At 32.6% G+C, this 71,173-nt stretch overlaps 6 protein-coding genes, 2 long non-coding RNA genes and 1 other non-coding gene across 25 annotated transcripts in view; 5 read left to right on the top strand and 4 right to left on the bottom strand.

The window, feature by feature from the left end:
- The window catches only part of LOC127905060 (uncharacterized), a 22,880-nt gene extending 6,713 nt beyond the window's left edge, over positions 1–16,167 (top strand). The window contains exon 3 of one of the 2 annotated variants that reach the window (XR_008058715.1): positions 16,019–16,167. This is a non-coding gene — a long non-coding RNA (uncharacterized LOC127905060). Of the gene's footprint in view, positions 1–15,788; positions 15,951–16,018 lie in introns of those variants that run through there. The other variant, XR_008058714.1, reaches the window with a different exon arrangement.
- LOC7481192 (GEM-like protein 5) overlaps positions 1–16,420 on the bottom strand; it is a 17,992-nt gene extending 1,572 nt beyond the window's left edge. Inside the window, exons 1-3 of one of the 3 annotated variants that reach the window (XM_002303723.4) lie at positions 15,950–16,352; positions 15,492–15,766; positions 14,818–15,224 (exon numbers count right to left, since the gene is read on the bottom strand). In XM_002303723.4, the coding sequence (XP_002303759.2) occupies positions 15,015–15,224; positions 15,492–15,766; positions 15,950–16,352 (888 nt within the window). In that variant the 3' untranslated portion in view covers positions 14,818–15,014. Of the gene's footprint in view, positions 1–14,817; positions 15,225–15,491; positions 15,767–15,949 lie in introns of those variants that run through there. The other 2 variants (XM_002303725.4, XM_052451225.1) reach the window with 2 other exon arrangements.
- Positions 16,421–21,161: 4,741 nt separating this feature from the next.
- LOC7496546 (GEM-like protein 5) lies at positions 21,162–23,004 on the bottom strand. Its single transcript, XM_002303722.4, has 3 exons — positions 22,423–23,004; positions 21,963–22,237; positions 21,162–21,561 (listed from the first exon to the last, which is right to left on the bottom strand). Exons 1-3 carry the CDS (start codon positions 22,826–22,828, stop codon positions 21,352–21,354), a joined length of 891 nt encoding a protein of 296 aa, XP_002303758.1. The 5' UTR covers positions 22,829–23,004; the 3' UTR covers positions 21,162–21,351.
- A 2,864-nt stretch (positions 23,005–25,868) lies between these two features.
- Positions 25,869–29,153, top strand: LOC18097106 (protein CYSTEINE-RICH TRANSMEMBRANE MODULE 11). Its single transcript, XM_006385823.3, has 3 exons — positions 25,869–26,028; positions 26,166–26,346; positions 28,939–29,153. The coding sequence occupies exons 1-3, from the start codon at positions 25,995–25,997 to the stop codon at positions 28,997–28,999; spliced, it is 276 nt and encodes a 91-aa protein (XP_006385885.2). The 5' UTR covers positions 25,869–25,994; the 3' UTR covers positions 29,000–29,153.
- On the bottom strand, positions 28,058–38,011 carry LOC112326975 (uncharacterized). Of its 3 annotated transcripts, none has more exons than XR_002981029.2 (3): positions 37,599–37,811; positions 36,553–36,787; positions 28,058–28,694 (listed from the first exon to the last, which is right to left on the bottom strand). It is a non-coding gene; the product is annotated as an uncharacterized LOC112326975 (long non-coding RNA). The 3 variants fall into 3 exon arrangements; XR_002981030.2 differs by having other exon boundaries at positions 28,058–28,619; positions 37,599–37,810; XR_002981028.2 differs by lacking the exon at positions 28,058–28,694 and having other exon boundaries at positions 36,284–36,787; positions 37,599–38,011.
- LOC7496544 (uncharacterized) lies at positions 31,492–33,721 on the top strand. The gene has a single exon (XM_002304619.4). The coding sequence runs from the start codon at positions 31,593–31,595 to the stop codon at positions 33,546–33,548; it is 1,956 nt and encodes a 651-aa protein (XP_002304655.1). The 5' UTR covers positions 31,492–31,592; the 3' UTR covers positions 33,549–33,721.
- Positions 38,012–47,297: 9,286 nt separating the features above from the next.
- LOC7496542 (protein TIFY 9) lies at positions 47,298–49,525 on the top strand. Of its 3 annotated transcripts, none has more exons than XR_002980788.2 (7): positions 47,298–47,536; positions 47,619–47,808; positions 47,902–47,989; positions 48,099–48,210; positions 48,341–48,398; positions 48,513–48,568; positions 49,045–49,525. XR_002980788.2 is itself a non-coding variant. In XM_002304617.4 (6 exons), the coding sequence occupies exons 1-6, from the start codon at positions 47,428–47,430 to the stop codon at positions 49,091–49,093; spliced, it is 606 nt and encodes a 201-aa protein (XP_002304653.3). In that variant the 5' UTR covers positions 47,298–47,427; the 3' UTR covers positions 49,094–49,525. The 3 variants fall into 3 exon arrangements, 1 of the variants encoding a protein (XP_002304653.3); XR_002980787.2 differs by having other exon boundaries at positions 48,509–48,568; XM_002304617.4 differs by lacking the exon at positions 48,513–48,568.
- Positions 49,526–53,332: 3,807 nt separating this feature from the next.
- LOC112327044 (small nucleolar RNA SNORD36) lies at positions 53,333–53,416 on the bottom strand. The gene has a single exon (XR_002981123.1). It is a non-coding gene; the product is annotated as a small nucleolar RNA SNORD36 (small nucleolar RNA).
- A 1,636-nt stretch (positions 53,417–55,052) lies between these two features.
- LOC7496541 (putative pentatricopeptide repeat-containing protein At5g13230, mitochondrial) lies at positions 55,053–61,040 on the top strand. Of its 10 annotated transcripts, XM_052451770.1 has the most exons (5): positions 55,053–57,601; positions 57,744–57,804; positions 58,660–58,716; positions 60,244–60,310; positions 60,819–61,040. In XM_052451770.1, exon 1 carries the CDS (start codon positions 55,126–55,128, stop codon positions 57,586–57,588), a length of 2,463 nt encoding a protein of 820 aa, XP_052307730.1. In that variant the 5' UTR covers positions 55,053–55,125; the 3' UTR covers positions 57,589–57,601; positions 57,744–57,804; positions 58,660–58,716; positions 60,244–60,310; positions 60,819–61,040. The 10 variants fall into 10 exon arrangements, with proteins under 10 accessions (XP_052307730.1, XP_024452344.2, XP_024452340.2 ...); XM_024596576.2 differs by lacking the exon at positions 60,244–60,310; XM_024596572.2 differs by having other exon boundaries at positions 55,053–57,804.
- The last annotated feature ends 10,133 nt before the right edge of the window (positions 61,041–71,173 follow it).

The raw sequence follows: 71,173 nt of genomic DNA, 5'->3' as shown, positions 1-71,173 counted from the left end.
AATGGAAGGTAAAAGGAGGAAAACACAAAAAGCGGCAGAACAAGATTGGTTATCAGATTCAGTGAGAACTCTTTGGAAGATTTGATGGTTTGGTTGGTGCTAATAAACTTTTGATTTATAGAAGTTCAATTCATGGGTTATCCATATTATATAATTTTGCAGACACGGTTTCGCTTTCTTTGCAATGAAGAAAGATGAAAGATCAACCTTCTAGATTAGCAAGAATGTGTTCAGCCTCTTAGCCAGCCATATAAATTATGCTCTTTCTAGATATTTTGAAAACGGGTGCCATTGTCAAAGCTCCGCTTGATATTATCACGGATAGAAAAGAAGGTTTGTCTGCTTTGCATCAACAAATTAACATGAATGGAAAATATCTAAAAAAATACTAGTTTAATATTTTGAATTATGCTCTTCCCAGATGTAGGATATTTTGAAGACGGATGACAATGTAGGATATTTCTAGATTAGCAAAAAAAAACTATATCTAGTTGCATGTTGCTAATATCAATTTCTAATCAATAGGTGCACTTGTCAATAATTTCTAGACCCTTCTTTTAGCACCCCCGTGTTGACCAGTTACAAAGATTACGGTCTACCCTTTACATGAACTCAAATATAGCACCACGGGATTAGTGCTCCCTTCTTTTAAAATTTTTATTTGCTTCGGTTTTTTGGACTGGAACTAGAAGTTGTACATGATTTTTTTTTTTTAATGTTAGTATCCGGATCAGTTTACATACATCTTAATTAATTTTAATTACAATTGTGAATGTATTTTATTTTTTATTTTTTTCTCTAAATAATTTTTCAAAAATAAATAAAAAATAAAAATAAAAATTGATAAATAACTGTTCAAATATTAAATTTTATGATACATCTAAATCCAATCATTAAGACTTGATTTGTAAATTCGAAATGGTTGGGTGCTGACGTGTCATATTGTGTCTCGTGGCTTTTACAATCCGCCACATAAGAAAAAGTTTGCTGGTTGGGTATGACATGGCATCCATGAATGGGTGAGGAGACCTTTTTGATCATTGACTATTTAAAGGGTCTTGACCAAGATGTGATCGACTTAGGACATCCCTGGTTGGTTGATGTAACATATTCATCAGCTTTAATGACAAATCGTACATACATTACATGCAAATTATCGAAGCATGTGACATTTTTTTTTATGCACCCACGTAATATATTAAATTTCAATTTATTTTTATGTTTTAAAAATATTTTTTTAAAAAATTATTTTTATTATTTTTTTAAATTAATATTTTATTAATTTTTTAAAATTATTTTGATGTACTGATATAAAAAATAATTTTAAAAAATAAAAAAATAATTTTTATAAAACAATTATAACCATACTTTCAAACACTTTCTAAATAAAAATAAATAAATTTTAGCTATATACTTTTTAAATATGGTGGATTGCATTATTCGCTTCAAACATTTTATGTTTTTATAAATTCAAATATTATAAATTAAAATTGTGTATTTTTAATTATTATAATTATTAATTAAATTGAAAAATTTATGGTATATTATAATTAGATATCAAATCTTGATTATAACACTCATTGAAAAACTAGATTTTAGTGGTATAAAGTTACTAACTCATTATTTTTTTTTTCAATTCCTTAATTTCATTATTTCTTCAAATTCATCTATCAAAAACATATAAAAACACTTCCAATTATTTTCTATCAATCTAAAACTATTAGTATGACATTCACTCCTTAAGGTTTTGTTTTCTTTTTATACTCCAAATTATTATGTAATTACTAATATACACATTGTTACTTATAATACCCTTAATAAATAAAAAAGGATATAATAGAAAACCTAATTAATTATTTTATTTTAATTATTATTACTATTTTTTTAAAAATCCATATATATATATATATATATATATATATATATGTCAACCATAGTCACCTATAATTACTCATTAAAGGATAATGTTGTCCTTTTCTATTCAATTTTTCATAGTATCACAGACACATTAGTAGCCTCAATTGATGAGTCAGCCTTCTACAAACACAACAGGAAATACATAGCATCAACAAGTTACATGCAGTAGCAGAAGATCAGTCATACCAACAGCAGAAAAAACTCCAGCGACAGCAACTTCAAAACATGCACAGCAATAGTAGCAACTGTTAAGATTGTCCAAAAATATTAGAAAATAATAATTAAGACAAAAGCATATATGCTTAGTTTACAATCATGAAATTCATTAGATCATGGTAAATTTTCTATCATAACAAAAAGCTTATATATAAAAGATTCTAACATGCATTCTAAACCTATATCAAACTTGATATTGATATAAAAATAAGGTCTTAGCAAGCATACTAGTCATACAACATATTTTTGAATAAATTAAAACAAAACAAAAAATAATTACTTATTTTTTAAAATACTTTAAAATTGATCAAGTTTTATTACTGTTGATGATCAATTTTTTTTCTTTAAGGTTTTATTACTCCTCACTTAATGCAATAGGACTTTTTTCAATAAATTTATCAAGATTACAACATCAACACCTTATTTTAATGGACTCCTAAACAATATCCAATGAACCAATAAAATATTACTTAATAATACCTGTACAATGACTGAACCTGTCATAATTTAAATTTTGACCCTTTTATTTTAATTATTATTATTATTTTATTTACTGAAAAATGATGAAAAAAAAATGATGAAAGAATAATGATGAAAAACAAATAAAAATAAATAAATAAAGAATAAATTAAAATTCGGATTAAAGGCGTCATGATTGGAAGTTTTGGGATTTAATTAAACTTTAGATTAGTTTTATTAATCAAATCAAGAGCTTAATTGAAGGATTGACAAGTTTTGAGACTTAATGGGACTTGGATTTGTTTTAATTAATGAAATTAGGGGTTTAATTGAAACAATACCAAAGTTTGAGGCTGATTTGAGTCAAAATTAAAAGAAAATAAAATACAATGACCAAATTGAAAAGGCAGTGATACTGTAGGGAGTTTAATTGATTTTTTCAGGGATAATTTTGAAAGAATTAGAAGTTTGAAGAGTCATTAAGAACTGAAATGAAACATTCGGAAACCAGGGACTGTTTCATAAAATGCGCTGAAATGCAAGGTCCAATTAAAGTTTATCCAGGGTGACAGAATGCAAACAAGAAAGGGTCTGGAAAACAGAGCAACGAAAAAAAAAAAAAAAGACAAGCAGAAATAGAGAAACAGGAAGGAAATAGAACGTGAAATACAAGTAGAAGGAGCAAGAGGAAACTTGAAAGCAGGAGCGTCGCCCTCAGCAATCTCGCGCAAATTTTCTGCAAAAAGAACCAGGTAAGTCTTTTGCTCTTTTTCCCCGCTTTTCGTTTTAATTCGCTGTTTGCCGTTTACTTTGAATTTACCTGCTCATGCACGCGTGATTCATGTGGCCCAGCCAGGTCACTCGCTTGAGCCATTGACTGGGCCGAGTTGGCAGGGTCTAGCCCAGCCCTTATGAGCTAAGTTGGGCTAAGCCCAAAAATAAAAAATAAAAAAATAAAAAATATGTGTAAGCATGAATAAAAATAATATAAATTTATTGATTTATTCAATAATGCCAGAGTCAAGAATAAAAATACTAATTTAAATTTATATTATTTTCATTCATTGTATTTTGTTTTAGCTAGAAAAAATAAAAAATATGTGCATGAGTAAAAAAAATTTATTTTATTGGTTTATTCATTGACGCCAGAGTCAGGAATAAAAATACTGATTTAATTGTATTTTGTTTTTTTAGCTACATAAAAAATAAAAAATATGTGAATGCGTAATAAAATAAATTTATTTTATTTTTTTATTTACTGATGTTAGAGTTAGGAATAAAAATAGTGAGTTAAATTTATAGCTACGGAATATTTACCAACGCCAGAGTTGGAAGTATCTGTAGTTGAATATTCACTAGCGCTAGAGTCAGGAATATTACAAGTAAACCATCATAGCATAAATCAATAAATTTTTAGCAATTTAAGACAAAACCGGCAATGCAGCTTACCTTAGGTAGGGTACGCTAGGGGTGCTAATACATTCTCAAGTCACAACCAGTCTCGTACCATAGATCTCTGTTGACCAGTTAGGGTTTCTAGTGACCTTAATACTAGGTGACGACTCCTTAAACAAGACATTCCCCCCAAAAGAATAAGATGTCAGAAATCCTGAATTTATTTTGAAGCCACCGCGATATCAGGTTTGATAGAACCTAAGCTCTAGATTTGAAGAAATTTTGGGAGGAAAAACAAAAGTTTAAAACCCGAACACAATGCTGGAAAATAAGGTGAAAAAAAGTGTCAAATTCTGTCAAAACAATACAAAATTAACTAACCCCAAACATTCTTCTTCAGCTTCTTTTTTATAGATAATTTTAGAAACCAAAAGTTAATGGACATCCTCTACTAATAACTTTAATTACCCACAATAAACTAGAATTAAATATAAATATTTTTATTTAAATCATGTGACTTTTGAGCTAGAAAAATTTGTTCATGAAACCTTGGAAGAGTTCTGGAAAAACTTATGAGATCTTTCCTTTCATTAAATGGACAAAGCAATGGGCTAGGCTGAAAAAAATATTCTTTATGGACCAAGATCAAGTCCAAATTTTAGTCGGAAAAAAATAATATTTTGTTAACTAAAAAATTATTTTACAATAAACCTAAACCCTTGTCCAGGCCTAGACGCACACATGTGTAGATTTAGAATATGTTTGGGAACGCGATGCAAATCGTGTTCCCAAAAAAATTTAATTTTTTTTTTGCTAAAATTTAATATATTTTGTATGTTTTGGATCGTTTTGGTGTGCTGATGTTAAAAATGATTTTTAAAAAATAAAAAAAAATTATTGGCATGCATTTCGGCACAAAAAATTATTTGAAAAGCAACCGACCACACTGTCAAGCACTCTCTTAATCCTAAACCTCAATTTGCTTAAGATATCTCCCCTTTAAAAGCTTTGATACCCTTTGAATCTAATTTTAACTTCTCAATTTTTTATTTAATAAACATAAAAAAAGGTTATGTTTCTTTTCTAAGTGGAATAGAGTTTTTGGTTTCACAAAAATATGTTAACCAAGAATTCTTTTAGATCAATTTCTCATTCGTCTATATTTTTTAAAATCATGTTAATGTTCTATATTAAATTGCTTATATTAAAGATTAAACTTTCAAAAAATTTTAACCGAAAAAGTAAGTAGACTACCTTTTAATTTGATTTCAAACATGTCCATGTAACCATATTCTTAGATAAATTTTCCAACAACACAACACATCATTAGTAGCCCCTTAAAAGTTGCAATAGTTATTGCAACAATAACAACTATTTTTTCTATAACTAACCTCAGCAAAGGGACGTCGAGGATCTTAGATGAGGTAGTATGGTATTTTTTTAATGGCACATGAAAAGTAAAACTTGCCTTTGAAGAACTTATTCTAGTTATCCGTAAATTATCAGATCAAGATATTGAAGACTTGCATATCTTTCTCAAAAAAAAAAAAAAAAGACATCCTCGAATTGGCTTCGTTTGTGAAGTTCCGAAAAATTCTTAGTGTTTGAACTCTAGAAGATCCTATTTAAGAAAGAGCCTTTTATTTCTAAATGAGTCTTTAAGAATATTAGTTTAAGGAAAGTATTGTTAAGATAAAAAAAAATGTGTTTAAAATTTTTATATAGCTAGTTAATTAAAATTCTTAATGAATTAGAATTTAAAATTCTTGTTGAAAAAAGGATATTTTGAACTTATAATCTATCTATAAATATATAAATATAAGGGGCAATATATGCTGTTAAGGCTTTTGCAAATTAAGAAATGGAAAACGATGTTGGATGCGGAAAAGTATATCAGAAAATATATCCAAATGCAACTCCGTTTTCAAAAATCTACATAACTACATAAACAACAATCAAAGAAAAGAATACATGATAGAAGAGGATTGTCTTAACCTAATTTTTGAACAAAATAATAAAAATTAAATATAGTTGACAATGGGGTTAAGACAACACAAAATTTGAAGTTTGGGGATGTAATTATAAAATTTGAGAGTTAATTGATCAATTTTGAAAGAATTAAAAGTTAAAGATTTAATTAAAGGCCAAATTGAACAATCCGGGAATTAAGGACTGTTTTGTAAACAGTGTTATAATTTAGGGATTTAATTGAAATTAATCCAAAAGGGCAAAATTAAAATAAATTTTTAATTGCTTAGAGATCCAATTGCCGAATTTCCAAAGAAGCAGGGGTCAAAATGAAAATGTGTCTTTTAGCCGAAACGTCGCCATTGCTGGTGGAACAGTCGTGTGATCTTCTTCATCCCGATTCAACCGGAGACCTGAAAATCTGCAACAGATCCAATCGTGGACCACGTCTCTTGCCCACGATCTCGTTCGTGGAAGATAACAGTCCTGCAAAGGCAGGACTGGTTAGAGGCAAGCTGCTGGGTCTCTATAAAAGGGGAAGAAAAACCCAGAGCGAGAGGGGGGGGGGGGGGGGGGAACGAAAAACCAGAGAAGAAAAACCCAGAAAACAGAGGAAGAAAAGCAGGGGGGGTTTGAAGGAGAAACCGAGGAAAAACTCAAGCTAAACCTAGACGAAAAAAACAGAACCAGGGGGGAAAAAAACAGAACCAGAGGAGAGAACTGGAGCAAAACCCAGAGAAAAAAACCAGAAAACAGGGGAAGGCAGAGCACGAATTGAAACAAAAGAAAAGCAGAGGAACAACACGGAGAGGATAATTGGTTCTGCCATTGCTTTCATCCCTGCAGAAAACGACCCAAAAATCAGTATCCACAGAAGCCGGCACCTTCGTTCTCGGTTCCTTCATTATCTCAAAATCTGCTGGAAAACGAAAGCAGACCGTGGGCACAGGAGCAAAAAGGGAAGGCAGAAGTAAAGGTATCAAGCAGGCGAAAGTCACCACCAGCGTTGCAGCCATCTTCGCCACTCCAGAAGCAGTACGCCAGCTCTTCATCCCTTTGCGTTCTTTGAAATTAAATGATCAAAGAACACAGTGCGAAGGTAATTTAATTACCTTCGCACAGTGAATGCACGCGTGAAATCACTTCACGCGTGCTCCACATTTTGCCCAGCCGGGTCACTGGCTTGGGCCAGTGACCCGGGCCGGGCTGGCTGGGTCCAGCCCAGTCCAAAAAAACAAAACAAAAAAACAAAGATGTGTGTATGTATAAATAAAAAATAAATATGAATTTATTGTTTTTATTCATTGATGTCAGAGTCAGAATAAAAATATTGATTCAAATTTATTTCATTGTATTTTATTTAAATTACATAAAAATAAAAAATATGCATGCAAAAATAAAATAAAATAAAGTAAATTTATTGGTTTATTCACTGACGCCAGAGTCAGGAATAAAGATACTGATGTAAATTTATTTTATTTTATTGTATTTTACTTTTATTTAGTTACATAAAAAATGTGTATGCGTAAAAAATAAATTTATTTGATTTGTTTATTCACTGACGCCAGAGTCAGGAATAAAAAATACTGATTTAGATTTATTTTTTTTATAGCTGCGTAATATTTACCAACGCCAGAGTTGGAAATATTCGTAGTTAAATATTCACTGGCGTCAAAGTCATGAATATTACACGCAAACCATCATAGCATAAACCGACAAAATGTTAGCAATTTATGACAAAACCAACAATGCAGCCTGCCTCAGGCAGGACGTTTAAAGGGTGATAATATCTTTTCTTTTGCATAACCAGTCCCGTACCATAGAATCTCTGTTGACCAGTTAGGGTTCCTAGTGACCATAATACTAGGTGGCCACTCCTTAAACAAAACTGTTCCCCATTAAATAACAGGATGCCAGAAATCCATTCTATTCCACCATATTATTTTTAAGGCCGCCGCGATGTCGGGTGCGACAGAATGGCGACTCCATTGGGACTAATGGACTAAGCTTTGCCTTTTGTTTGTCAATTGCTATAATGTTTGTTTGTTGTGTTTATTTGTTTATTTTTCCTGCATTTATTGCTTTAGCATGCATCCATGTTTATATTGTCATGCATCACGTTAAGAGCACACACCTGAAAATCTAGGATATGTGGGGAAGTAACGGTACCCCAACGGCTTTAGCTTGGGTAAGACTCGTGAAACCATCCAGCTCTCGCTTGATTGTTTACTTGGAAGTGGTTAATATGCCAAACTGATATTAGTCAGGGCCTCTATTTTCACACTACTTGTAAGCCTCATATCGACCTTTCAAGGACGATCACTGAGCATGCGAGAAACCCTTTGAAACTAGATAATGACCAACCCCTTGATGCACTCAACAATTAGGATCTTCCTATTAGTTTGTCACCCCGTGAAGGGCGAGTCCGCATTTCATACGCATTTTTTATTGAATCAACATTTTTGCATAAATTGCATGATTTACATTCCCAGGTTGAATTATAGGTTCCCTATTGAAACCTACCTATAACAATCATTTGAGAAAAAGACAAATGGAAAACGAAGAAAGAGCCCAGTTGAAAGCCCAACACAAAAAAGAGGTGGACAATATTAAAGAAGAAGTCGCAAGGCTTACTAGTCTACTCGAACAGGCCTTGAGAGACAAATTCGAAAAAGCAATACATATAGCTCAGCCTGAACCTATGCTCGTAAATCCCTTCACTCCACAGAATCCGGGAGCAAACGAGAAGGAATCTAAAAAAGGCAAGATGGTAAAAGAAGATGATCTGAACAAATTCATTGCCCTAGAGCAAAGGATGAGGGCATTTGAGGGAATTCGCCTACATGATCCTATAAAGGCTGCTGAGATGTGTTTGGTGCCTAACGTTGTCATTCTCAAAAAGTTTAGAGTGCCAAAATTTATCAAATATACGGGAACTCAATGCCCTATAACTCATCTCAAAGCATACTGCAACAAAATGGCTGAGGTGGTTGATGATGAGAAACTGCTGATTCATTTCTTTCAAGACAGCTTAAGTGATGTTGCCCTCACTTGGTATATGCGGTTGGACAATACCAAGGTTAAAAAATGGAAGGATTTAGTTGATGCCTTCAGGAGGCAATATAAGTTTAATATAGACGTGGGCCCTGATCGGTTAAACTTACAAGCTATGGAGAAGGACAACAAGGAGTCCATAAGGGAATACGCTCAAAGATGGAGGGAGGTAGCTATACAAGTTAACCCTCCTATGTTGGAAAAAGAGATGATCAGTTTATTTTCCAACAGCTTTAAAGCTCCGTACTTTGAATACTTGGTTAGAAGCTCTGCACAACATTTCACTGACCTGGTTGTTATAGTTGAAAGGATTGAACAAGCCATTGGGTTAGGTAAGATTGCTAACCCGACTGAGAAGAACGGGTTCACTGAAGGGGGTGGCCAAGACTTTTATGGTTCTTATAGCTAATTTCTTCACGCCGACTCCCAGAAATCAACTATCTTGAAGAGAAAGCTATGGTGATATTAGGTCGAGAATGATCTACATATGACTTCAATTGATTGTTGAAAAGATGCCCTTGTTGAGGAGAATGAATGATTGAAAGATTCCAGAAATTCCAATCAATGATTGCTAAATGTTTAGCCCCTTTATGTGTTACCAAGCCAATTTTCATAGCCCAAGATGTTGGCATAAGTTCTTTGTTATTGAACTTCTTTTCTAAAGTTTCAATGAAATAATGAGTTTGTCATTCAATTGTGTTTACGACCAAACATTATTCATCTTCTTAAGAGAGTTTTCTTATAAGAACTCACGAATACACTTTTAAAGCCTCGTGTAGTCTCATAGACGCAATTCATCTCTTTTACCAAAATTAGTTCCCCTATTGGAGTTTTGAAAAATTGATCTGGCATTTTGATTTCAAAAAATAATTTGAGGTTTATTCAAAAATGATATTTTGACATTCTACTTGTAGAATGACAAGTGAATCAAGCAACTCTGTCATTAAGGTGACTAAATTATAAACCAAAAAAAAAGAAAAAAAAAGAAGTGAATAAACACCCTTACCCTATGACTTTTGAATCATGAGTTTTTAAATGTATGAATAATGGTATGTAGTGAACTCGTTGCTCATGATTCATGAAATGCATCTTTGCAAAGACCAAACCATCATACTGGATGAGGTCACAGTTTATTGATCTTAACTACTTGTGCTTGAAATGAGGAAATGTCATCTTTGTTATTCCTTTCACATTCTGAAATAAGTACATCCCTTGCGATCTCTTTTTTAGCCTGAATAATTTTTATTTCATGAAATAAATCCCGATTAGGATCACACTCCACACTAGGGGGCAAGAGAAAATTTCATTGAGAAAAGAGAAAAGGCCGTGAGAAAGCCAAAAAGGCATAAGAGCTCAAGAAACTCAAATGCTAGGGGGCATGCTCAAATGACTACAAAAAGTGACATCCAAGATAAATTGAGTATGTCCTAGCAAAGCAATAAAAAAAATAAAAAGCAGCAAATCAAAAAAGAGCGGCAAAAGAAAATATGAATGACATCAAGAATTAAACTGTTGATAGTGATCCTCAATCTTTGAAACCCTGAAACACTCTTTGAGCCTTATGAATCATTTTTTTCATAGCCAAAAACCACAGCCTACGTTACGTGCCTGTAGAAGTCCTTTCTAATCAAGCAAGCAAGCAACCTAGAACAATAAACAATGCTCTCAAAATGCAAAGAATACTTTTCATAAAACTCATGATATCAAGAACAAACTACTCATTATTATTCATGCTGATAAAAATGAGTGTTAAAAAAGAGACAAGTTTTTCTCATACAAAACCTCGAGCTTTTTCTCGAGCCCTCCACTTTGAAAACCTATAAAAACAAAAGGTCATCTCATGACGTATTTTTACCGAAGACCTCATTGCCAAACACAAGAGCAAATAATCTCTTTTCCAAGAAAGAAAATAACCAAGGAGTTGCAAGATTTCAAAAGCAAATTGTTTTAGACTCACATCGAAATAATTTTTGTTTTCAAAATGCAAGATCAAGATTTCAAGATTCATTCTAGACCCATATTCCTTCACCAAACTGAAAAGGAGAGAAATGAAAGAATGACCTCTTAAAACCATTATTTGTCTAAGTCGCTGACAGAGCACACTTAGGGGCAATGACCAATACAAGGGGGCAACATTGTGTTTAGAAGGAAAAATTCTAGAAAAGGAGATGTTAATTTCCTTCAACAAGACAAGGGGGCATTTTGGTTTATAAAAGACAGATTGATCCTTTCAACTAGTGACACCGAATGTTTTTAGCAGTGAGACGAGGGGTAATGAATGATCCTCTCAAATTATTTGACGAGTCAGAAAATCTTTAGCAAGCAAGTGGGTCACGATGGGCACCACAAAGCTTGAGTTGTGCAAACAAATCTGGAAAAAGACTTATATGGGCTAACTCGAGTGGGCTAGAAAGCCAAACGATAAAGATGACAAGATCTCACCAACCAAGCAACAAGAAGACTACGAAGAAATGGGGGGCCTATATTTCAAATCAGGTAAAGATGCATGCATATCATTTAAACTTTGAGACATTGTACAATAAGTTTTGCAAATTTCATAAGAGAAAATTCTAACGAAATTCATCAAGTGGAAGGCCAACTTGAAATGGCGAACATTGAAATTGCTTTTGAAAATTTTTCACTTTTGAGAATTTTTCAACCTGGGCAGGCCGCCAATGAGAATTAGGCCACCTGAAAAATCTCTGTATTTTTCCACCACCTTTCATTTTCCATTCCCAAGGTAGTGCGTTTCTTACCCTACCTTCTTTTGAGTGCGCCTTCGAGCTCTCATCTCATTTTTTTTTTCGAGTGCGCCTTCGAGCCCTCGACCATCAAAGGTAGTGCGTTTCCTACCTTACCTCCTTTCGAGTGCGCCTTTGAGCCCTCGACAATCAAAGGTAGTGCATTTCCTATCCTACCTCCTTTTGAGTGCGCCTTCGAGCCCTCACCTCATTTCTTTTCGAGTGCGCCTTCGAGCCCTCGACCATCAAAAGTAGTGTGTTTCCTACCCTACCTCCTTTCGAGTGTGCCTTCGAGCCCTCGACCATCAAAGGTAGTGCATTTTCTATCCTACCTCCTTTTGAGGGCGCCTTCGAGCCCTCACCTCATTTCTTTTCGAGCGCGCCTTCGAGCCCTCGACCATCAAAGGTAGTGTGTTTCCTATCCTACCTCCTTTTGAGTGCGCCTTTGAGCCCTCACCTCATTTCTTTTCGAGTGCGCCTTCGAGTCCTCGGCCATTAAAGGTAATGCCTTTCCTAACCCTACCTCCTTTTGAGTGCGCCCTCGAGCTCTCATTTCCTTTTGAGCGCGCCTCCGAGCCCTCATTACCTTCGAGCTTCCATCTATTGAACAATGCGCCTTCGAGCCCTATCACGTCTTCTTTTGAAAAAATCATCGTATTTTTTCACTGGGCAGGTAACCCATTACAATGTGACCATCTGGGCTGGTAACCCATTACAATGTACCATCCTGAAAAATCCTCGTATTTGTTCACTGGGCAGGTAACTCATTACAATGTAACCATCTGGGCAGGTAACCCATTACAATGTGATCATCATGAAAAATCCTCGTATTTTTCAATCATCGGGCAGGTCGCCTGGAACAATTAGACCACTTGCGAAACCATTTTCGCGTTTTATTCTTTATCGGGCAGGTCGCCTGGAACAATTAGACCACTCGCGAAATTCTTCGCGTTTCTTTTATCATCGGGCTGGATGCCCAAAACAATTTGATTCATTTCAAAAAAAAAAACAAAAAAATCAAAAATGGGCTGTCTTCCAAATGACCTGTTCTCTCTGTAAAAGTCATATGTTTTCGAAGTTTTCAAGACTTAAAAAAACAAAAACAAAAAAAAATTTGTCTACATTTTTTTTTTATAAATTTACCACACAAAGCTCAAGAAAATGAAATTTTTCAATGTCTTTGTATTGTAAATATTATAAAGAGAAGGCAACTGTCTTAACCCAATTTTTGAACAAAATAATAAAAATTAAATATAGTTGACAATGGGGTTAAGACAACACAAAATTTGAAGTTTGGGGATGTAATTATAAAATTTGAGAGTTAATTGATCAATTTTGAAAGAATTAAAAGTTAAAGATTTAATTAAAGGCCAAATTGAACAATCCGGGAATTAAGGACTGTTTTGTAAACAGTGTTATAATTTAGGTATTTAATTGAAATTAATCCAAAAGGGCAAAATTAAAATAAATTTTTAATTGCTTAGAGATCCAATTGCCGAATTTCCAAAGAAGCAGGGGTCAAAATGAAAATGTGTCTTTTAGCCGAAACGTCGCCATTGCTGGTGGAACAGTCGTGTGATCTTCTTCATCCCGATTCAACCGGAGACCTGAAAATCTGCAACAGATCCAATCGTGGACCACGTCTCTTGCCCACGATCTCGTTCGTGGAAGATAACAGTCCTGCAAAGGCAGGACTGGTTAGAGGCAAGCTGCTGGGTCTCTATAAAAGGGGAAGAAAAACCCAGAGCGAGAGGGGGGGGGGGGGGGGGGAAACGAAAAACCAGAGAAGAAAAACCCAGAAAACAGAGGAAGAAAAGCAGGGGGGTTTGAAGGAGAAACCGAGGAAAAACTCAAGCTAAACCTAGACGAAAAAAACAGAACCAGGGGGGAAAAAAAAGAACCAGAGGAGAGAACTGGAGCAAAACCCAGAGAAAAAAACCAGAAAACAGGGGAAGGCAGAGCACGAATTGAAACAAAAGAAAAGCAGAGGAACAACACGGAGAGGATAATGGGTTCTGCCATTGCTTTCATCCCTGCAGAAAACGACCCAAAAATCAGTATCCACAGAAGCCGGCACCTTCGTTCTCGGTTCCTTCATTATCTCAAAATCTGCTGGAAAACGAAAGCAGACCGTGGAAACAGGAGCAAAAAGGGAAGGCAGAAGTAAAGGTATCAAGCAGGCGAAAGTCACCACCAGCGTTGCAGCCATCTTCGCCACTCTAGAAGCAGGTACGCCAGCTCTTCATCCCTTTGCGTTCTTTGAAATTAAATGATCAAAGAACACTGTACTACCTTCGCACAGTGAATGCACGCGTGAAATCACTTCACGCGTGCTCCACATTTTGCCCAGCCGGGTCACTGGCTTGGGCCAGTGACCCGGGCCGGGCTGGCTGGGTCCAGCCCAGTCCAAAAAAACAAAACAAAAAAACAAAGATGTGTGTATGTATAAATAAAAAAATAAATATGAATTTTTTTTTTCATTGATGCTAGAGTTAGAATAAAAATATTGATTCAAATTTATTTCATTGTATTTTATTTAAATTACATAAAAATAAAAAATATGAATGCAAAAATAAAATAAATTTATTGGTTTATTCACTGACGCCAGAGTCAGGAATAAAGATATTGATGTAAATTTATTTTATTTTATTGTATTTTACTTTTATTTAGTTACATAAAAAAATGTGTATGCGTAAAAAATAAATTTATTTGATTTGTTTATTCACTGACGCCAGAGTCAGGAATAAAAAATACTGATTTAGATTTATTTTGTTTTTATAGCCGCGTAATATTTACCAACGCCAGAGTTGGAAATATCTGTAGTTAAATATTCACTAGCGTCAGAGTCAGGAATATTACACACAAACCATCATAACATAAACCAACAAAATGTTAGCAATTTATGACAAAACCAGCAATGCAGCCTGCCTCAGGCAGGACGTTTAAGGGGTGATAGTATCTTTCCTTTTACGTAACCAGTCTCGTACCATAGAATCTCTGTTGACCAGTTAGGGTTTCTAGTGACCATAATACTAGGTGGCGACTCCTTAAACAAAACCGTTCCCCATTAAAAAACAGGATACCAGAAATCCATTTTATTTCATGATAAATTTTTAAGGTTGTCGCGATGTAGGGTGCGACAAGAATAAAAGAATGACAAGAGGAAGACTAAAGGAAAGCTCCCTTCAGGCAACAAACAATAAATCCACTAGAAACAGTGAAAATCAAAATTTTGAAGGATTCAACTCCAAATGCAATCATTGGCTAAGCAACAACTGGTTGAATTGCAATTCCTGCTTCCTTGAAACTCGACACGCTCTCTGATAGATTTTGCAAGGCTTTCTCGAAATTAACGAAACCCATAAACCAGAAGTCGTGCCCATCGGTGCTGACAATTTGAATGTACTTCCTTGATGGATTTTCCAGCATGATCTCCGAGCTGACTGTGCTTATTTTGTCCAAGGGTATCATAACCTGCTCAAAATAAGTTATTATTGAATTCATTAAGTACTACCATGATATACACGGATGACTATAGCAAGATAGAAAATTTAGTTTGAGCTTTGATTGCCAAATATATTTAGTTTTGTTTTGCTGTATCTCCGTGAACTACCCTTTTATAGATGCACGATTTCTCTCAACTTCACCTTTTGTTTGGAATTTAACAGAGCTTAACTATATATAATAATAGCTATGAATGTGGTAAAATCTATCCGACTTGGTGTCTAGCGATGTATTTACCTTGTAGTAGCTCCAGGCCTCCTCCCCTGAAGGAGCAGTATGGCACAGAGGACGGTCGCTGCAGAACGCGACTCGAGCAGTTGATAGATAGAGCGTCCCGGCAACAGGGCCAGTAGATGTTGAGAGGTAACAAGCAAAAGTCTTCTTCAGCTTCTCATTAGGATCGGTTTCAAATATATGCTTGAAGAGAGACTCAAAGCCACCCTCTGTTATTGCTTTCGCCGTCAGGTTTACCTTACCCCAGGCAGTTTGTGGCACAGATGGCCCTGTGCTAACTGCATTAAAGTGTATGTGCAGGTGCGTGTTAAAACAGATCAGAAATAAGATTGGAAGATACACTTGAACTAAATTTGTTGTCCGCTTTGATGCCAGAAAATCGCTACTCTATCATGGTCACAGTCACAGTGATGATCAATTAGCTAAATTTAATATTTCATGGTTTGTGAACATCAACTTACGATTGTGCCACATGTTACGGGCTACGGTCTCTGCCTTCTTGCCCCATTCCTGAAACTTATGGATCACAGGTTCAAAAGATTTCTGGGTTGACTTTTCTGATTTGTCAATGGGAGTATAAACCAGGTATGGGTGCTCGGGGATTTGCTGGTGCTCACTGGCATTCCATAAGGCAGCCTGTTGGTTGTCAGGGTGGACGTTAGGAGCTGCTGCTGGTCCCATGATGTGGGTGCCCCATTTATTGGGTTTCTCATCCGATGCTGGTGGGTGATCATTAGGGTGGGATTCCTCCGTGACAGTGGCAGATGATACTTGTTGGGTTTCTGTCTCTTGAGGAGTGCCTGTCATCTTTACTAAATGGAATTGAATGGAAGGTAAAGGGGGAAAACACAAAAAACGGCACATCAAGATTGGTTATCTTATTCAGTGAGAACTCTTTGGAAGATTTAATGGTTTGATTGGTGCTAATAAACTGTTGATTTATAGAAGTTCAATTCATGGGTTATCCATAATATATAATTTTGCAGACACGGTTTCGTTTTCTTTGCAATGAAGAAAGATGAAAGATCAACCTTTTAGATTAGCAAGAACGTGTTCAGCCTCTTAGCTAGCCATATAAATCATGCTCTTTTTAGATATTTTGCAGACACGGTTTCGTTTTCTTTGCAATGAAGAAAGATGAAAGATCAACCTTCTAGATTAGCAAGAACGTGTTCAGCCTCTTAGCTAGCCATATAAATCATGCTCTTTTTAGATATTTTGCAAAAGGGGTGCCATTGTCAAAGCACCGCTTGATATTATCACGGATAGAAAAGAAGGTTTGTCTGCTTTGCATCAACAAATTAATAAAATATCTAAAAAATTATTAATTTAATATTTTTTATATAAAAACAATTTTAAAAAATAAAAATTATCATAATATCAAATATATAATTATAGAAATTAGTACTCCTTTTTTATAAAAAAAATTTTATTTAGAATAATATTTAATATTTTGTATGAAATTAAAGATAAACAAATTTAATTAATGCTATAAGATCATGTTAAAAATTTATTAAAAATAATATAAATAGAAAACGTATTTTTGAATTTTCATTAACATATTTTTAATCTTTAATATAAACAGATATTTTTTTTCCATAAAATTCATCACACCCCTGACCGACACTCTAAGAAGGTGTTATCCTCTTAGTGTGAAAAGTTGAGTCACTTTCACTGCATAAACTCTTAGCCCAGTCCATCTAGGCAAAATGCATGATAAAATTAAAAACTTAAAACTACAAGGATCAACTTGTACTTTTCCATGCCAAAGTGAAAAGGGGCTGCATTTGTTTGGTCGTGTCATTGCTGATCCCTGTTGTTTCAATTTTCTAAAATTGATAGAATCTAAACTAAAAGAATGATTTTGGACTAGGACCTGAAGATAGCTCGTTCCATGAGATAAATATAATATCTTCCGTCTCGTTTAACGAAGCTTTGAATTGTAACGTAATATTTTTTTGAATGGGAAATAGCTCGAAGTTCATCTTTGTTGTTTGCTAGAGGTATGATAGGACGGAGAGAGATCCACTGATAAGGTGGTTTTGGTGACATTTCTATTCTGTACCAAAACCATCTGTCTTGGTTCTGATCACAAGGCGAAGCCGAAAGGAGGGCATTTCTCAGCGACGGAGTTCTTCCTAACCGCCCCTTATCAGTGGCGCTCCTTCTTGTCTTTTTGAAGAAATAGAAATAAATCAAGGTTTGAAGCCTAGGGTTTCACTATCTGCTCTAACAGACTCTGCCTTCTTCGGGCATCTTAGTCGAGAATCAAAGTCTCTTTCTAAAGAACTTCCTTCGTTCCGCCGTATCTTCTTCCTTCCTCCCAAAACAAAGGATTCTTCTTCGATTGCTATGAGTTCCGTGCTTTATCTAAGTGGACAAAAAAATGAGCATTGGTTCCTCCTTCCCTGCTTACCAGTCCTATTTAACCACTTTTTTTTTTTCATCATCTTCTTTCTTATATTCTTCCTCCTTCTCTTATCTTTTAGTTACTTTGAGAGATAGGCAAAACTTTCCTGTTTATTTTGGTTTTTCTTTTCCTTTTATTTATCATTTCATCACTAACTCTTTTTTTTTTTTAAAAAAAAAAAACTTCACACTACAAATAAAATATGTAAAAGTACCGAACAATTATAAAATGAATTGCACCGAAACGATATTTTTAAAATATATTGAAAAAATATGAAAAAAGGTCAAATTAAAAGAAACATAAACTTAAAAAACTCACTTGTTTATATATATATATATAAACAATAGAATTAATTTGAGCTTCAAGTGATTAATTACTTAACAGTTCATTGACTAAAATCGAATGAAGGATTTGCAACAACTAGAAGAAAAAAAAAAGATTAGACTTAGGTGCACTGTGTCAATTTACAGTATAGTTAAATGTTGAGAAATGGTAAAATAAGAATAAAATTGGCTGCTCTTTTAGTTTATACTGGTTTGTATATCCACGATATGTTGCGAGGGGATTTAATTTTTTTTAAATATGAAAAAAAAATGTATAAGTTTAAGAAAATTCTTTGGTATTGATGTATTCTTTATAAACATGAAAATATAGTTGTTTTGAATTTATTTTATGGAGATAAATTTTTCTATTAATGTATTTTTTGTTTATTTTGATTAATGCAATGTTTTTAATACGAATTATTTTTTCTGTTTAAAAAATAATAATTTATGATTGTTAAAGCAAGTTAATAAATTATCTCAAAATAGCATGTTTATATTTTTGTATGATTAAAAGCTAAAAAAATATAAATATGATAAAATCACATTCAAAATTAATTTAAATTCTTAATAATAAAAAAACTATTTTCAATCGAGTTTTATGTAGTATATATTATTAGTGTCTAACCTTTCTTTTTTTTTATTAAGGTTATTTTTTTAAAAAAAAACATGACACAATTTAGAAAATACGAGATGACATGTCTGCGCTCTGCCGCGGGCTTATAAAACAAACGCACTTGATAGTGTTATAATTGTGAATCAGCGCTAGATAAGTAATAGAAACTAAAGGTATGATGGAGCAAATATTTCATGACGGAAAAAAAAAATTGTGTTGGTAATCAAAAACTTAGAGACTGAACAAAATGATTTGTAGCAATTCACAGTGTTTTGTGAGGAAAGATATAGTGCTTTCGCTACATTATTTAGCTTTTCTGTTAATAAAAAGAAAAAAAATACAAAGCTAAATTCTCTACCAACTTAATATTAAAAAAAACCAACAAAGATACTTTTGGAAGGAAAAAAAACCAATGAGAAAAAACATTGTAGCAAGTGACAATGTTTTGTGAGGAAAACTACAGTGTTTTCCCCAATAAAATAAAATAAAAAACCATTTAAAGAAATACTGTAGCAATCCATAGTGTTTTGTGAGAAAAACTACAACGTTTTTCCCATATGATTTAGCTTTATTGTAATTATAATTCTTAACCAACTCAATATTTAAAAAAAATCAACAAAGATAATTTAAAAAAAAATCACAAAAAAATCATATAGGAAAACACTGCAACAATTGACAGTGTTTTAAAGAAAAAAATTACAAAACTAAATTCTTAATCAGCTAAATATTAAAAACAAATCGACAGAGATAATTTTAGAAAAAAAAATAACAAAAAAAGGGTGGGAATCATGTTGGAAACACTGTAGAAATTCACAGTGTTTTGTAATGAAAGCTACAATGCTTCCCCACATGATTTAGCTTTATTTGTAATTGTAATTCTCAAACAGCTCAATATTAAAAAAATAAAATTGACAAAGATAATTTTGAAAAAAATTATAAGAAAAAAAAAACCATGTGAAGAGCCACTGTAGCAATCCACAATGTTTTGTAAGGAAAGCTACAGTGCTTTCCCCACATGATTAAGCTTTATTACAAAGTTAAATTATAACAAACTCAAAATTAAAAAAAATAAAATCAACAAAGATAATTTTGAAAAAAAATATTACAAAAAATGAAAACACAAAAGAAACTGGAAAAAAACCATGTGAGGAAAAACTGTATCAATCCATAGTATTTTGTGAGGAAAAACTTGTATTTACTTGTAATTGCAATTTTTAACCAGCTTAATATTTAAAAAATAAAATTAACAAAGACAATTTTAGAAGAAAAAACATAACAAAACAGAAAAAAATCATGTGGGAAAAAACACTGTAGCAATCCACAGTAATCTGCGAGGAAAGTTACAGTGATTTCCTCACATATTGTAACTGTAATTTTTAATCAGCTAAATATTAAAAAATAAAATAAAAAAAAGATAATTTAGGAGAAAATCATAAAAAAACAAAAAAAAAAAACCATGCGGAGAAACACTGTAGCAATCAATAATGTTTTAAAGAAAAAATATTACCAAACTAAATTCTCAATCAACTCAATATTAAAAAAAATCGACAAATATAATTTTGAAAAATAAAAAAATAAAATAAAAAAACTATATGGGAAAAAACCGCAGGAATCCACAGTATTTCAAAGAGAAAAAATTATAAAGTGAAATTTTTAATCAGCTTAATATTTAAAAAGCAAAATCAACAAAAATAATTTTGAAAAAAAAAAGTAATTTTGAAAAAAAAAAGAAAGTAATTTTGGAAAAAAAAAGAAGAAAGTTGGGAAAAAATTGACAAAATACAACGAAAAATAAATACACTATAAATTATTGTTGTAATCTACAGTAATTTTCCAACACCTTTTCAATATTAGTTAATTTGCGCTCCCAGTTTTGAATCCATGCCCTCTGACTTGTCCCCTGCGATAATCAATTCAGTGACGCTATAGGATTGTTATAGCCCAATTAAAAAATATAAAATATATTAAGAATAAATAAAATCCCTGAAAAATGATGTACCAGATCATCCTACCCATCATTGCAGGATTTGACCCAAATTTCATCTAAGATTCTTCATCCTCTAAAGATTTTGTTGGGACTGTTAGTGCTTAATGCTTAATTAACCAAGTAGGAGAAGTGAGCACGCCTCTGCTAGCTCTCCACCGTTTTGAATTTTAAGATTGTTTTCTTATTTTACCATCAAACGTTGAAAACATGAAATAAGCTCCATCGTCTTTTTCATCCATGGACATTGCATGCAAGCGGTGGAATTAAGTATGCATAATGGAGTAATTTTCAAGCTTGGTCTTTGTGCGTAGGAAATTTAGAACATGCATCCAAACGCAACTTGAATTCTAACATGCATATTATTACGACATCTTTGAAAAAAAAAGGTTATAGGTAAATACACAACAGAAAATTAAGAATAATTCAGAAGCTAATAAAAAGCGATTCATGCTACAACAAGAAATACACAACAAACAAGATAAGCAAAAATTTGAACGCCATGGAGTATCCAACTGTAATTACATAATCGGCTAAACAACAACGGGCTGAATTGCGTATTCTGCTTCCCTGAGATTCGACGCCTTCTCTAAGAGATGGTGGGATGCCTTCTCAAAATTGACGAAACCCATGAACCAGAATTCGTGCCCGTCAATGGTGACAATCTGAATGTACTTCTCTGGTGGACTTTCTTTCATGATTACTGGGTTGACTGTGCTTATTTTTCCCAAGGGTATCATAACCTGCTCAAAGAAGTTTTCATTATTGAATTAATTAATACCAATATAGATGTTATAATTAGCCATAGATCGAAGATTTATTGTGAGGTGACCTGTGATTGTGTTGTATATGTTACAATTACAAAGTAGATTGATGATATACTCAAGTTGCAATGCTATAGAATTTATGCACTTATAATACCAAAAACTAGTGTTTTAATTAACATTTTGCACCATCCGACAATGCAGGTTGCGCTTATGGCCAACGTAGATTAGCTTCTTCTTTAGTTATTTCCGGAAGTTCTTGTTTAGTCAGATTTTTCCTAACTTTACATTTGTAACTCGTAACTACATGAAGATCCATGATCAAGAAAAACTTCAATGTACTAAAACATGTCAGGATTTCTGCCTCGCAATTTATTTACCTTGTAGTAGTTCCAAGCCTCCTCTCCTGAAGGAGCAGTATAGCACAGAGGACGGTCACTGCAGAAAGCGACTCGAGCAGTTGATAGATAGAGCGTCCCGGCAACTGGGCCAGTAGATGTTGAAAGGTAACAAGCAAAAGTCTTCATCAGCTTCTCATTAGGACCAGTTTCAAAAATCTGCTTGAAGAGAGACTCAAAGCCACCCTCTGTGATTGCTTTTGCGGTCAGGTTTACCTTACCCCACGCAGCTTGTGGCACAGATGGCCCTGTTTTAACTGCAATCAAATGTAAAAGTAGATATATGTTAGAAATAGTTCACAAACAAGAAAAAAAATTGTGTCAGCTCGTGTGGCAGAAACTCGTTATACTGGCATTATAACATGCTCATTTCGCCACGATCATATGATATACATTATCAAGGTCAAGTTCGTATTTTATGAATGATTGCATATCAACTTACGATTGTGCCAGATGTTACGGGCTATGGTCTCTGTTTTCTTGCCCCATTCTTGGAATTTCTGAATCACAGGTTCCAATGATTTCTGGGCTGACTTTTCTGATTTTTCTACTGGTGTATAAACCAGGTATGGATACTCGTAGATTTGCTGGTGCTCACTGGCATTCCATAAGGCAGCTTGTTGATTTTCAGAGTGGACGTTAGGTGCCGCTGGGGCTCCCATGATGTGGGTGCCCAATTTCTTGGTTTCCTCGTCTGATGCCGGTGGTTGATTGTTAGGCTGTGATTCTTCTGTGACGGTGGTTGATGAGGTTGCTTCGTGGAATTCTGCCTCTTTAGCTTCAGGAGATGATTGTACTGTTGGGTATGACACACGTTGGGCTTCTGTCTCTTGAGGGGTGCTTGTCATCTTTACTTAAATGGGGGAATTGAATGGGAGGTAGATTTTGGGCAAAAGAGAAAAGCTGGCAGTTCAAAATTGATTGATTCTTTCAGTGGGCTTTTGTAAGATTTGATTGTTTTTTAGTACTAAAGCGCTAGGAGAGCTGCCCATTTATGGAGGTTCAGGTTTTGGCTGTTCATGCTACCAATACACGGTTTCCTTTCCTTTGCAATGAAGACTCTTGATAAAATCAACCTTCTAGATTTGCAAGAACGTTCTTAGCCTGCTGTCCTATTATGCTCTTTCCAGATGCGGCATCTAGGTAAACGGAGAACCATTTGCTTTTGGTATATTTTTGTCTTCTTGACATGTTGATGTGAGCAGGAGAAGAAACCAAGAAGTTTCTAGCAAGCTAGGTGCCATTTAGTGACTGTTTGGAGCAGTTTTTTATATTTTTTGAAAAAAAAAATTATTTTAAATTATTATTTTTTATCATTTTGATATTAAAAATAAATCTTAAAAAATAAAAATATATATTTTAATATATTTTTAAATAAAAACAACTTTAAAAACAATACTTACAGTTATTCTAGACCTTTTAATAGCTCATCTGTTCTGGTTGGATAGCCAAACATGTCATCACCAACTTTAAGGCTCTTAAATATAAAACAGTTGATGCTCATGTTCTTACCATCCGTGGCATCCTCTTTTCAACACGTGTGTGAAAGTTGGCCTGGGAGACTTGATTTTCAACTTTGAGAATTTAACTTCGGGAAAATTACAGATTTTATTTTATTTTTTATTTTTATAATTAAAATGACATGATAATAATTTGTCATAAACGTACGGCGACTCATCTTTTCGATTCTCGACATGGACCGATCATATAATTGATGATGAGGCTGGACTGTGCAGCCCAAATGCAAAGCCCATGTACCAGAAGAACTACACCAGGCTCTCTCTTTTAGGCTATCAGATAAAACGATATTATTTTAGTTATAAGAAAATCAATGTAAAACCTAATCTTAATTAAATTATAAATCAATGAATGATCAAATTAACCCAATAAGCTAAGATTTATAAATATATTTTACAACACGAGATAAATAAAATAAAAATTAAGCTTTTGACGTTCAACACGTGGTAATGGGTGAGGGACACATGTTATAAACATGCATTGAAATTATTTTGATAAACAGAACCTATTTAAAAAAGACTCAATATCTTTGTTTGTGTATGATCATATCTGTATCCAGTCTGGATCATTTAAAATAAAAGACAGCACAGCACAGCACATGTGTAATCTCTTAATTCAAAATTGAGGATGAGAGGTGCCAAGCGAAGGTGCGACCGTTTGGTAGAGTTTAATTATTAGAGGATAGAGCCACTTATTTTATTAAATTATTATTATTGAAATGTATTAAACTGGCTTGGTTTTTTTTATTGTTGTAATGAATAGTGAAAATCAAAGTCTTTTTTACTTTGATTTAAAAAAAAATGGAAGGTTTTTTTTTAATTTTATCATTTAATATTGGATTTATTGGGTATAAATCTTTATAATTTGTTTTGATTTGTTTTTTATAGAGTTATTTTTAATTAGTTTTTTTCTCAACTTCATCCTTTAACATTAGATTGATTAGAAATTAAGCATCATAATTATTTTTTAATTTATTTTTTATGAAGCATCATGGTCTCGTGACCTGGATCGCGAGTTTTGTGGGTTAGTCGCGTTGGATCGAGTCATTTTTCATCCTTTTTTAATTAATTTTTTTTTCTCAACTTCATCACTCAATGTAGGGTTGATTGAGAATTAAGTTTTATAATTATTTTTTAATTTTCTTTCTATGGAGTTTATCATTGTCTCATAACCCAGGTTGCTAGTTTTACAAGTTAGCTAGGTTAACTCAGGTTTTTTTTGTTTTTTAAAATTAAATATTTTTTTTCAAATTCATCTTTCAACATTGAGTTGATTGAAAATTGAATTTTATAATTTTTTTATTTTCTTTCAATGGAGTTATTCTGGTCTCCTACCCCGGTTTTTGCAAGTTAACCAGAGTTGACTCCCATCAGTTTTTTGTCTTTTATATTATTTTTTTCCAATTTAATCCTTCATCGTTGAATTAATTGAGAATTGAGATTTATAACTTTTTTTATTTTCTTCCAATGAGGTTATCACGGTCTTATGACCCAAATCACAGGATTTGCTGGTTGACTCGGGGTTTTTTTGTTCTTTTTTTAGTTGATTTTTTTTTCATTTTTTTTTAATATTGAGTTTATTAGAAATTAAGTTTTATAATTTATTTTGGTTTGCATTCTGTGAGATTTTTTCAGCTTCATGACACAAGTCGCAAGTTTGGTTAGTTGATTCGAGTTGACTCAAGTGGTTTTTTATTTTATTTTATTTTATTTCATCCCTTAATATTGAAGATTAATCTTTATAATTTATTTTGATTTATTTTCTATAAGATTATCCTAGACTCATGATCCAAGTTTGACAAGTTAATCTAGTTTGACTCGGGTCATTTATTTAATTAAATTTTATTTTTAATTTTATTTTTTAATATTGAATTAATTGAGAATTGAGTTTAGTATTTTTTTTTAATTTGTTTTTTTTTTTAGTTATCAAGGTCTCATGATCTAAGTAGTGGATCTGACAGATTAAACCGAGTTAATCTAAGTCAATTTAATATGTTGTTATTTTAATATAAAAAAAAAATTCTTGATTTTTTTTATTTAAACTATATTTTTATCAATTTTTTGAATTATCTTTGAATAAGTGAAGTTGATAAGATTATATCTGATTATTTTTTTATTTTTTTTACTAAAAAAACATATCACTATCCCTTGGATATTTTTTTATATTAAAAAAAAATACCTGAACCAAAACTCAGCGTAGAAAGGCAATGGCCTAGTGTATCCTAAGATGAGAAGTTGATATTTTGAAGCTTGAAAGTTAGTTATGGTTTGTCTGGTCCATTGACACAACGATTGAACTTTGAAGAGAGATTAGGTAATTAAACCAATAATTAAAACCTTAATAAGAGATCACGTCAGTAATCTCACTGGGAACTGCCTTCTGACGTAACCACAATTACGTTTTAAAAGACTAGTACGTGCTATTTATTTTGTTTCAAACAGCTTTCATCTCTGCACTCTCTTCTTCACTCTCTCTGCTGTCAAAACCTCTAGCAAAATGAGTGACCACCACCATTCACCACCGCCGCAAGGTAAGTCTCCAAGAGTTGACCATGTTCACCCTTTCTTTTTGGTTCAATTTTCCCTTTAGCAAAATTGATTTTTTTTCCAGCAAGAAGAAGACCGGGGTGCATATGCATTTTTTGTGACAATGTTTTATGAAATTCAGGGATTCCACCTCCATATCCTCCGCCAGATTTTCAACCCCCGCCAGTGCCTGCACCACCTCCACCTGGTTATCAAAGCTATTTCTATGAAGGGCCCCCGCCTCCTCCTCCACCCTCTCACGCGTACCATGTTCGTCATGATCATGGGGGAAGTAGTGGTTGCTGTTCATTCCTAAGAGGATGGTACGTGTGATCTCTGACTCTATTAGTTTTTGGCTCCGCGTCTTTTAAACAAGTATGATGATGCAAATTGTTTCTTCTTTTTCATAGATCTGGAGTGCATCTCATTTGGGTCTAAGCTTCCGTTGAAATTAGTTTTACCCATGTTATTGAGCCTTTAAAATTTGTTATAGAAATAGGCGACCATGTCTCCATTGGTGTTACTTCTTAGAGGGTGGTTGTTTTGTTTTGTTTTGTGTTGTTTTCTCCCTAACTCGACCAGTCGTTCTCCCCATTAAGCAGAGGAACTTACACCAACCTTTACCGGATCGAAATTTGGATGCCTGTAACAACTATCTCTTATGCATGTATATGAATGTGAAAAAGAAGAACTTCCCTTATAATTGGTATGGTTACAAATTATGGAGTCCCATCGATTTGGATTAACCATTTCAAAGTTAAAAATAAAAGGCAGATCGCAATTGTTTGGGAGTGTGGTTGCGGTGGTTGTGATTATTTTTTAAAGTACTTTTCATTAAGAAATATATCAAAATAATATTTTTTTAAAAAAAATTATTTTTGATATCAGCGTATCAAAATGATCAAAAAAACACCAAAAAATATTAATTCAAAGCAAATAAAAAAAATTTAATTTTTTTCAAAAACGCTTTTAAAACACCATGACGGTATAAAGAAGACATTTGGCTTATTTGGTATCCTTTGCTAGAACACAATTAGAGGAAGTGGTTATTTTGTCAAAATGGTTTTTTGAGAGGAGAAAATGTAGTATTTCAATCCTTGATCTGATGGTATTTCGAAGCCCTGTTGAGATGAGATTTTAATATACCATTCCCAGTAAAGAGCTCTTCAAGTTGAATTGTGTTGCTCACCAAGAATCATCCACTTGGTGAGACTCACAGTTTTTTTCTGTTGAGATTCATCCTAGTGGTAAGGAAATTGATGTTGCTGTGGTCTAACTGCAGCTTGGTGATGATTTATATAGCTTCTAGCTGAGAACAGAGGAAACCTTTATGAGCCTATTATTGATAGAGTAGAAGTATTTAAGTGAGCTACGATACGACACCATGATTTTCCCCGCACCAAGGTTTTTCACATAAAAAAATTATTATTTTCATTCATTGCTTTGCTTGATATCTTACGTTGGTTTGATATTGCATGTTCGATTGGTTACTGAGATTCCATTTTATTGCACAAAGAGGAAAAGGTTTTGACTTTATCGTGAGGATTTGTGGGGGGGGGGTCGCTGGTGTGAGAGTGATTAGAAAGCTTTTCATAAGGTCTTAATGGCTTTCATGATTAGAAAGCTCAAGTTTGTGTGTTTAGAAAGGTCTCGTACACGATCAAAAACACAACCAAACTACAAGTCCTAAGTACTTTTCCCTCTTTATATGTATGGCCTTTAGCCTCCGACTTGTAACTTGCAGAGTATTCTGCAGAAGTTGTACGGAATGTAGTTTTAATATACACAAGGGGGAAAAAGTAGGTGAATTCGTATTCTAGATCATATGGAGAACCATCATTATGAACAGAAAATTCAAAATTACTCTCTCGAACTCTTACTTCAAAAACATTTTGGGATAGGGGTGATCTATAATTTCTTACGGGAACAAGAAAAGGTCCATATCAGAAGGACTCATACAAAACTTGTTTGCCCCCAAGTAGGTCGGTCCGCCCCTGCAAATAGAGAACATGCTTGCCAGAGCTAAACCGTAGCTTGTTTAATTTGATTGTATACCACATCCATATGAATAATTAAAAAAAACTTGCACAAGCTTATTCAATTTAAACTCTTGAAGTAATTCATTGCAGAAAAAGCTCCACCGAGCATGCAGGTAAATTATTCATGAACTAATATGGAATGCAGGACGAAGAGAGTGCGGGTTAAAGCACAACATTCAAAACTTCAGATGGAAAGGAGCCTCTGAAATCTGAACTCCCTTTGGATATTGACCCATTAGAAGAAAGTCATGATTAGAATAATGTCATGCTATCTTAGCAATCAAAATACCGTTGTGTTGGCATTTGCATCTACTTGCACAGCTTATTTTTTACTAATATTGATTCCCATAATAGTCATGCTGCAGCAAATCTCCACCATACTTTTCAATGACGTGCTGTGTCCCAATAAGAAGTTTGCACCTAATCTGTAAAACAACTCTGCATCAGTCCCTAAAGCTTGCTCTAAGTTTTCTAAGCTTGCACACAAGAAAATCTTTGCTGGTAGACTTGATGCTCTGGCCTGATTGAGAAAAAAGGTCAGAAATTTTGGATTTGTCCTGCACATTGGCACCAAATGATCCAGATTATTGGACTAAATCAAAGAAGCTGATGAAGAGACAAGATATCATGTCCTGAAAACAAGATTGATGTTAGATTAATCTTTGTAGAAGGCATTAAGCCAGCCTGTTACAATTGACCAGCATGTAAAGTAAATGTGCAATTGAACGTAAATCCTCCTAGTGCTTATGAGTTATTCGATCTGTTCACAAGCTAGAAAATGATTTAGATTCTTTCTCGATGATTAAATTATCTCTAGATGTATCTTAGTGCTTCTTTTCTTCCTTCACTTATCTTCTAATCCCTCCATACTTGCAGTTTGGCTGCTCTTTGTTGTTGCTGTGTTTGGGAAGAGTGCTGCTGCTGCTGCTGCCTTTAGGCCTTTTTATGTGTCTGGTATTTTACTTTCACGGAATTTGGCTGTTCTGCTTTAGAATGTAGTTTATTATCTGAGGACTTTCCTTAACATTATCCATTTAATGGAGCATGAATCTTTAATTTGTTTAATGAAATGAGTTAAGACGCTTTTTTTATCTTCAAAACTGGAGAACCAGCATGCATATTACATTTATTTTGTTGTGTCTTTATTGACTATCATGTCGATCTTAGTTCGTGGGAGTTCACAACGTTTTTGATAGAGAAACAACGTTGGTGTTGGTGATTCTCCATTCAACTTCATTAAGCTTTCCGTATAGCCAGTTTCTGGTTTTATCGACCAAACCATGGATGTGTATAATCATAAACTTGCCACAACTTAACTAAAGAAATCCTCTGACTGTTAAAATGCAGTGATATGAGATTATTTTCAAAAAGAGTTCAAAAATCCAGATAACCATTTTATCTGTTCTTCCCCCAATCATGTCAAAACCCCATTAACTAGATATGATTATCTTATGGATCTTTCTTTATTTTTTGCAAAATGTTGAGAAATATGGTTAGTATCATACAGAAAGCAATTCTTTCGCTGTTTTTTGAAACATGTAGATAAATCTGATCGTTGATAAATCATATTGTTACAAGCTGTTAACTCCCAAGGTAGATAGACTGACAAATCTTCAACAAGGCTGGCAAATCTACAAAAGAGATACTCCATTGATCTTGATAAATACACTAATTTATTTTAGTTAAGGTTTTCAATTGTCACAAATAACAATGGCGTAGAAATATTAATGAAGTAATCAAGGATTCGATCATCATTGATCCAATCAATCAGGAACAAGTCTTTTGCTTGAATCAGGCGTTGTTTATTTATGCTTTATGCAAGAGTTGCAGGGCACGTAATGTTTTTTAATACATGTATCGGAGCGAAACATAAAGAAATGTTTAATTACCTCCAAAAGTCCACCCCATTACCCAAATAGATTTTCTTTAAGTTGGGCGGTGCACGATGTCTTCACTATTAAAATTAGAAAAAATAAATAAATTGGGATTAATAATTAAAGTTCCAAAAACTAGGATTAGGTTGCACCTAAAAAAAAAACGATAAGGAAAGAAAAGGAGAAGGGAGAGGAAATAAAGTTTCAACGTTTTGAGTTAGTTCTGGTTCATACATCGTGTTAAGCATTATTATTAAATTTAGTTTAATCATCAACTTTAAAACTTTTATATTTAACTTATTATTTAGCTTAAATTAAAAATTAAATTATATAAAAGTTATCTTGATCGTGGCTCAATCAACCTGGTTAGTCCAAATACAATCTTGATTATAGGTAAAAAAACATAATTTGAATTTAAAAAAAAAAATCAAAATAACATTTTAAAAACATTAGATGACGACATGTTGGATCGATCCAGACTTTGTGGCACAACATGTTAAACCCGTAACTTAGGTCATGAACTCCAATAAATTTAAGAACTTTATTTTTTAAAATTATTTTTTACTTAATCATATGATAATAAAAATAAATACTCAAGTACAAATTAAATGTTATAACATTTAAAATTGCAATAACCTCATAAAAAAAATTAGAATAAATTAAAAAAATAAATCCAAAATCAAACAAAAGTTTAAAGATAAAAAATATAAGCAAAACACAGGACACTTGCTTCACTGTTCATGTGAACAGTATGCATATGCACCTTAATTTTTTTTACTTTGTAGAATGATCTTACAGGGATGGCAATGTAGCAGCTTCACTGTTATTTTATAATTCGACTTCACCTGATTGGTTGATTCAGGATTTAAGTCAGGTCAAGGTTTAACAAAATATGAGAAATTAATTTAATATAACCTAATAAAAAACTCAAGTTAATCCGCAACCCGGTCATCTTCAAAAAGACCTAATTAAAATCTATTAATTTTTTTATATATATATTTTATTTTTTTAAAATGATATCATTTTTATTTTTTTATAAAATAAAAAACTAGATAATCCGGGTCAAATCATCTAACCCGCCAAAAACTTACTAATAATTTGGGAAGGAGAAGAAAACTTATTTTTCATGGCATTTGGGGATTTCTCATTAATTAAAGAATAATATTTTTTTATATTTATAATTAATATTTCATAATTAATATCCAATAAAAGAATAGTAATAAAAAATTGAGTTTTACAATAATTCTCATACATGATGAAATAAAAATTATATAAATATAAATACAACAACAAATTTATTTTGAATGATCAATTATTCTAAATATATATAAAACGAAAGATCAAAAAATATATATATAAGAATAATTATAAGAAAAGTAACCTTGCCATCCTTAGTTTTATATATATATAAAACCTTCTTAAGTCGGTTATACTCTGAATTGTATGGCGGCAGCTGGGTGTTGGTGACTTTGATTAATCTTCTCATAGAATATTAGTAAGATTGGAAATTTAAAAACAACTAGAAACTTGGGGACCAAGCAGACGGGCAATGTAAATAGGCACAGACAAGAGCATATTTTCGTCATCAAATCACCTTCCAATCAACAGCAGTCCTACGCAAACCTTTCTCAGAAAACCCTAAGCAATTCCACTACAATGGCACCACCATCTCTCCTTGGCCCTCCAGAGATTAAGAAGCCAGTGCCAACACCACAACAACAAGCCCCAACAACTGTACGGAATCCCTTTGTAGATCTAATGGTAGACAATTTCAATAAAACCACTGTTAATCAATTACCCCAGATGGGTTACACTGAAAATATGTCAGCTACCTTTCTCTCCTCGGGCAACCCCTGTCTTGATTTATTTTTCCATGTAGTACCAAATACCCCACCTGAATCCCTCCAGAAAAGACTCCACTCTGCCTGGAACCACAACCCCTTGACCACCCTCAAACTCATCTGTAACCTTAGAGGTGTACGTGGCACCGGAAAATCTGATAAAGAAGGGTTTTACACATCAGCAATCTGGCTACACAACAACCACCCCAAAACTCTAGCCTGCAATATTCCATCCATGGCGGATTTCGGTTACTTTAAGGATTTGCCTGAAATTCTTTACCGACTTTTAGAAGGGCCTGATGTGAGAAAGATCCAAAAACAAGAGTGGAGGCAGAGAAAAGGCAGAAAGACTGGAAGGAGAGCGGGATTTAAGATTGGGCAACCAAAGACTCTAGCGCCATTTCAACGCAGCAAGAGGCCTAAGAATGCTAAATCGTCAAGAAATGCTGGGCCTAGCATTCCCATACATATCAGAATCCAGAATGAAAAGAGAAGGGCTGAGATGGAGAAAGAGAATGCAAGTATTGCCAGGAAAGAGAGAAGGGCAGCCATGGCGAAGAAGGTTATTGAAAGATATAGTCATGACCCTGATTATCGGTTCTTATATGAGGGCGTATCGGATTTCTTTGCGGGTTGCCTTAAGACTGATATGCAACACTTGAATTCTAGTAATACAACAAAGGTCAGTCTTGCTGCGAAATGGTGCCCCTCTATTGATTCTTCCTTTGATCGATCAACTCTGTTGTGTGAGAGTATTGCAAGGAAGGTATTTCCTAGAGAATCTTATCCTGAATATGAAGGAATCGAAGAGGCACATTATGCTTATCGTGTTCGTGATCGATTGAGGAAGGAGGTTTTGGTTCCGCTTCGTAAGGTTCTTGAGTTGCCTGAGGTCTATATCGGTGCTAATAGATGGGATTCCATCCCATACAATAGAGTTGCTTCTGTGGCCATGAAGTTTTACAAGAAAAAGTTTTTTAAACATGATGCAGAGCGTTTCAGACAGTATTTGGAAGATGTGAAAGCTGGAAAGACCAAGATTGCAGCAGGTGCATTGCTGCCTCATGAGATCATCGAGTCTTTGAACGATGACGATGGTGGAGAAGTAGCAGAGCTGCAGTGGAAGAGAATCGTTGATGATTTATTGCAGAAAGGGAAGATGAAAAACTGTATAGCTGTCTGTGATGTGTCCGGGAGCATGTCTGGGACTCCAATGGAGGTTTCTGTGGCACTTGGTCTGTTGGTTTCAGAGCTTTGTGAAGAGCCATGGAAGGGTAAGCTAATTACATTCAGTCAAAACCCCATGCTTCAAATGGTTGAAGGAGATAGTCTTCTACAGAAGACTGAGTTTGTGAGGAGCATGGAGTGGGGCATGAACACTAATTTCCAAAAGGTGTTTGATCTTATTTTGCAAGTTGCTGTTAATGGTAATTTGAGAGAGGATCAAATGATCAAGAGGGTGTTTGTGTTTAGTGACATGGAATTTGATCAAGCTTCCTGCAATCCTTGGGAAACAGACTATCAAGTCATTGCAAGGAAGTTTACTGAAAAGGGTTATGGTAATGTAATCCCAGAGATTGTGTTTTGGAATTTGAGAGACTCAAGGGCTACACCAGTACCTGGTACACAGAAGGGAGTTGCACTTGTGAGTGGGTTTTCTAAAAATTTGATGAAATTGTTTTTGGATGGAGATGGTGAAATAAGCCCTGAAGCTGTTATGAAAGAGGCCATCGCTGGGGAAGAGTATCAGAAGTTAGTTGTGCTTGATTGATATGGTTGTCTGTATATAAAGAAAAAGAAAAACAAGAAAAGAAGCTTATTTCCGGTTCATAATTTTTCCTTTCCTGAGCTCTAGAACATGGCAGATACAATCAACCCAAACCATTAGTATAACTCAATGTAGATAACCCGAGTTCTTGATATAAAAAACTTTTTCTCTCTTTATTTTTTTCCTCTCGCGCCTTCACACCCACGGTCATCTCTTATTCTCTTTCCCTTATCTCTATTCTCGACTTTTACATAAATTATAGTTATTTCTTTTGAAGTTTTATATAACAAAATAATCATGAATTTTACAATTTCAATTTTTTTTTGTTTAGTAACGAGAAAACAAAAAAAACCATAAAAAAACAAATGAAAATTTCATGAATCCAGATTTTAACTTTTATTTCATTAGTCAAAGTACAAACTTAAAAGCACTTTATAATTTCTTTCTCTAATCTGTTTTTTTATAGTTTTTTTCTTGCTAATCTATCTTTGTATCATATTTCACTTTAATTATTTGATAAAATGCTTAACTTTGATTTTTTATATATATATATTTTCTCTAATACATATATTTTAGGGGTTTTATATACTTTTAATAACAGAAACCCGTCACTTTTTTTTTGAATTATTAAAGAATAAGAGAATTAATATGCCCTGCTAATATTTATAATATTTATAAAATCTTAATCCAATCTGATATTTTCAATTCTCTTAGATCCAAAAAAAAAAATATATGTCGAAGTTATAATTTATAAAATATCAGAAGTCAAGTTGAATATAATTATAAGTAAGAACCTTACCTCGTATATACACGAACACAGGCTTTAGCACCAAAAATAAGTTGAAAAGGAAATATGAGAAAAGGAAAACAATTTTGGCCAGCAATAATTTTCGTGCAGATCCTGGTTTTAATTTTATTATTATTATTATTATTTAGGAAGCTATATTGTTGTGGAAATTATTTAGGAAGTTATTAGTTTGGCTTGAATTTCAAGTTTACTTGGACATTAAATTTAATATTCTCTATATAATCACTTTTATTGTAATTTTTTACATGTCATGATACACAATTTCAATACAAGTTTATCTCAAACTTTTCATCAATTTATCTTTCTTGCAATTTACTTTAGGAGTTATTTATTTCTAGATTAGTGTAAAATTAAAGGTTTACTAACCATTTTGGAAATAATTGAATATAATTTGATCATGCGGTTCAGATAGCCTTTACGCAATTAATTTATTAAAATTGAATGTTTATTATTTAAACTATACTTTATAGTTTGATAATTATATTATTTTATGTTTGATATAAACAGTGCTTGGTTAATCCATGTTTGTGTGATATAATTTGATCCATTAGTTTTCTTAAACCCTTAATCTCTTAGTAACCTATTCGATCCATTGGTCTTAGAGAAACATTTTGATCTAATTTATTACATCTTACTTTAATTAAATATATATGAGACTTGCATCTGTTTGATCACGAGGCAATAACACCTCCTCAGTCCTCACCTAAGTATTACTTTCAGATGTTCAAAAGAAAAAAGAGCTCAATCGGTAACATATAAATTACTAAAACAATTAAATATCTGTTCATTAATTTTCCTAGCCAAGTTAATTAATTGGCAAGATGAATTATAAATTAAATAAGCATATGGTCACAAGAACCTTTAGCTGAACAATTAGCCCTCACCACGGGCTTGCGTGATCAAGGTCATCCCTGTCAGTCGCCTTGTTCAACGTCATTACACATCAAATGACTAGTAAGTTTCCTTCAAATTCACAAGGACTCCATTACATGTCACATGACTAGTGTTATGCAATCAAGATTTTGCAGTGAAGCTTTCTGCAAGGCTCTCCTTTTAGGGTTTTCTTTTGGTTACAAATGATAGGCTCCAATCTACCTCACAAGGAGGAGGAGATCATGGATACCAAGTGACCAACAAGTCCACTGGGAGTATCATTTTTCATCATGCCTGCACCGAGCCTATTTCTGAGTTTGTCTTGCTTGCTAATACTTATATCGGGGACTCCTTTTGGTTCACTTTTATTTTGTAAATGAGTTTTGCTACTCCTGCCTATATTCTTGTAAATAGCTTTGTAGCAAGCTAGAACATGATATTTCATTCATTAATAAACAAAGTTCTCGCATACAAGTCTAAAAACACTTCCAAGAGAGGAAAAAAACTTTTTAAGAAAATAAGTTTCAGCTTTTGAGTTTGTTGCACTCTAACCCCGAGTATGCCCATTCACTAGGAATTATTGATTTGGAAAGGGTTGAGATGGAGAAGATGAATGCAAGTATAGCAAGGAAAGAGAGATGGGCAGCTATGGCAAAGAAGGTTATTGAAAGATACCACCAGGAATTGATTGTGAGAAAGTTTACTGAGAAGGGCTATGGTAATGTGATCCCAGAGATTGTGTTCTGGAATTTAAGAGATTCAGAGCTACTCTAGTACCGGGGACACAAAAGGGTGTTGCGCTTGTGAGTGGGTTTTCTAAGAACTTGATGAAGTAGTTTTTGGATGGTGATGGAGAAATAAGCCCTGTGGCTGTGATGGAAGAGGCCAAGAGCATCAGAAGTTGGCTGTGCTAGACTGATTACATCTTTGTATATAATAGCTCTCTGTTAGGTTCTTTTGTAAGTTATTTATTTTGTTTATCCTTGAGAAAATATAAAAGAAAGAGCTTGTTTTCCTTATGAAATGGTGAATGCATTTCTCTCTATTTCAACAGTGGTTTTTGAGCATTCTTTGAAACAGGCTTCACTGTTATAGACTAATCTTATGCAGTTTAATAACCATTGCCTTGGACTTCACAATTCAGTGAGGAAATTACAATCAGAGTTTTGTTGTGAGTTCTGATATGAGGAGTTTAAACCCCTCAATTTCCAAATCCAGTAATCTATCATATTTACTAAGACAGTGAACACAAAACAAATGGATTAACTTGAAAAGAAAAATTACTGGAAGAAGAGTTGGATAGGAAACTTTTAAATTAATCCTTACCTCTGGATGACAACGAAGGCTACAATGCTTGGGCCTGCCTGTAAACAAAACAACTGGAATGGACCACAAATAAACAGCAAATCGTTTATTTACTCACAGGTGACCTGATATTTTCCTTCAGAGCAAATTAGTGGTGTCTTTGGGCTGAATCCTACGAGTAGGGAAAGGATTCATAGAAGACGTTCTTGATGTTAACTATCCCCTGCAGCTGTATTGTTGCATCAGGAGATCCCAGCTGCAATTAAGAACATACAGCTATGATGTTACTCTTAAGAATCCTCTGTCCCTATAACCAAACCAAACAATAGCATGCTAGCCTCTAGAGATGCATTAAGAAATCCTGTTTAGTGTACATCGGACTGGAACACTCGTGCAGATAACACAAGTCTTTCATCATAGAGTACACCCATCCTAGAAAGATAGAACAGTAGCACACAAAGCCATATCTGTTATATTCTATTTTCTGCCCAAAGCTATCAAATTTCTGCCTAGACAACTAATATTAGGATAGCCATTTTCTTTTTCTTGAGCTGTTAGTTCCATTTAGCATTATTTAATGCTCAATCTAGACATTAATAAGTGCCGTTAAACCAAACACTTATTGAAGGTAGAGAATAACAGTGGCTAAATCAGAATTAAACCAAGGAATCTTCAATAAATTCAAATCTTCCATACTCCAAGGTTCTAACCCACCCATCTCACCGTTATGTAAATGAAGATCAAGGGACAATCAGAAAGAGCATTCAAATGAAAACACCATCCTTAACCTACAATGATTGTGGCGATAACTATCCAAAAGACACCACTAATGGAAGGAGGAGTGATTTAAATTCTTATGCCACATACCAAATCTAACGCCTCCTTTATTCTAAAATCCACACTTGTTCTACAGCTTCCTTCCCGCTACCCTTTTGATCCCAACACCAATTATCAAGGTAATTAAATAAATCCTATCAGTTTCCACATTGACACTCCAAGTGAATCAACAACTTGAGAGAACATTACAAAAAAAAAGATGTCTATGAGGTGGAATTGTATATAATTACCGGCAATTGGCAGAAGGGAAGGCGGGGACTTTGAGTGATCAGGTTCCAGATCAAAACTGACAAAGCTAAGCGTTCCCCTGAAGAAGAAATCAAAGTTTTAGGCTTAGTGAAGCTGGAGATCAGTCTCTCAGGGACATGAGAGACTAGAGCACTGCAAAATGCCGAAAGCTCTGTACCTTGTACGGCGCTAACCGATAACCAAAGAGCAGATTTTAAACGAAATTGAAATTCTGTTTTTAGTTGATGGAAAATGGATCGGGCTTCGAATGTTTGATTCACCTTTTACCCCGTCTGCATTTAGTGGGCTATAATTTACACAGCAATATGCGTGTGCAAGCCCAAGGAATTATATCCTGACGATTTTGTACATTTGCTGCGTTGCTTGTATAAGCTTCCGTTTATTTATAAAAATATATACTGCAGGTTAATTCATTTATTTTATTAATTAGTCTTCACTAGATCTGTCTTTTTTCTTATAGGTAAAAATAATTATTCGTGCAATGCAACCAAGTTTAGAAGAAGTAAAAATTTTCGTGCATAGACCTGAATTAGCCAAATAAACTGGTATAATTTTATTAGATGATGAAAATGTAGGTAATGACTGCAAATAAACTAAATTAAACAAAAACAAAATCATGAGAATCTAAAGAAAATATCAATAAAAATGGAAAAAACAACAAGCTCAAGCCTCGTATCCCAGCCAATCTGGTGCCAAAGAACAAAATTAAAAAGAAAAGGGAAACAAATTACTCAAGTCAACCTAAACTATCATGTCAAATATGCAACTGAGTCTCGTGAAATAAGGATAAGCCAATAAAAAACAAATAAAAATATTTACAAAGCTCAATTCCAAATAAATTCAATATAAAAGCAAGAAATTAAAAAAAAAAAGTCGATTAACAAAAAGAACAAAAAAAAAGGCAAACATACCAAACTCCATGACCCGGATTACGTGAATAAGATAGTCTAGTAAAAGGCAAACTGGGAACAATTAAGAAGCTCAATTTCTAAAGCAACCTAATATTAAAAGATGTAATTGAAAAAATATATATATTTTAAAAAAATCTAGAAAAAAAACCTGAGTTAACTCGTCAAACCTATGGTCCAGGTGATGAAATCGAGATAACCGAATATAAAGGAAATCAAATAAAATCATGAAGCTCAATTTCAAAAAAAACCAATATGGAATGATGAAATAAAAACGAGAATTAGTGTAAAAAATAAACCCTAAAAAACCCGATGATAACCTGGATTAAGTTTTCAAATTCGTGAACCGGGTCATGAAACCAAGATCACCCCATAGAGAAAAGAGAACGGAGTCGAATTTCCAACCAACCATGTGCCAAAGGATGAGAATAAAAAATATATATTACAAAAGGACCTAAAACAAAAAATAGCAGTCAAAATAATGAGGATTATATTTAAATAAAAAAGGACAACTTATATTTTTTGATGGAATGATGAAATTGAAAGAACAAATTCACAAAATGATCCAAAACAAAAAAAAAATAGCATTTAAAAGATCGATGATCAAGTTTTAAAAAGATAAAATAAGAGGAAAACTTTCATTTTATTGATCAATTGGTGAAATTGAAAAAACTTAAATTTTATAAAAAAAACCTAGAATAAAAATTTAATGATCAAAAGAATAATGATCAAATCTAAAATTATAGTAAAATGAGAAAACAACTCAAAATTTTAGACAGGGCAACACGAATTTCAAGGACATGAGAGGGAGAATAGGGGGGAAAGAAAAAAAACATCGCTGGCAATAAACCTTGGTAAACCGATTTACACGCACCTCCATGCATGGAAGATAGCAACGCGCTAAATCTATAGCCACTGTGGAAGACCCTTTTTTGGAATCGAAAGAGGTTGCATGCGAAGCCAAAGTGTTGTGGCATCCCTCACTTTCTAGCTTGTGCAATGCACGTGCTAGCCAATCTTACCTTTCCTGTAAACTACTGTCCCACATATTTGTTTCAACATCCAATTTGGTCTATAAAGTCCTAATTGTTCTAAATCAACATAATTTAAACATATTTTGACAAATTGATCCTCAACGATCACCAAGCCTTTTCCTTAACATTGCAAGACCTTTCTATCTAGGAAACCAAAATAAAACATTAAGTCAACTAAAAAAAACATAGAAGGATCAAATCAAAAATAAAATAACAACTAAAAAAATGACAAAAATTATTTACTTTAATTGTACAACGTAGTCACTGACAGGACAAGACTAAAAGGGCTGAATATTTATCAAAATCTCAAATTTTGTTTCTAAAGTTATAATTGCTATAAACTAATAAAATTGAATTTTATTTCGCAAAACTGAGCATCAACCAAGTAATGAAATATTTCCCTGACACCTCGAAGTCCCCATTCATAAATAGAAAAAACAATATGCCAATCCTAAACCTATATCATTGCAATTTCAAATGATTGATTATTTTATAAAAACAAAAAAACAAAAGGCTAGGACATAAAATACTGTAGAATAAAAAAAACGTTGTGGATTGCTGTTGTAATCCACAATGACTCTCTTTTGGGTTCAATAACTTTAAGAGGAGATTTAGTTTTTTATTTTATTTTAATGTTTTGTAAACTAGTTATTTTATATATTATCCTTTTTAATAATCCTATACTATTTTTCAATAATTTTTTTTATTTTGAAAAAATAGAAGAAAAAAAGGACAAGCAAGTAATATGAAGACATAGTTATTAAACCCGGTCAAGAGGTCAAAAAAGATAAATAATGCAAATATCTTTCACTAATTCACTTTGCTAAAGAGTTTAACAAAAAAAAAAAGAAGATAAAAGAACAACAAGATAGCAAAAGTTATTCAACATAATTTAATAAAAGCAAGTTACAAGTCTAAAAAGCAAAACAATTAACTTATTACAATTCCAAATCCCTTGTTACTATTATATAAGAAATATTTATCTCTCATTAATATTATGTAGAAGATATATATCTTTTATTAATGTTGTCATGAAAAAATGACATTTTAATCCTTAAATTCAAGCAACACGACAAGGTTTAAAGACTATATATACCTTTTGAACCACACAAATAAAGAGTTCACAAATTTTCTTCTTTATTCAAGTATTTAAATTTTAATTATCAAAGCATTTATCATCCAAGAATAAATACTCTTGTTCTTGAAATTTAAAGTCCATTCTTTTATTTATTATAATCATTTACTAGAAGACTACTGATTTAATTATACGAGGGTTTATAAACCTCTAAAAAAAATTATTTTATAAGTATTAATCATGAGATTTATAAAATAAAATATTAATTTGAATGTTTGATTAATCATTGTCCAAACATCATATCTAATTTCAAAACATATGAGGTTTTGAAAAATCATAAATGTCCATATACTAACTGCTTAATTTAATGAACTTATCGTTTCTTTTTGTTTGAAAAGGACGAAGAAGAGTAATTTCGCTCTATGAAACGACGCGGAAGGCGTGGAACATGTTCTGAGAATTCAAATTAACTATAAAATTATTTGAGAATTCTGATGCGGTCACGTTTTTTTTAAAAAAAAAAACAAGAAGAAAAACGCAGAAATTAACTAGAAAAACAAATTAAGTTAAACTAAAGCAGTAATTCTAGCAAGTGAGCACATGAAGTTTCGGGTGTACGCTGTCCGGGTCAACAACGCAATCAGTCGAAGGGAGAGAATTAATTTTCTCACAATTAAATCCGTGGGAGCAAATTTTCTAACAATTAATCATGGTACCTTCCTACCCTTTTCCATCTCTACGAGACTGCTGTCACATTCGTATGACATGTAGCCTCACTCACTCGATAAAATATGAAATTAGACGCTATCAAAAGAGCACGTTTTACTTTTAAATATTGTGTGATTTGATTCGAATATGTATTAATCACGTTACTTGTACATCGACAACTTTATCGACATTATTTGTTCACTTAATCCATTTGGACATCTTATATCAATTGTTTTCTATTTGTCTCCACCCTCAGCTCTGGACCCATTCAAGACTCAATAAAATCAAGGCCCAGTGTCCATTTAAGCAGCTAAAAATGCTGAGAAATATAGTAGATATTATTTTTAAAATAATTTTTTTAAAATTTATTTTTAATATTATCATGTTAAAATAATTAAAAAAATACAAAATAATAATAATAATTCGACCATAAACTGAACCAAAAATTTTGGGCCCACCTAATTGGGTTGGGTCAAAGGGTTTGAGACCATGCTTGGTTTCCATACTTTTTTGTTAAAGGGCTTTTGGATTTAAAGACTGTTTGAGAAACATCCCTTGAGCCTCCTTCTTTGTAGTTTTATTACAAAGAAAAATGAGTTTTGCTAGAGAGAATCTAAAAAAATAAATAAAATATTTTATTTTTTTCTTGCGTGTGGCTAAAAATCCGAAAGTTATTTAAGCATTTTTTTAAAATCTAAAATACTTTGACATGTTTTTTAAAAAATATTGCATGAATTTTACAACAAGTTTGTAAAATTTCAAAGGATTTTAACCTCTATTTAAAAAATACTATTTTTTATTTTGTTTCTTTTAATATGTCAGACTATGAATCTATATGTAAGATGTATTCATGATATTAAAATAAAAAAAAATATTTCTTTTAATATACGAGATTATGAACTTATACGTAAGACATATTTCTAATATTAAATAAAAAGATAATTTATTTTATTTTTTATGTTGACATTAGAACGGTTAGGTTTTTAACCCGATAAGACAAGGACCTCCTTATTGAAAAAGACTTTTCTTCAATTTTAGACAGACCAACAATTAAAAAACACAACATTTTCTTAGTTTATATCGGACAAATAAACAATGCAACTCATGTAAGGTATAATATAGATGCTAATATCATATTTTTACACAGTCAATCCCCTTACCCAGACTCTAAGAGTAGTTAGAGTTTCTAATTTCTAAAATACTAGGTGGCGACTTTTTTTTTTAATAATAAAGAACAAAAATAATTTATCTTTTCCACTCACATCATTCTCAACAATCCCAGTCTAGGAAAATAATCACTATAACACTGTACACGTGTGGCAATAATAATAATAATAATGTTATTATTATTAGAAAACTAAAGAAAGGATTTTTTTAGTATTTATTAAATAAATCTTAGCTAACAAGTGAAGGTTTAAACAACGAGGCTTCTTTTATAAAGTTTATAATAATATATAGCAATAAAAATTAGTAAAAATTACTCATCGAGCATGGGTCAGATGAACCTTTTACCTGTACTAGTTCAGTTTAACTTCAATCAAACAAGATAGAAATCCAATTCTCATGTAGATTACATGGAATTACTGCTCTTAAATAGATAACAAGGTAAAGTTTATGTAATCCAAAGTTGAAAATATATTACACTAGTGACTAAAGATATTTTGTTTATCATCATAAAAACATGCTAAATAAAAAATATTCAACAAAAATTTAGAGTTTATAAATATTTAAAACTATAAGCACGTAAAATTATAACTGATGACAAACATGTTTTCAACACAAAAATAATAATAGAATTTCAATATGCATGCTAAATATATAATCAAACTTGTAATTAATATTAATTTTAAGTTTTAGCATGTTTTATACAATAATATATATATATGTTTAAATTTAAATAAATGAAGGTATTTATAATTAAATAAGTGTTTTTTAAAAATTAATTTCCCATTCAGTAATAATTTACTTAAATTATAATAATTAAATAATTTCCCAACAGTTTAAACATGATCTATGATGCCTAAAATAACACATCCTTTTTTACTAAGCAACTTGCCTGTCCGCTTTTAGAACTACTTTTTGCACAATCATTACACATTCTTAACATCGTTACAAATGAAGGGCTCACACAAACCAAATTATTGGTATATAAATCAACAATTATGTTCATAAAGGATTCTAATTAAACATGCTAGTGCCGGGACCACGGGGATTTTTAAATAATGCTTTGCTAAAAGCATGTTTATAATTTTTAGAATTGAATTCAATTTAAAGGAATAAATCAATTTTTGTGTTTATAATTTTTTTGAGGATATTTATTTAAATTTTAAATAGAATTTAGATAGTACAAAAATAGACAAAATTAAATAAGAGGAGAGACCCTCTAATTTGTAAATCAATTCCTTTTTAAAATTAGCACTAAAAATATTATTATAAAAATAATTTAATTTTTATAAATAATTTATTCACTAAGAAGATGTATCATGCAACTCTGAATTAATAATAAAATCATTAAAATTTTTAATTCAATTTAATTTTATAATTATTTTAAATAATATAATTATGTAATTTAATATTTATTTTAAATATAAAAATCATAATAAACTATCAATTAAATTTGTTATTGAATTCCAAACATGCCGCAAAGAATATTCCGTTTTCATGTTTGACTTGTTCCATAAAGCAAGTCGGGAAAAGTAATTGCTTGAGCAAGAGTCATGCTTCCCTCTCGAAAAATCGAGCAAGACCCTTACGCGTGCCATCTTGTGAGGAATAATAAATTTCCTCCAGGTAACACCTTCAAAACATTTATATACGGTGGTCACAAGACTCGCAATTGCTGCCTGAACTTATTATATAAATATAAAATAGAAATGACATGTAGCCCCAAACAAGGACGTGTAAATAAATAAACGAAACACGTAGACGACATGGAAATAGCTCCCATCCACGCCTTTCACGGGCATTAAAAGCACGTTAAAATTGCGCAAATAGCTGAGCCGCGCTGCTGCTGCCGCGGCTTTTCGTGGAGTTTCCAGTGCAAATTGCGTGCTTGGTAAGAAGAGACATCTACTGTACATCGGCAGATTCGGCACTACAGCTGGTTGCGTGTGCTGAAGGGTAAGGTATTATCGAGGGCCCTCCCTGCCGATTAAATCACGACCTTGACCCCTTCCTTCACGACGAGTTTAGCATCACGTTGTTTATATGCTAAGATACCAAATGGCGTTGCATACTTGGTTTTCTACAAAATCAAACCTTTTTTTTGAGTCAATTATCGAGTCTCTGCCACCAATCTATGTCACGCGCCGCTCGATCAGGCACTGTGTTAATTATTACCTAAGTGCTATTTTGTTGAATTGCTTGCACAGGGGGACTGACTTTTCCGTCACGCTTGGGATATTTTAGAGGCAACAGTAACTAGATGAAGACCTGTAGATTTGAACACATGGTCACAGTATCTCGAAGGATTTCGGTCACATGCTCCTTGAGCCCGTGCTTTTTTGCGTTCACGTTACTTGATGTTGTGCTCACAGCTGCCCCATCTGCTGACTAACGTCTAAACCACCGAGCTCCATGTTTCTTGAGCCCCATTTTTCTTATCAGTCTAGCCCGTTGATTTGGTCATCGCGCATGGATCATATTTAGTTCTCTAGATCGTCAAGATTCAACTGTGTTGGAAGTTAAATAATGTATACTCTATTATTTGAGACTACTTGTCCAATGTGTTGAGAGAAGGAGCATGATGTGCATTATTGACTTACGAGGACACTTAGGACTTTTTAAACGGAATGAAAAATATGGCACAGTTATTTAAAATAGAAATCTCACCAACTTTTTTTTATTCCACTTTCCACTTTCCAGTCTTATCAGGGATATTTCAATTCTAATTTAGTCCACAGAGAATGTTTTTCCTCGTTTCGATTTTTTTTTATTGTTCGGTTTTCTATACTTTCGGTTGGATAATGAATAATCCCCTTTGTTTTGTATTAAATGCCGTCTGCCATTTTTTACTACCAGCCTGTTATAAGCTGTATTTGCACCAGAATTTTAATAAAATTTGAATTAATTTTTTAAAATTAATTTTTTGATTCATTTTAATATTTTAATATTAAAAATAATTTTTTAAAAAATAAAAAATCTATTGCAATACATTTTTAAATAAAAAATATTTTAAAAAGTAATTATTATTATTATATTCTCAAATTAATAAGCTCTATGGGTTGTACTGGAGAAGTGAAGTGAGTTTATGCTATATAAAATATAATTTGAGAGTACGAGTGGAGATTTTCTTGTTTTCTTGTTTTTTCTTTTCTTTTTAGTGGAGGTGAGAGGGAAGGGAAGTAGAGCCAAACAAATTACTGTACGTTTTTGGAATAGGGAGATATTTTCATTATTGTACCAAACAATTAAAGAAATTTATATATATATATATATATATATATATATATGTATGTTTTCATGTAAGATCTTTTCGAACGAGACAACATCATATTTTGTAAATGTCTCGGAATAAATACTGTCATGACTTGAGATAATAGTCGACTATTTCGTAAAAATATTAAAAATTGTTTTCTTTTTACGGACATCCTTGTATTACTTACGATGATTCACGGGTTTTTATCAACAGTGAAGTAAATGATACTGGAAAAGCAATCGGCTTAATTTTATTTATAATTATTTATTTGTAAAAAAATAGTTTGACAAAGTAATAAGAAAATAAGATTATATTATTTAAAAAAAACAGTAAAGATATATTTATATACATAAGTTGAAAGATTCCGATGATTAATTAGTAGAGATACGCGAAAGCTGATCCGAACACCCATATTAATAATAAAAAAATACATGATTTGATCTTGTTTTAAACAATATCTTTATAAAACAGAATAGCAAAAACATCCTTCATTTTGAAGGAAAAAAACATGGGAAATCAAATAAAATTACAATTTAATTATTACTGCATATATAGATACAAAAGATTATTTATTATAATCGTAGTATAATGATGAAATTGCCTTTTGATTATAAACGTTTAAACTCAGCAGTGAGAGCCATAACGATGGTTGTTTTCCCATTCTCGGCCCTTCCATACACTTGTCACCACAACGTAACGACGACCCCAACCACTTGTTAGCTGGGAAATCGATTCGAGGGGAGAGAGAGAGAGAGAGAGGAAAACAAGAGCAACCGAGAATTTTAGTTTTTTTCCATAAAATGTTAAAATAGATGTTGACACACTATTTAAAGTGTAATTTTTAAATTTAATAAAAAAAAGTGGAATCACGAACAAATCTTGAGATATTTAATATTTATTTTTCAAAAAACAAGTCACTGAAAAATATTTAAAGGAACATCCTAACCAATTTAACACACATTAATGTAAGTAGACAAAGGAAAAATCAAAACAGTACAAGAAAAAAGAAAAGGACCTGCATGTGTTGAGATGCAAATTGCATGAGAAGAAAATAGGAGCACCCTAGCACTGTTCAATATATATATATATATTAGGATAGTTTGATAAAATTGGACTTCTCACCTCAACTTTTTATAATATCGTAGAAAAGTACTACTTTTTTTAAAAATATATCCAAATAATTTTTAAAAAACAATATAAAATGAATGAAATTTTAAATACATTCTTAAGCTACAATGATGAAACTTCCACTGACAAGAAAAAAAAAAACATAACAAAAGTAGGCTTTGCCCCTATTTGAGAAAGCGGTCCAGTACTATATATATATATATATAAACTCACGAAATCAGAAATCAACTGAATTAAGTAACAGGAGTCAAGCGGGACATCCGACTTCCTTGTGCTACCAGCCTAGGTGGGAGCGGTTCCCTTTGTTGCTGGCACGGAAACCTCGTGGAAGAGGTGTGCCAATTTTTAATGAGACTCCAGGCCCCACTTCCCATTTCCCTAGAATTGTCTAAACTACTTCTCTCTGTCAAATCTCGTGCATTTTAGAATTAAGAAAGTTGTCTCAACATTTCCCAGTTTAAATACCAAGACCCATCGTCTCCGTTGGGCAGCAGATACCACTTGTTTTCTGAACAGTCAGCGAAAAATTAAGGAAAGCAAATGAAAATGTCGAGAGGAACCGTTGAACTTGATTTCTTTGGCATGAGCAAAGAGAACCGCTCCTCCTCTTCCAAACCCAAGTGTTTTAATCGCCAAAGAAGCTTTCGAGGTCTGTTTTTGATTTTTCTATTCCATCCTTCTTTTACTATTGTAATTCATTCTTCTTACAATTTTCTCGTTGGGTTTTGTAGATATTCAGAGTGCCATTTCGAAAATAAATCCTGAGCTTCTAAAATCTGTGATTGCCTCTGGTTCTGCTTCCAACAAAGCTACTCCAGCTAACGGCAATCAGTTGTCAAACAAGGCATTCTCTGTGCCATCTACTCCTAAACAAGATCTGCCTCCATTTCCTGCTTTGCCTGTCTATTTCCCTCTCCCAAGGTACTCAGCTCTCAACTGACAGTTCTCCTAATGAGCGTTTTTCTTTTGGGGTAATGTTTTAGCGTTTAATACTTAATATTACTCGTGTTCTAGGCTCAATTTGGAGAATCCTCCCGAAACCGCCCCCTTGACTATTTTCTACAACGGAACCGTCGCTGTTTTCGATGTCCCTCGAGACAAGGTATGTAAAATATTATGAATTTTGTTTGCACTAATAAATGCCTATCAGTTGTTTCTTGTTTATTTCCTTTGTTAGATTATTAATTTTTTTTCAAAAAAAAATTATACAGGCGGAGAACATTTTGAAGCTTGCTGAGAAGGGATTCTCCAAGACCGTTGTTGAATCAGTAGCCGATCCAAGAACAGATCACCAACAAAAGCTTCTTGAGAGTCTTGATGGAGGTTTGTGCTTGTTATCATTATTTTTTTGCTGCTGCCCGTACAAATTTGTGTGGGAATGTTTTTCAACCTTTTCATATGCCAATGGTTATATACTGACAACGGAAGCATTTGCTGCTGGTTTGTTGAGCAGATCTGCCAATAGCTAGAAGGAAATCACTGCAGAGGTTTTTGGAGAAAAGAAAAGAGAGGTAATATTCTCCTTTCTCCCTCTTTTTTTTTCCCGACTTCATACTGAACAATAAGGTGGTTTTTTATTTTTTTTGCACATAGCTTAGATTGATTTTAATTTTATTTTTAGATAGATGAATGAATGCTTCGGATGGCACATATTTCGTATCTATCAATTCATTTTGTTTTGGTAAGTAGAATCTAGCTTTAATTTGTTTAGATTTTAGGCTGATTTTAATCTCTTATTTTCTTCTGTAAAAGACTTGGTTATCTGGGATTTTTAATGTATTTTAAAAAAATTAGCAATCTTATGCTTAATCAAATTGTGATTAGTTAGGTGTTATTAACAATATAAATATGTATTTTGTAGTGTATTAACCATTTTAACAGATATTGTAATTCGAAACATGTTATCATAGCTAGATCGCCCAATTACTTCGATTCATGAATCGTTATATTATTTAAACATTCAAAAATATTCCTATTAAAAATCATAATTACACGGGAAGGTGCCACCAATTGATTGAATTTCCTTTATTAAATAATAATAATAATAATAAATAAAAAGATGCCGACATTGTTTTAGACATCGGTAAGATCTCCGTGTTTGTGTTTTTCTCCGGAAAGCTTTTTAATAAACAGAACGCGTTTTTGATGGTTTTGCAGGTTGACTTCGGCTACCCCGTATGCTTGCACACCTAAGACGCGTTTTTGAGGCAGGAAGACCATGAAGAACCGGAAAGATGAGAAAGATGGTCTAAACAACAAGAAAAGGAAAAAAAAACATATGTCGGAATATTTTTTCCATCTTTTTTTCTAGCCGGTCGGCGTCTAAACTGCATTTCCCTCTTTTGACTGATAGCGATACGATAGAAGGACTAATCTTTAGATAAATAAAAATTATATTATATATGAGCTTAGTAGGGTCCATGGTTGTGTTCCAGAGTCACGTCTTAGTAATTTTCATTTGGCTATTACCTAAAGTACTCGTCATCTCAACTTCGGCGTAGTTTCCTATGGTCTCCGTGTCTATTTGGGGCTATATTTTTATTATGTCAGAAGATTGAGATCACATGTATCCTACTAACTCTTTCTGGAATGTTTTTTTATTTTTATTTTTATATATTTATCGTTGTTGGGTTGTTTAGTTCTTTTTGTCTGCTTTTGTTCATTTATTTTATAAATATTTTTTATACTATTATATGGATCCTTGATCATCTGATGCTGACTCTAATTAAGAGATTTATTTTCGCGAAAATGTTGAAGAAAGATGAATTTAATAACAACTATGTTTCATAATTATTATTTAAACACAAACGTTTGTTAACGATACTGAAATGCAGTTGCCTATTAGTCTACAACAACTGCAATAAATATATTTTTTTGTCGACTGGTGCTAATGGATGATAGAAATTATATTTTAAAATATTTTTGTAATGTATTAAAATAATATATATTTTTTATTTTTAAAATCTATTTTTGATATATAATCTAAAAACAATAAAAAATTATTAATTATTAAAAATCAATCTTAAAAAAAAAGGTTTTCTATCCATAAATCCAAACACTCACTTCAAGGGCATGGATGGCACTCTTGAATGAGCCAGTTCATTGCTAGAGGAAAACTTTTGGCCTTCTGTTTTGGCTTGCCGGGCAAGATGGTCAGAATTCAGACGGTGATGCGGTGGTCATCATCAAGTCTTTTCGTGGACCGTGCAAGATAAAGGGAACTACGGAAAACCTAAACATCATGTATGTTAAATGTGCACCCCTCCCGGCCGGGTGTTTGGGAGTGTGGTAGTGGTTGCTTTTCAAATAGCTTTTCGTGCCGAAATACATGCCAATGATGTTTTTTTATTTTTTAAAAATCATTTTTGATATCAGCACATCAAAACGATCCAAAAGGTACAAACCGCACTCAATTTTAGCAAAAAAAAAAAAAAAAAATTTTGAAAATCGCTGAAAAACAAGTTGAACAGCAGAGCCAAACGCTTAATATTACTGCCTGGCATTCTACAGCTTATGAACAGCCAGCATTTTATGAATAAAAGAATGGAACGCAATAATTGAGAAACACACACCGTTTCCGGTGGGCTGCCTGGCAAAAGCAAGTGGTTTGAGTGTCAACATATCCAAACGTGATCAATGTTGTCTGCAACTGTTCACTGTGATAGGTAACCAATCCTGGAGAATATTCTTATCAAGTCCTTCTGGCGAAACATACTATTTTCCAAGTAGAGTTGTTGGGTCTTGGTCGGATTCGATTCAGATTTTTCAGTTCTTCCTACCCCAGTTTTTCAATGAGCATCTCTCTATCCAAAAAAACAAATAAAATGAATTTATAAATCAAAATAAATATTTATAAAAAAATTGGATCAAATTTATTGTTGTCTGTGTTTTACAGTTTAGTCTCATTTCTTTTATCTTGCTCATAATGTTTTTTAGAGTTGTAGATAATATGCACCAAGAATGTGCCTGTGAGTAGGGCTTGTGCGTGCTAGAGAGTGAAAGAATGACCATGTCGTGTTTTTGTGCCAGTGATGCTTGCATTTCTATTAACATATGTTAAACAAGTAGGTAAATCAAAATTTTTTTGTGTGTAAAATGCAAGGATAAGAAAATTGAATTAAGAACTTATTTGTAAGAAAAGGAAAACACGGACAAATTTAAAATATTCATATTTCTTAAATTATAAGGACCAAAATGCACATTAATAAAATATTCCATACTCCACAGCGTTAGTGATGCCAACCGAAGGATGACAATCATGTAACATGCCGGGATGATATGAACACACCAAACAGTTCAAAGACTTTTTAAATACATTAAAAACAAAAGAAAGTACAAGAAGAAATACAAAGTTAACCAAATTATTATTGCTTCATTTCACATAAAGATGAGATGGTGGGATGATCCATGGATTATTTTCATAATAAGTTATATATTATCATGAAATGTAAAAACAAAACTCTGCAATTTCGGGTCAGAAAATAAAGTTTCGTTTAATGTCCATGGCTCATTAAGCATGATTATAAAAGAATTGAAATTACTGAAAAGCCCAATTTCAGTGTTCATGGCATACTTATAAGATTGAACTGGTCTGGTAGGTCAACTCGGAATTCCAGGCTTTGATCATGTTTGTTTTATTAAAAATTCAGGCTTGTAATTGGTCTAGAAAAATCAGTCGACCTGTCAGGTCAACCCGGAATCCAGATGATCAGGCAAAACTGAGTAAAGACCCGTTTTTTTTCAAAAGTGTTTTTTGTGCTTTTCTTCTAATTGGAGTTTTTTTTTATATATTTTTTGATTGATTAAAAACCTGTTTCAAAGTTTCTTATATAAATATAAGAAAAATATTTTATTTTTTTTAATATGAGATTTGAATCCTTTAATATATATACTTTATGTTCATAAAAAAATTATTTTTTTGATAAAAATAATTTTTAGTTTAAATATTTTAACTTAAAAAAAATAAAAAATTATCTTTTATGAGATAAAAAAACTTTTTGAAATATTTTTTAAAATTTTATCTTTTACATGATATATAATCTATATTTACATTAATTGTTTTTTAATTTTTTTTATAAAAAATTAAAGTTTTAAATATTTTTTTTTAATTTTTTCAATTTAACTCAAATCACCATAACTCAAAACCCAATCTCTTAACTGGATTAACTGGATCACTCAAAACTCAATCTCTTAACTGGATTAACCGGATCATATTTGATAACTATGATCCATGGACATTACAAGTTAACAACGAGCCACCGAAGTTAATATGCGAGGGCCTTCACTTTTTCGTTTAGAAAATTAATTAATTAATTAATTGTTACCCAAATATGAACAAAAACATAAAGGGTTAATTTATACATTTTATAATTTATTTTACTGATTTTATAACAACGAGAGTAGATTATCAATCGAGTTTAGTTGATTAAATTCAAATAATTTTTTTTATCAATTTATAAAAAAATAATCTTTATAATTTTAATCTAATTTGCTATGACAAATCAATATTTAAATATTAAAACAAACACAATATCAATATTTTCAAAACATATTAAAAAACTGATTGGATCCGCAGAATGGCCAATGATATATTTAATACAATAATTATTAAACCCAAGTTGAGAATTGATTTGGCGGAATTACGTCCCGAGTTACACGGATTGATAAGCTATCTTTAATAAAAATAATAAAATTTTAAAAATTATTTTAAAATATTTTTTATTTTATATTAAAAAAATATAATTTTATTATTTTTAATTAAAATATTTAAACCAAAAATATTTTTATCCTACATTAAAAAAAAAAACATGTTTTTTTATTATAAAATTTATATACTAAAAATTTAAAATTCAATATTTGAAAAAATAAATATAATAAATTTTAAACAGGTTAAAAACTAACTAAAAAATATAAAATAGTTTTGCTGGACACCCAGGTTGACACAGGTGAAACAGTTTTTTTCAGGCCAATTGCTGATCCGGATTTTATTCTTTTGAATAAAGGATACCCAACTAAAACCCGGATCATCCAGATCCCGGGTTGATCCAAGAACGCCGTGGCAAGTAATTATGATTAATACTTCAAATCAAAGTAAAAAAGGAAAAGATCCAAGTTAAGCACAGATAACAAGGTTTTGGATCAATTTATCTATACACCTGAATAGAGAGCGAGATCTACAACGACAAATAAAGCAGATTAAGGTTTTACTTCTCAGGAGCATGGAGTCTGGAGAATCAAGTCTCCCATTGTTTACACTTAAACTAATCAAGACATACGAGTTAAAATTAAACGAATAAAAACAAACCTCAGCTTAACTAACGAAATAAATGACAGAAAAAATAATGAAAAAATGGGGTTAAATCCAAGCAAAACTAGGTTGTCGAGGCATGAAAAGCAACGGGAAAAAGCAAACTCAAACTGAAAAAGCAAAACGGGAATGGAGAGATGAGCATCAGTTTTAAAAAGCTCGAATTTTGAAGCTTCATGGATTAATCAGCAATCAAAATATTAAAATCCTCATCATCTGCTCAGAACCTCCGCATCTTCCCATATAGAGTCAAAACCACAAACAAGAGAAAGAGGCAGTTAAGTTATACAAAGAGTAGAGCGAGCGTACAAAACAGATACGAAATCAGATAAAAAATCTCGAATCTCGCTAAATTAGTCTACCGAATTGAGACCTCAGCGGCTATAAGGTGCTTTATATAGAGCAGAGAGGATCCGGAAACCCTAATCACCGAAACAAACGTAAAACCGACGCCGTTTCTTCTTACAACTTGAACGCGCGCTGTCTATAGAAGAAGCACTTGCAGCTTCTAAGGTACTCCAATTTGCCACGTTTTATCGTCTGAATACATAAACTCCAACTTTTATCAAATAAGTTTCATTAAATCATCTAATGAAAGGATAATTATAAAAATAAACTCTTTTATATTATTATTACCGGTTATAATTGAAAGAATTATATTATATATCCCTAGTTAACACAAATTTCAAATCTAATAAATTAAACATAAAACTCTCATATATATATATTAAAAAAAAATACAACTACAAAAGATTTAGCTTAAGACAAGGTTATAATTTTAGTTTAATAGCAAATTAATTATTATTAATTTGATGACGAAGCTTTAATATAAATATTATAAAAGCTCTTTGATTATTAATAATTTGGAAGATTTATATTCTGGAAGATAATTACAATTTTTGAACCAAACTATAAATTTTTTTTTATTAACGTAAATGTTCGGAATAGTTTGTGCGCATCTTGACCAATCTTATAGGTCCTAAAGTTATCGACTATGTAAGCCTGATATAAATCCCAAAATGGGAATAGGATGTCCGTCAATTGCCTCTTAAGTTATCCGTGATTGATTCATGATTTGGTGAGATGCTATCCGGAAGGTGACTGCTTGTAACAATATATTTCTAGCGCGTGAATTGTATAGTTTTTTCAATCAAGCTCTTGAAGTTTTATTTTTCTCAATAGGATCCAATCATGCATATCCCTTACCTCCTTTACTAACTTTTCTTTAATGCAAAATGGTCCCTAATTAGAAGCAACCATTGGAAAAAAAGAAAAAAGCTCTTGCATGATGAGTATACTACAACAACATGATTTGTAATGAGTTTTGTGTCAGTAAATTATATAGATTTGCTCATAAAAAAACTTTGTTGGGCTGTATACTGATATAAATCATGTCTCAGATTCTGAGCGTGACATGACACGCGCGTGCATATTCACATACATATTGTATGTCTGTATGTATATGATGCATTTGTTTATTTATTTTTTATTAGCTCACAGTTCATCAAACAAAGAGTTTATCATTCATGCGTCAAAAACACATATGATTTGAGAATAATTAACGAGTTTATAAATTTTATTTTTTCTTCTATTTTATTTGAGAAAATAATTTTTTTTTTTTTTTGTTGATAAAACAGCTAAAATTTAAAAATAAAAGGGGGCAGTGTAATGGATTATCATGGCCTGTTAAACATGTTCAGAGTGTACAGGCCCGGGTGAAGGGTCTGGGCCAGAACTGCACAGATCAAATGCATGCTTTGCCCAATGGTACGCCAAAACTACGGGCTGGGTCTGCACGGGCCGGCCCTTATGCCTCAGTCTCAATCTCTATTCCGGGTTCACCCCCCTCTACTGTAGCCGTCGATAGCCTTCACTCATTATGTTCTTCCGTTTATCTCTTTCAAATTTCTGTTAACCAAAATCAAAAGCGCATGATCAGATTGCTTCGCTCTAAATTACTACAACATCCTAATCACTGTAAATCCAACACCGCATTATGCATCATCACTCAACGTTCGTTCTTAGCCCAACGCACTTCTCATTCTTCACCAGAATTCAACACTTACATTTATGGTTCTTTACTCCAAAGTTGTATCCGAAACGGTGACTGCGCCACCGGAAAATATCTCCATTGTGAGATTATAAAGAAGGGTAATTGCCTAGACTTGTTTGCTAACAACATTCTTTTAAATTTTTATGTAAAATACGACTCATTACCTGATGCAGCTAAGCTGTTCGATGAAATGCCTGACAGAAATACGGTGTCTTTTGTTACTTTGATTCAAGGTTATAGTCAGTGTCTTAGATTTTCTGAAGCTATTGGGTTGTTTTCTAGGTTACAAGGAGAGGGTCATGAGCTTAACCCTTTTGTTTTTAGTACTGTTTTGAAGCTGCTTGTCAGTGCTGAGTGGGCTAAATTGGGGTTTAGTGTCCATGCTTGTGTTTACAAGCTTGGTTTTGATTCTGACGCCTTTGTGGGTACTGCTTTGATTGATTGCTACTCTGTTTGTGGGTACGCTGAGTGTGCAAGACAAGTTTTTGACGCGATTGAATACAAGGATATGGTTTCTTGGACTGGGATGGTTGCTTGTTATGTAGAGAATGAGTGTTTTGAAGAGTCTTTGAAGCTTTTTTCACGGATGAGGATAGTTGGGTTTAAGCCGAATAATTTTACCTTTGCGAGTGTGTTGAAGGCTTGTGTTGGGCTGGAGGTGTTTAATGTGGGAAAGGCTGTGCATGGATGTGCTTTCAAAACATCTTATTTGGAAGAACTTTTTGTTGGTGTTGAATTGATTGACTTGTACATCAAATCCGGGGATGTTGATGATGCTTTACAGGTGTTTGAAGAGATGCCTAAAGATGATGTGATTCCTTGGAGTTTTATGATTGCTCGGTATGCTCAGAGTGAGCAGAGTGAAGAGGCTATTGAGATGTTTTGTAGGATGAGGCGAGGTTTGGTGCTTCCTAATCAGTTTACGCTGGCTAGTTTACTGCAAGCATGTGCGAGCTTGGTGGATTTGCAATTGGGGAATCAAATCCATTGCCATGTAGTTAAGGTTGGTTTAGATATGAATGTTTTTGTATCAAATGCTCTAATGGATATGTATGCTAAATGTGGAAGGATGGAGAACTCATTGCAACTATTTTCAGAATCACCAAACTGTACTGATGTGAGTTGGAATACGGTGATTGTTGGCTATGTGCAGGCAGGCAATGGGGAGAAGGCATTGATTTTGTTTAAAGATATGCTTGAATGCCAAGTTCAGGGAACGGAAGTGACATACTCTAGCGTGCTTCGTGCATGTGCTGGTATTGCTGCCTTGGAACCAGGCAGTCAGATTCATTCCTTGTCAGTGAAAACTATTTATGACAAGAACACCGTGGTTGGCAATGCTTTGATAGATATGTATGCCAAATGTGGAAACATTAAAGATGCACGTTTAGTATTTGACATGCTAAGGGAACATGATCAAGTGTCATGGAACGCTATGATTTCAGGATATTCTGTGCATGGACTATATGGGGAAGCTCTAAAAACTTTTGAATCGATGCTGGAAACAGAGTGTAAACCAGACAAGGTGACTTTTGTTGGTATCCTGTCAGCGTGTAGCAATGCCGGACTCTTAGATAGAGGACAAGCTTATTTTAAATCTATGGTAGAAGAATATGACATTGAACCATGTGCAGAGCACTACACTTGTATGGTCTGGCTTTTAGGGAGATCGGGTCATCTTGATAAGGCAGCTAAGTTGGTTCATGAAATTCCATTTGAGCCTAGTGTTATGGTGTGGCGGGCCTTACTCAGTGCTTGTGTCATCCATAATGATGTTGAACTTGGAAGAATTTCTGCCCAGCGTGTTCTTGAGATAGAACCAGAAGACGAGGCAACACATGTATTATTGTCAAACATATACGCTAATGCAAGGAGGTGGGGAAATGTGGCCTCCATTAGGACAAGCATGAAAAGGAAAGGAATCAGGAAAGAACCAGGCCTAAGTTGGATTGAGAACCAGGGTAGGGTTCATTATTTTTCCGTGGGGGACACTTCACATCCCGACACAAAATTGATTAACGGGATGCTGGAGTGGTTGAACATGAAAGCCAGGAATGAAGGTTATGTTCCTGATTTTAGTTCTGTTTTGCTTGATGTGGAGGATGTTGACAAGGAACAGCGACTGTGGGTCCACAGTGAAAGACTAGCTTTAGCCTATGGTCTAATTAGAACACCATCCATAAGCCCTCTTCGAATTATAAAGAATCTCCGAATATGTGCAGACTGTCATGCTGCAATAAAATTAATATCAAAGATTGTGCAGCGTGATATCATTATCAGAGATATGAATCGTTTCCATCACTTTCATGAGGGAATTTGCTCTTGTGGTGATTACTGGTGATTGATGTAAAAAGGTAGATTTTGATTTTTTGGGAGCTAGACTTTCCATCTGCATGATAAAGTTCCTAATCATGGTGGTTTGTTTATTATAAGGAAGCCTCTGCTTTCTGCTTTTTAGTCATGAAATAAAATCCATCAACATTTATGTCCATGCAGTGCTAAACCCTGACCTAATATGCAGTTGCAAGTCAGCCATATATCAGCTCAGCTGCAAAAGGTACAAAAATAGTGAAACAACCCCGTCTAACTTTTTATGATACATTTTAGTTTGGGAGTTGGTCATAAGATTTAATTTGCAAACCGAAGTTTCCTGAACTCAGATGAATGCTGTGCGAATCATCTGTTGAACTCGGGTGCCTCATTCCTGTCTTTAGTAATTGCCTGTTGTTGGATGATCCTGTTTTTGCCCTTTATACTTCTCCAAAGCTTCCAGTTTATATGCTCAAAAATATTTTGTGTGCGCATTCTGGGAAGATGAGGTTGATTAGAGAATTTAAGGGGTCACTTTTCTATGCCAGTTAAATCCCTGAAATGATATATTGTGCGTCTTGTATAAATACATGGGAAGGAGTTAATCTTGCGTAGGGACTGGTTCTTGTGTAACTCAATGGATTGATTTTTTTTTCATCAATTACAATGACACTGCTAATTTTTGGCGCTGGCAATTTTTTTTGTGCTAATTTATGTCTTTGAAAGAAGCGGCAGCTCAACAAGATGCTCAAATTTATGGAAATATTTTTTTCCCTTATGCTTTCAATAGGTTCTGCTAATTATATCAAGAATCATCTACTCAATAAGGCTTAGGAGGCGATGTTTAGTTGAACAGCCTGGTCGTCATGATAGGTGGTTTTCAGGAAACATGATATTTAAAATATGAAGGCCCTTACATCTAATAAATTGAGAACTTCCTTTATTACATAGCTGGCTGACTGGATTCAAGCATTATCTTTTGCATGGAAATGTTGTCTTTAATTTTTCTATCATTTTCCGAACAAAAAAGAAAAAGAAGAGGATGTTACAGCCTGATTTTGTTATTTGGAATGTTCACAATTGACCTCAAATGTTCTTGCAGCTTTGACATTGATCACAATGGATAGATTCTTTCACCCTAGAAAATGAAGTGCAGGAGGTATGAATCTACAACCAATCTATCTATATATTGATTGATCTTCTTGAAGTGGTATTTTTTTTTTTTAATTTGGTTTGGGATAGCTAGCTTCTTTTGAACTATATCTTGAGTGATTGATGTGATGCATCCCCAATTATTCACACCCGGTGCAGAAATTTATTGCCTTCGAGAAGGACGTGTTTGTATAAAAGATGCACGTGTCTAAGAAAAGTGCTTCATGCATCCTTCTGGATTTTCTTGTTGGCTGTCCTATTATGACTGTTGTAGTTGATGAAAGTGCCTTTAAGCTCTGCCTTCGCTGAGGGACTATACACTTACTCTTAACAGTTTAAACTTACACAAGGGCAAGAGAGTGAACTGCCTTTATCCTCGCAAAATATGCTTTAACTTTAGAATTTTGGTTTTGGAAGTGTTTATTTCAGTTGCTTTTTAAAGAGTTATTGATCATCAGAACACGAGGACTCTTAATATTGAAGCTTGCTACACTGATGCCTTGTTAAATGTATATGATGCATCTTCTGGGTTTCATCAGGGTAAATTTATCCATTTTGGGGAAACAAAAAAAAAAGAGAGAATAAGTTTTTAATGAAGTTTTTGGAATCAAATTGCCTCCCATATTGGTTTAAATACAACAAATTTGGTTCAAAACACTGCCTTCAATGATTATTCCTGAGGCAGCAATGGCTAGAGTTTTTTCATGCAAGCATATGTTACAATTGCCCGTCCATGTTTTATGCTTGTTAAATCATCTACTTTCGATCATTGAAGTTGTCCTGGTGAGGCTTGGTGGAACCAAGTTATTATTTGTTTTGTGCAATAAACAAAAATGAAGAAAATGCCCTGCCCTAGCATTGTATGCATGGTGGCATTTTTATGAATTAAACAGTCATGTTCTATGTGAGTATTTAAGGGTTAGAAATGGCAATGAATGTGATGAAGATGTTTCTGCAGTTGGGGAGAGCGAGAAAGAGGAAAAATGAAGGAAAAAGAGAAGAAAGATATAAATCTGTGAAATTAAAAGCAGAACTGAAATTCATAAAATAATTACGAAGAACTAGAAAGGCATGCAACCCGATATAATTAGAAAAGAAAAGTCTAACCACTGCTTTTTGTGGTGACTGCAAAAAATTACGTGTAGATTGGAAAGAGATGAAGAAAGAGGGAAATAGTTAAGACCACAGCCAATTGCGATGCATATAACACATGGTGGAGGGCCCGTATGTAATGTCCATGTGATTTGTCTGCTCAAAATTTCATAATCATTGTTACCAGTATACGGAGTGACTAGAATATAATGTATTCCACTGATGATAATGTGCTATTGGCTTTTTGTGTAGTCCTCATCGTATGTTTGGATTTGTAATCATAGTTCTTGACAAGCATGCCATTCCATGAATTTAGCATCATCCATCATTTTGGTACCCACATTCAAAGTTGTGGGCAATGAGATTTAAATCCTATTTGGTTCGTCTTTAGGTCAAATTGAGAATATGGTGCTCATTGACCACAACAATATTTTGTCCACAGGGACCTTGCTCATGTTTCATTCAGATCCTTCATTGTTTGTAGTCATTGATAGCGGATGATATTCGTGGTATGTCTCTCTAGCATGTTTGTGCTGACAATTACTATTATATCACAATTTGCATCTGTATGGTTCATACTTCCGCTCGTACATGGCAGAAGGCATCATTTCACAATTTGGAAAAGTTCTAGATATGTTGGAATCCTCAGTGCTCTTCTTAGGACTTCTGGTTTGTTAGTCATGTTTCAAATAAAATCACTAGAATTATTGATGTTTTGACTCTTGAGATCCCTTCTCATCTTCCAAAATCATGTTATAGCCCATAGAGGATAGAGAAAATTTGCCATGCTAGCAAGTTCACTGCATCTCAAATTTTTACTGGATGAAAGGGCTATGGTAACACTGATGTTTCAACATTCCCTCATTCCCACTTACAGTATTTTAGTTGATCATGGACTTGGACTTGCCATCCGAGAAAATTATCTTTTTTTTAACTTGCCCTAGCCTCTATTGTTAAATAATTGAATCTACTATTATTACTCCTGATGTGTTTCCCTCTTTTTGATTGCTGTTCTAGTATTACTCTGCATGAAGCTTTGCTAAAGTTAGTGGTATCCACTGTGCTGTGTTCACTCGTCATGAAGACAGATGCAGAAAGCTTTTGACGCATTTGAGCTTCTAATATGTGCTTCATATGGAGAATTGTAAAGGTTTCCATTGCTTGTTATATAAGCCTCAAATTAGATGTGTGGATATCGATTCCAGAAATGTCAAGGAAGCTCGATCTTTGATTTTTTAAGCTTATAATGAACTTGGCCTTTCTATTTTATTACCATCACTAATTTCCTAGCTCCTCTCATTTTGCTTGAGGAACTTTTAAGAAAGCAGCAGTTGGACTTGCAGATCAGGGGACCTCCTATGTTGGTGAATATCCTCGTCAGAATAGAATTGACGAACCAACTATAACGATTTGGTGCTCTAGTTTTACCACTCTCAACTGGTTTCTACTAATTATGTCAATCCTAACATGAATTGCCATTTGACTTGGTTTCTATTTCGTCTTACTAACCATAATTTTTTAGTTCTCATCTTTCTCCTCGTGAGTGCGAAAGTGGAGTAAAGATTAAATCAGATTTATATCCATGACTTTGCAAGTATTAGAGCGTCTTTCTCATGGACTAAACATCTTGATGCATCGGTAAATGATAAAGGTAGGAAACCATCCTTGTTGGACAGTTAATGAAAACGACCTCACCTTGCTTTCAGAATTAGCAAGGCCAAAGTGACAAGCAAGATTATCACTCGGGGAAACGATTTTTTTCTTTTCTTTTGCAAATGACCTAACATTACCTTTTAGTTTGTGATCTTGAGGGAACGTTTGGTAACGTGCATGTTGCTCCTAGTTAGTTTCCCACGGTCAAGCTGTTTCTTGCTCCTAGTTAGTTTCCCACGGTCAAGCTGTTTCTCTCAGTTGAATAGATAACAGGTAAACATTAATTCCGGCAAGCTTAATTAGCATAAAAATTAAAGTGTTAAAAAAGAGTAAAACAATAATATCAATAGATGAAAAGTTATAGATGTTTGATAAGAATTGAAAAAAATATGGATAATAGTGAATCCCACTCAAATTAAAGCAAATGTAATATTAAATATAATTGTAAAAAAATATTAAATAATATATATTTACGGTTTAAAATTTGAGATAGAACCAAAATGAAAAAGAAATGTTGAACATGAAAAAAAAAAAGAAGGGGAAAAACACGGGAAAACCCTTTTACTCTCTCCTCTCCAAGGTTAATATTTAAATCCCCTTTTGAGGGTTAAATGTTAACCTCCTTTTAATCTTTTCCTCCTCTAAAAAATGTATAAAACATGAGTTATTAAAGAGTGCGAAGAATGATAAATTTCTGTCTCCTTTACCCTCTTACCTACCAAATATATCCTAAACCTGAGCTAACTAGTAATTTTTCATCTCCTTTGCTCTCCTACCAAACAGGTCCTAGCTAGATCTAAGCTATCGGTTAACTTATTCAAGAGCCCACTTTATTTCTCTTACTGCTAGACCATGGCGTGACAAAACTTCAGAAAGCATTTACATAAATATTTCAAGTAAAACTTAATTTTTCATATCCATGGAGTCTCATGTTTGACATTTCCCAGCTTATTTTTGTGGCCATCACAAGATTAAAAGCTTCCTTCTCCAGTACTGTGAAAGGTCAAGGGAGATATACCTCAAGGTTAAGAGAGTAGCGAAGTTTTGGATGTATTCGAGGGTTTATTTTTAAACAGCTATGATGAATATTTGGGTATCGATTGTCTTTGTTTTTTACAAATTTTATTTTTATATTCATCTTAATTAGGTGTTGTTATACATGCTTGTACCTATTAAAAAAAATCCTCAAGATTTAGAGTTTAGAGCAGTTCCACAGAAGTACCGCGAACTGAGTTGGTTCTTTCTCCAAATACTATCACTCTCCTAAGTTTGTTTTCCCCAGAAAAACAGCAATTTTACAAGGGATACTTAATTTGTTTGGGAATAAATTGATCAAAGAATTTATCTAAATATGAAGACGGTAATTCTTTTTCGTTTTCTTTTTTTTTTCCTTGAAAAAGAAATAAAAGATTAAACATATATACGATGCTGGGAGAAACAGGTGTCAGGTGAATCTCAGAGAAAGACACTTGAAGGCTGTACGTAAAGGAATAGCCGACCAACATGGACCGCTTTGTAGGAATATATCCTGTCATGTCTAACTGAAAATTGATGGAATTGCTTAGGCGTTGTTAAAATCAATATTTTAGCAACAGAGAAAAAAAAAATATACGTAAATGATACCCAATTTTTTGCCTGTTTTATTCACGAGGATTAAAATCCCCTTGTTCTAGAATTTCAATTTAAGTTGGAGTTGGAGTGAGCATGCACCACACTCCACCCAAAAGAAAAGAAAGAAGAAAGCATCATGGCATTTAATTTCAACGTATATATGAGCTTACCCATGAAGTTTTTGCTAACCTAATAGAAAGGAGGTAGAAGATGAAAGAAATAAGGCAAACTTTTAGCTAGCTAGCTCTCAAGTTACACTGCATGGACGTCAGCTAAGAATAAAGGCAACAATTGACAGATAACGTTAACCAAATTCTTCATGTATACAATATGTTCTTGTTTTCATAGTCATGACCTTTTCTTCCACTAATTTGTTTCCTAACATTTTGACCACAAACTCTTGAAAACTACATATATATATATATACACAACCACAGCCATTAATTTATCACTTGAACTGTACTGTACACAGAATGTACAAAAGTACCTGTTGCTTTAAATTAAATGAACACTCTCCAATGGCCATTGCCTTTTGAGTATCCGATCAGATCATGCCTTTTGCATTAACTTGAAGGCACAAAATCAAATGTGCATTAATACACAATTATTTGTATATTAATATATAAAAATAGCAGCCAACTAAGCCTTCCCCTGTACATAGAAACAGTCAAGTCACGTATTTAAGTTTTAAAAGAAGGCACTATAAAAACAAATCTCCCAAGATATCCAATCCTATAAGATAAATGGTAGCCTTCGAATCCAAGAAAATAAAAAAACGTGTGCTGATTACTTTTCCCTCAGTGTTTCCACATTCTGTATTTCATTGGTTCATTGACTAAGATGATCCATTTCATCAAAGAACCTAATATATATAGCTAGTGGGAGGAATATATGTGCTATGTTTCAAGCCAATAATGTGACAAAAGATTGTGCACAAATAAAGTGCCGATCGAGCCATATTGGCAAGATTCACGTTCGCATATGAATAACATTATCAGTGCATATATATATATATATATATATATATATATATATATATATATATATATGTATGTATGTTTTTTTTTTCTTAGCTAGTTATAATTATTAGTTTTATTTGTTTTTGACCTTTTGATGATAGATCAAACGTCGACGTGACTCAACTATGACAAATCCATTCATGTTTTATATTCCGTCCCCCACATGAACTATATAATCAACTAAGATATGCATGGACCCCATCTTCCCACGAAGTTCAAGATTTGCAGACAGAAACAAAATGTAATTTTGATACCTTGATATTTTGGTGTGTTTTTTATTTATTAAAAAGTGGTTTTTTCTCTAGAAAAGTGGGTTCTTATTATTTTTTTAATATTTAATAATTTCATGAAAAATAAGTTGTAAAATATTTTTTAATATTCGGTCATGTTATAAAAAATAAGTTGGAAAAAACTTTATTAATGTTTTATTTTTTTCAAGATTATTAAAATAATAGAGACCAAATCTAACATATAAAAAAGATTAAAGGAGGTTGAAATTAAAAATAAATTTTAATTTAATAAATTATTTCAAATAAATAAATAGTAATCAGAACAATAAAAATCAAATCTGACAAATAAAAAAGTTAAAAGATGATGAAATTGAATTTTATTTTTTAATTTTATAAATTATTTCAAATAAAATAAATACTAATCAAAAGTATAGGAACAAACATGATTGATAACAAAATTTTAATTAAAAAAATAAGAAAAAAACAAATAACAATCAAAAGAATAAAGATTAAAGTTGATATAAAAATCAAATTATATCAAATTTTAAGGGATAAAATTGAAAAAAAAGACTCAAAATAAAATATATAGAAACAAAAAAATTATGGATTAAATTTGATATAACTAATAAATAACAAGATATTTTTGGATTTTTTTACAACTTCTGGAAATTATATTCCACCCAAAATTAAAATTTATAAAAATCAAACCAAATTTTTTAATAGTAAATAAATACAAGAAAATTTTAAAAATAATTTTAAAAAAACCACTTTTCAATGAACAAATAAAAACATGAGTTCTATCAATACTCTGCTACATAATAATAATAATAATAATAATAATAATACACTAGCTAACTAGTACCGTAATTAGGAAAAAAACCAACAAAGTACACACATTTGATTAGTATCTTTTGTTAAAAAAAATAGATATAAAAAAGATAAAGAAAATATTTATGGGGAAAATAAGGATAAAGATAAAGATAAATTTATTTTTTAAATAATTTTTATTCTTTCTAAAATTCGAATAACAAGGAAATATATATGTCCTCTCTATATTAGTTATATTCATTTTTCTAATTTTAAAAGAGAAACCAAATACTATTATACATTTTTGTTCTCAAATTCAATAGAAAATAGAAATAAAAATGGCGGCAATGAAAAAAGAAAAGGAGCAGGAGGAGAAGGATACGTGGTGATGAAGATGTAAGGGAAGGGGGGTCCACAGAGGAGCCCCCATGAACTCCGGCTTTGCACGCGCAGTCAGGTAATTGGGACCCACGTAGAAACAGACCCCCAGCACGTCCATGCAAAAATAAAAAATAAAAAAAAAAAGGATTAAGAGCGTGGAATTTTATGGACCCCAAGGCTGCCGGTATTGTCTGGGAAACCGGAGGCTGCATGCTTCTTACATTGAACCAGCGACCACCGTAGAGCTAGAATCCCTTCTCTGTGTATCTGGGTGGTTGTTTTTTCCGAGAGGTGGTGGGCTTCATCATTATTGTTTCTCATAAACATGGAGAAATGCAGAGTCCACGCTTTCAAGACTGAATTTTAACGGTGTGTGGCACTGACCCCAATACACACTACAAAGTGTTTCTTTTACCACTTCCCGAAAACAAATGCAGAGTTGATTAGTTTGTTTGCATGTTTGATTCTTTTTAGGGACTGATCTCCTTTGTTTTTGAGATATGACCAATGGAAAGGAGGTGCATGGATTAATTACCGAGGAGAAATATAATCGCTCTTAATCATTTACTACGGCTCGCGCTTCAACATGAATTGGATTATCTTTTTATTTTAATTAAACTTATAATTACCTCTCAACTCGAATCCTTACTTAATTTAAATTTATAATTAAATTATATAAGAATTATTTTAACATAATCTAGTAGCTAATTTAAAAATAATCTGAATAATTATTAAAAAAAATAGAGAATAAAATAAAAATAAAAATAAAAATAAAAATAATTATGAAAAAAAATGGATTGCAATAAAGGTTTGAAGTCTTTGCTATAAAAGTCTTTGATTGATGTTAGCTTTTTCCATAAAACATTCACATATAAATTAAAGAAATAATTACTTCTTTTCATGCTTTATCAATCAGTTAATATTTATAAATCCATAATTTATCACTTATAATATCTGTTTGTGTGACTTTAGTATAATTTGTTTGTTTGTTTGTAATTTTTTTCCTATTTTGTTTACTGCAGTTCTAGAAATACTTTTAGTATTTCTAAAAAGGAAATTGCAGAAAAAATAGGTGTATTAAATTTGGAGACTAATGATTATATACTGCTTTTCCCTCATATTGTGCTAAGCTCGTCACTCAAACTATGTATAATAACGATACAATTAATGCTATTAATTATCATATCATTGATCAGCTATGGATGCACAAGCTAGCATCCATTAATTAAAAACATCATGTTTTATGAACCAGCTGGGAAAATAATAGAGAAAAGTACTTCGCTTTTGAATGTCACATGAACGAACACAGATAGTGTGTGAAAGTAAAAATAAAAATATTTTCTATCTGTTTTCCATAGGAAATCACTAGCAGAAGTACTTTCGCGTCAGAACAAAATAGCTTTGTTTTTACCAGCTAATAAACTTCAGTTATTAATGTTTGGAAGGAGGGGGAGTCTAGCTTCGAAACCTACTATAACGAAGGATTAATATGACCATTATCACACAGACAAAAATAATTATTAAGACTAAATTTTAAAGTATAGTCACTGGAAACTCATATGATCGTTAATTTTAGAGCTTGTAAATAATTCAGACATCCACATTAATAAAAAAAATTATCCTGAGCAGTTCTCGTTTTATATGTAGATTTTAATCTCGATTCTAAATAAATGCTAAAATTGATTCTGTCATCTCTTGAGAAAAATCAAGAGGCCACTACGTACCAATGCGAATGTGAGCTAGCAGTGAATTAGAGAGAAAAATGCATCTCAAGGAAAAAGAAAAGGAAGATAGAGTTGAAAATAAAATGGACCCAAAATATATAAAAGAATAAAAATTAAGTGGTTAGAACGAGAGATAACGCATAGGAATAGAAGTCCACATCAATTAAATAGCATAGGATTTAGAGAGAGAGAGAGAGATAGAAATAGAGATGATTAATAGGGTTTTGTTAAGTTAGTCATTAATTTGTACCTTCATAAAAGGAGCTTCAAGTTAAAATAAAACTCATATGTTCAACGTCATCACTTCTCCTTATAGTTTTTTCTTGTGTGTGTTTGTTTTTCTTTTATCCATCTTTTTGTGGATATTTTTTTAATTAGCGTATTATCTTTTAATATGTTTGATTTTTTTTATATATTTTAAAAATTCTTTTAAAAAAACTTGAATTTCAAATGAACTATATTTTAATGTTTTCGAATCATTTTAAAATGCTGATGTTAAAAATAAATTGTAAAAAATAAAAAAAATATTATTTTAATATATTTTTAAATAAAAAATATTTTTTAAAAAATCATTACCACCTTTTAATATTATTTATCAAAAATTCTTTTTTTCATGCAAAAATGTAGTTATAGTGTTAGTAAAAGTTGGATCGTGAAACACAAAAAGTAAAAGGAGAAGGGGAAAAGGTGATGTAGCTCCAAGTCAATAGTAGTGTAATTGCAAGTACCCTTTTTCGTAGTAAAATTCATAATAAAGATAAATGTAAATAATGATAACATGGAAGAAAGTGGATGGTGTTGTCAAAAAAGCGAATCTCTGAACCAGCCGGCCAAGAAAAAGAGGGAAGACAATAGACATACATCCTTTTTATACAGAAACGTAGGGGCTTCGAAATGATGAGGTTTGTGTGAGTTGATGATGGTGTGTGGGGGGGAGGCAGTGTAGAACAACCTGACAAATTATTAATTAAAATAAAATATTTAATAATTAAAAATAAAATGCCTTATGGCTAAACTAGAGAAAGATTGTACAGATTCAATTAAACACACTCTGCTTCCGAAGAGTAATGACACTTGCTATATCTCACAAGTAATGAGAACTCCCTTGTGTGAATCTCCCCAAAGGAAAGATTGTCCAGATGAGGACAAACCGCAAATCAAAGTGTTGAGCACCATGACGATCGATATCCAATTGATTGACCTACCACGATAGTCTTCAAGTAAATCTTTCGAGATTTCACGCAGCTTTTTCATCAAAGATAAATGCCTTGGGGAATATTTTCATTTCAGAATATTCTCTTTGATTTCTCATAAAAAAAAATGCCCACATGATGCCATTTCCTCGGGGTGAAAATTGAGTTTCTACAATTACACTTAAGCCACAATTATAATTGGTGATTCATGAGAGTGGGAACATAGAAAAATATTTCCTTACAAAATAAATGAATCAATTCCTTTAAACTGCTCCGATAGATGCATGATTTTTCTCCATAAATTCCCGAGTTGATTCTTGTGATATAAAAGGTCAACATAATTCCCAGTATTCTCTAATAACTTGTAGTTTAATTGGGTTGAAGGGCTTGATTGCCTTCATCTTTAGATAAAAAGAAGGTGCTTCTAGTTTTATACTAGAGGATCTTGCCTGCTTAATTTATCTATCACAACGAGAAAAACACATATTATGGATCGATAGAAAATTTTCGTTTCAAATTTAAGAAATGTTGTTGATAAATTAGTTAATTCCCCAAATTCAATCTACCAATAATATTTTATCTATAACATTTCTTCTAATTCTATCTCAAATATACACCGATATTAATTTTGAATTTTGTCTAAAATCCTTTATAACTTCAATTGAAAATATATACATGCTGACATACATATTGTGTGAAATCTACAACAATAAAGATAAATATTACAAAAAAAAGAAAACAAGAAAGAACACATAAGTTTAACATGGTTCGACAATGTGCCTACATTCATAAAAACAATAAGCTATATTTCACTATATATCAAATTAGGGTTACACAACATGTATTTTTAGTAAACCAATGATGCTTGAGCAACAACTTTTCTAAGGTCCAAGCTTCCCTCTCTTGGCTCCTTTTCTAGTCAAGCTTTACTCCATCAAGTAAGCAAACCTACTCATTGATATTTTAAGTTAACCTACTGAAATTTTTGTTTATAGTATTTGTAACTTGCTTGAATATTTAAAAGCAATTTTACTTGTTGTATAATTAAAACTTTAGATTATTAATGTAGGATTTATATTTTAGGGTTTGTTTGGGATTTGAGTAAAATAAATTTAATTTGTCACTTAATGAAATTGAGTGTGATTTTGTAACTTACGTGTTAGAATTAAAAACAAAATGATGGGTAATTTATTGAGTACCGATTAGTTTTTGCTAATTTTATGGTTAAGTTGGAAATTTAGGAAAACATAAATTTGTGTGGAATTGATAATGATTAAATATATTAATTTAGATTGAATAAGTCTGAATTGAAGAAATGATGGATAATTAGTTGGATTCCAATTAATTTAGTCAATTTAGAGAAAATCAAATTAATGTGTAACTGATAATAATTAGTATATTAATTGATGTTATTTATTCTTGAATTGAATAAGTAATAAGTAACTAGTTGGGTACCAATTATTATTATTTTTTTGTCAACTTTAAAGCTTAGTTGAAAATTTAGGGAAAATTAAATTTGTATGGAATTGATAAGAATTAGAGTTAAGTATGTTTCAACTTTATGAAGTGATTGATAATAATTGAATTATGAATTTTTAAATTGAAGGAATTGAGTTACTTTGAAATTTAAGAAATGATGGGTTATTAAGTTGTTACTTTGAATTATTAGATGGTCTCCGTAGGTTGATTGTGACTCTTTTTTAATAAATAGTTAAATTTATTATTGGTATGTTTTATTATCATTTTGATAAAAATGCGATGAATTGATTTAGATGTCTTTTATCGTGTAACAAAATTGAAATGCATAAGATATTTATTGATGTTTTATAATGCATTATATTTATATGTGTTGGATAATTTAATTTGTTATATGTTTTTCTAATTTGTGTACATTGTTTCCTTTTAGGTTTAAATTAATAGGTTTTACAAATTTTGGATTAACAAGGTTGAATTAATTGGTTTTATTGAATAAAAAAATCACAAAAAAAAAAATCATTGACAAAATCTTTGATGGAAATAATATTTTGTCAGGAAATTAAATTCCACCAGAATGTTCATACATATTTCTATTGGAAAAATAATTTGTGTAAGAATTGACAATGGTTTCTATTTATTTTAGTTTTTTTTATTCCGCCATCATTTTAAACATCAACAGGTTTTCTGATGTAAAATGGGATGGTAAAAGCTAATTTTAGACATGAATATTTCATAAAAAATCTTGTTGGTATTCAAAATGCAGATGAAATAAAAACTTTATGAGTTAGTTTCTATTGTAATATCTTATCACCATTTTGTCACCCTATAAAATGTTGATTAAATCTTTCTTATATATGATATTTTTCAATTTTCTTGTGATGTTTTAATGTTTTCCAATCAAATGTTTACTTTATCCTTTGACTACCCATAGGTTAAATCATGACTACAAAAGGATAAGAGTGTCTATTCCCTTAAAGGAGTCCCCGTTTATGAAAGAAGTGCCCCCCATCAACATCCATGTAAAAACGAATAATATTGTGTAGAAGTGAGAAGGCGTTTCTTGTAGTCAAAGGGAACATGCACTGCAAAGTGTGGTAATTCAAAAAAGAGGGGTTTATCGAAATGTTGGCCCTCTTTTCACTTTTGAACGATCACCCCGCAACCCACTATAGAGAGGCTATGCCAAAAGACTATCCAACAAGCCTGCAAAAGGGATCCTCTCACACTCTCTCTCTCTCTCTCTCTTTTTATCGATCCACCATCGGCCGGTGTAGATAG

This window comes from Populus trichocarpa, chromosome 3, assembly GCF_000002775.5.
Source record: "Populus trichocarpa isolate Nisqually-1 chromosome 3, P.trichocarpa_v4.1, whole genome shotgun sequence".
In the NCBI taxonomy this organism is placed as follows: Eukaryota; Viridiplantae; Streptophyta; class Magnoliopsida; order Malpighiales; family Salicaceae; genus Populus; species Populus trichocarpa.
The sequence above is the reverse complement of the archived record's forward strand: the minus strand, read 5'-3'. Positions and strand labels throughout refer to the sequence as shown.

Excerpts from the sequence above, each read along its gene's own strand:
- LOC7496546 (XM_002303722.4), bottom strand. The coding sequence starts at position 22,828 with ATGACAAGCACCCCTCAAGAGACAGAAGCCCAACGTGTGTCATACCCA. Across the intron at positions 22,238-22,422 it reads CCGTAACATCTGGCACAATC|TTAAAACAGGGCCATCTGTG; the intron begins GTAAGTTGATAT and ends ATTTGATTGCAG. Across the intron at positions 21,562-21,962 it reads AGGCTTGGAACTACTACAAG|GTTATGATACCCTTGGGAAA; the intron begins GTAAATAAATTG and ends TTCTTTGAGCAG.
- LOC18097106 (XM_006385823.3), top strand. The coding sequence starts at position 25,995 with ATGAGTGACCACCACCATTCACCACCGCCGCAAG. Across the intron at positions 26,029-26,165 it reads CCATTCACCACCGCCGCAAG|GGATTCCACCTCCATATCCT; the intron begins GTAAGTCTCCAA and ends TATGAAATTCAG. Across the intron at positions 26,347-28,938 it reads TGTTCATTCCTAAGAGGATG|TTTGGCTGCTCTTTGTTGTT; the intron begins GTACGTGTGATC and ends CCATACTTGCAG.
- LOC7496544 (XM_002304619.4), top strand. The coding sequence starts at position 31,593 with ATGGCACCACCATCTCTCCTTGGCCCTCCAGAGATTAAGAAGCCAGTG.
- LOC7496542 (XM_002304617.4), top strand. The coding sequence starts at position 47,428 with ATGAAAATGTCGAGAGGAACCGTTGAACTTGATTTCTTTGGCATGAGC. Across the intron at positions 47,537-47,618 it reads TCGCCAAAGAAGCTTTCGAG|ATATTCAGAGTGCCATTTCG; the intron begins GTCTGTTTTTGA and ends TGGGTTTTGTAG. Across the intron at positions 47,990-48,098 it reads TCGATGTCCCTCGAGACAAG|GCGGAGAACATTTTGAAGCT; the intron begins GTATGTAAAATA and ends AAAATTATACAG.
- LOC7496541 (XM_024596576.2), top strand. The coding sequence starts at position 55,126 with ATGATCAGATTGCTTCGCTCTAAATTACTACAACATCCTAATCACTGT.